At 44.1% G+C, this 61059-nt stretch overlaps 2 protein-coding genes across 2 annotated transcripts; both read left to right on the plus strand.

Moving 5' to 3' along the window:
• Positions 1 to 9533: 9533 nt before the first annotated feature.
• LOC127035577 (keratin, type II cytoskeletal 5-like) lies at positions 9534 to 34020 on the plus strand. The gene is made up of 8 exons (XM_050925597.1): positions 9534 to 10013; positions 11695 to 11909; positions 12879 to 12939; positions 13627 to 13722; positions 14228 to 14392; positions 14476 to 14601; positions 16570 to 16790; positions 33939 to 34020. The coding sequence occupies exons 1-8, from the start codon at positions 9534 to 9536 to the stop codon at positions 34018 to 34020; spliced, it is 1446 nt and encodes a 481-aa protein (XP_050781554.1).
• Positions 34021 to 43155: 9135 nt separating this feature from the next.
• Positions 43156 to 55461, plus strand: LOC127035578 (keratin, type II cytoskeletal cochleal-like). The gene is made up of 10 exons (XM_050925598.1): positions 43156 to 43626; positions 45276 to 45487; positions 46943 to 47003; positions 48187 to 48282; positions 49326 to 49490; positions 50374 to 50499; positions 51278 to 51483; positions 52037 to 52065; positions 52171 to 52349; positions 55363 to 55461. The coding sequence occupies exons 1-10, from the start codon at positions 43156 to 43158 to the stop codon at positions 55459 to 55461; spliced, it is 1644 nt and encodes a 547-aa protein (XP_050781555.1).
• The last annotated feature ends 5598 nt before the right edge of the window (positions 55462 to 61059 follow it).

A 61059-nucleotide genomic window follows, 5' to 3' on the forward strand; every position in this document is an offset into this window, starting at 1 on the left:
TGGCCCAGCAGTAGTCTGGATCTTTGGCGGCATTTCGGCGCCAAAATTCTTTGCAAGTTAGGGAGAAAAACATTTTCAAAACAAAAAACTCCTCTCCACCAATGCACAAAGTTTGTCTGACTTGTTTTTTTAAGTTCTTTTTTGGGGGTGTGTGAGAAAAAGGGGAGTACTCCCCCCCAAAAATACCCAGATCGAAATGGAAAACCAAAATGTTGCTATTTCCAAAACTAAAAACTAAATGTTTCATTTATTTTGAATTGTTGATTCAATAGACATCTCTGAGTCAAGAGAGGAAGAGCAGGCCCCAATTTGATCTTCTCTCATTATTCTGCAGTAGCTAGATGTAGACCATGTGCCTTTGTTTTTCCAAGGAAGAGAAATGTGTGTTTTTCAAGAACCTTCAAGCCCCATATGGCCCAAGGCAAAGCACCTTTGATATGGGCTTTACTTCCAAGCTCACAGTTTGATCAAAGCACTTAGCAACATGTTTCTAGAGAGACAACATATCCTGGAGTATGAAAGAAGGACTCTGGAGAGGAAAGTACTGGCAGCTGAGTGAGACTTTATATTGCATGTAGGAAATTGCTCAGATGGAAGGAAAGCACTGCGAGATCACCCTAGTTGTGAAAATGGACAACCGCCGAGATCTGGACATCAGTGGCATCATCAAGAGTGTTGGATGCTGGTATGAGGAGATTGCTCGAAGTTGCAAAGCAGAAGTCGAGGCTTTGCACCACGCTAGAGTGAGTAATCACACAGCTATTGTGTATGGAGACGTATCTATAATTCTTGTACTCTAATACTTTCACAAAAACAGGAGTACAGAGTACGCTGCCTTTTCTCTGATGTACAGTATAGGGTGAAAACAATTTGGGCTTTATTCTGTCCTCCGTTACACTGGTTCCATGGCAATATAACTCCATCAAAGCCAATGGTGCTACACTAGGTTAAAATAGTGCAATTTGGGAACGGGATTTAGAAGCGTTGGACACTCTCAGCCCCAGTTAAAGTCCATACCAGTTGAGCCTGCTTAAGGACTCAGAAAATCAGACTTGGCTAAGGTATTCAGAAGAGACTAGTGATTTTGGATGTCTCGCACTTTGAGTGCAGAGTTGGAGACAGCTTAGAGGTCCCTGATTTTCAGACAGTTCTGTGCACCCATACTTTGAAAATAAGATCCATTTTAAGCTTCTTATTTTGGGTTTTCCATCGATACTGGTGCCTAGGTGCTCTTGAAAATCCCACTAGGTGCCTATCTACATGTTTAGGCACTTAATTAACTACAAAAAATATGGCCCTTTGAAAATGAGACTTTGGCTCCTAAATCACTTAGGGACTTTTGAATATCCTACTTGATATTAACTTCTAAAGATTGTCTTTTTTTCTTGTTATCAGTTCCAGGAGCTTCAGGAGGCCAAAGGTAAATACTATAATGATCTAAAATGCAACCGGCATGAGATTGCAGAGCTGAGACGATGGCTGATCCAGAAATTGCAGAGTGACTTCGAAAATGTGAAGAAACAGGTACTCGCATCCCCTTAGCCTGGACTGCATTGCTGTGTAGACAAACCCTAAGTGATTTGGGAGGACTTCCTGAATTCTGCATGCCAAAGGTTGCCGATCCTTGCTCTAAACTTTCTTCTGTACCTTCTGTAGAATGCATGAAGAATGAATGTGTTGTCACTGAGTTTGTAGCATTTCATGTGAGCACAAGAATCTCTCATTCCCAGATTACATAACCATGCGTGGGTTGTCTACATAGTGTTCAGATCAATCTGCTCATTAGAGGTAATGAAAGAACAGGCCAAGATTTCGATCTTGTTCAGAGAACATGACATGAGTCAGCTCCTCAGCTCTGGTGCAAATTGGTGTTGCTCTAATGAAGTCAGCTGAGGTACACTGATTCATTCCAGCCAAGGATCTTGCTCATTGTATTTAATGGAAGTTTTAAGACTTACAAAGAGTCTAGTCTCTTTTTAGGTTTGTATGCTACATCCATCAGGATGGTAGCAGAGTGCCTGAGGCCCACTGTTGTATGAGTTAAAAGTTGACTGCAACTAGGGTTATTCTGAAAATAAATTGGAAATACGATTAGTTGTGTCACTTGGAAATCCTGTGCATGATGGGTCAGAATCTCAAGTCAGGTCAAAGGGAGAGCTCCAGGGTGTGGGAGTAATTTTATTGTGTGCTTGAATGGATAAAAACAAATTGGCAGCACCACAGAGAGCTGAAGTGGCTTGAGATTAAGCTGATAAGAACTAATATGAGCAGCAGAGAAATAAATCAAATCGTATAGAACTTAGGAGATGGTTTAAGTAGATGAAGAAAATTTTTCAAGCAAGAAGAAAGTATACTTGACTCAGAAGGAAGATCTCCTTAAAGTATGGAATAGGAAGCAGGTCATTACTGACTCTCTTCTGTACTATATTTACAGTACATAAGAACATATGAACATAATGGCCATACTGGGACAGACCAAAGGTCCACCTAGCCCAGCATCCTGTCTTCCCACAGTGGCCAATGCCAGATGCCCAAGAGGGAATGAACAGAACAGGTAATCATCAAGTGATCCATCCTGTCACCCAGTCCCAGCATCTGGCAAACAGAGGCTAGGGTAGAATCAGTTGTCATCTGTTCTGCTCTTTAGGGGCCTAATTCTTCTACACGTCCTCAGGTTGTATAGCAGCTTACCTCGGTGAGGAGCCCCATTGATCTCAATGAGAAGACTCATGTAGCAAAGTACTACACAATGGCCAATGTTTTAAAAGATGTTTGGGTGACTTTGAGTCGCCTCCATTATGGGGGACCCAACTGCGAACTTTTGAAAATGCCTGACTTTCCGAAAGTGCCAAGAACCTACCCTCTGAAAATCAAGTCCCTTTAAGATATCTCAGGTTGGGTACCCAAAGCTGAGACACCCCAAGTCACGAGCTACTTTTGCATCCCTTGACCAGTGTGAGTAAGAGGAGCAGAATACAGCCCTGAAGTTTGGCAACTGAATAGATTTTATTGCCTTAAACGGTCACAATAGGAAGTGTTTTTCAAGACAGTATTTGAGAAATGCAGGGCTGATTTGAATATCTAATGCACTGCTTCCTAGAAATTCATCTTACACTGAGAGCCTAAACCCTCAGTTACACTAAGAACTGGATAAATTAATGGAGGCTAGGTCGATTAATGGCTATTAGCCAGGATGGGTAAGGACGGGTGTCCCTAGCCTCTGTTTGTCCGAGGGTGGAGATGGATGGCAGGAGAGGGATCCCTGATCATTACCTGTTAGGTTCACTCCCTCTGGGGCACCTGCTATTGACCACTGTCAGGATACTGAACTGGATAGACCTTTGGTCTGACCCAGTGTGGCTGTTCTTATGTTCTTAAGTACTCTTTATATTACTCTGGCCATGCAAATGGGTATAAGCTATATTCACATGCATTTTAAGGCCACTTTACTCTAAGATTGCTTTAACTATTCTGTGTCTATCTAGTCTGCAATCGGACTCAGTCTCACTTAGACATTCCCAAGCTATCTTTGTGCTCGCTAGCTCAGGTACCAATGGCAGGGGGATGTACTGCTACACAACAGTGGAATAGCAGGGAATTGAGGAAGAGTTTGTAGTTTCTTCCATTTCTAGGCTGTGATTCAACAGGACAGTTAAGCGTGTACTTAACTTGAAAGATTCGATTAGTCCCAGTGAAGGTCAATAGCTTAGAATTCAGCCAGAGGTCACACCAATAAATCATCAGGATAACATGAAAAGTAAGTTTAGGTGTCCAGTTATGTCCTGCAATCCCAGCAAAAGGGAGAACGTGGACTTTGCCATTTGAACATACTCTGCACCATAATCTAAAGTTGTAATGTCATTTTGACCTTTTTGGTATGTGATTTCATTTTCCCAACCAGCTTTAATGCCTTCCCAACAGCCACCATTAAACAATGAGGCTCTGAGTCTGAGCTTGTGTACGCCAGCGTCACGGGCGGTGGGTACCATAGGCTGGGGGAGGCTGTGCCTCCTCAAATAGCTAGGTGTGGCTCTGCCCACACTCTGCCCCAAGGCTCCCCCCTTCCAATGTGCGCAGCTCCATTCCCCCTTAGATAAACGAAGAGGGTGGAGAGCTCCCTTTTATGGACAGTGAGACACCCAGTTAGCTATAAAGTCCCTCTTGGTGGCTCTTCTCTGCTTGCTTTACCTGTAAAGCATTAAAAAAGTTCACAGGTAAAGGAAGGGAGTGGGCAACTGACCAAAAAAGGCCAATGGAAAGGCTAGAACTTTTTAAAACGGTGAAGAAAGCTTTCCCTTTGTGTGCTGTTGTTGTTCTCTGGGAAAAAGGGGAATAAGGCAGCAGTTATGCTGTGAGAAGCTGAAGGCCAGATATGAAAATCATCAGATCTTGTCTAGAACTATTTATTTAACAACCCAGATATGTAAGTAGATCAGGAATGTTTAGAAAGACACAATTAGGTTTATTTCTTACTGGCTTGTGGACTCCTCGGTGCTAACCCCAGATGCTTTTGTTGCTTGTAACCTTGAAGCTGAACCCCCCAGAAAACTATTTTGGGTGCTTAATTTTTTGAATTGCTCTTTTAAAAATCTAGCAGTAGTTTGAGATTTCAGATGTATTTTCTTTCTTTTTGTTTTTAATAAAATTTACCTTTTTTAAGAAGAGGACTGGATTTTTGTGTCTTAAGAGGTTTGTGCACATGTTTTTTAATTAGCTGGTGGTAACAACTGATTTCTTTGTTTTTCTTTCTCAGCCCTTCCCGTGTGTGTGTGTGTGTGTGTGTGTGAGAGAGAGATAGAGAGAGAGAGAGAGAAAGGGCTTGATGGCACCCCACAGGAAGTGTGCCTTCCTGGGTTCCCAGGTGTTTTGCATTTAGGTGGTGGCAGCATCTACCCATTCAAGGTCAGAGTGAAGCTGTAACCTTGGGAGTTTAATACAAGCCTGGAGTGCCCAGTATTAATTTTTTAATCCTTGCGGGCCCCCACCTTCTGCACTTGAAGTGCCAGAGTGGGGAATCAGCCTTAACACCCCCTGTGCTGTGTCTCCGGCTCAGGCTGGGGCCACACTGCCCACCCTCCTGGCGCTCCAGAGCTGAGGAAGCTAGTCTGGGGCAAGGGCTGGTGGCTGCGGTGAGCCGGGTCTGGCCTCCAGCAGGGGATGGGTACATGGAAAGGGCAGGCCTTGGGCGAAAGGGCCGGGGCTGGGTGCTAGCCTCCCCCAGCCTGTGGTTCACGCACCACCCTTGACCAGCATGTTTTGATAGTTATGCCACTGATGCCAATGGAGTTGGTGTGTTGTAAAACTTGTATAAACGAGATCAGGAAAACCTGGAGATAGTGATCAGGTGAGCAGTGAACTATAGTGCACAGGTACAGGGACAGACTAAGAATGGATACTGTTCTGGCAGTATTAACCATATTTTAGAACTCAGATAGTCCTAAACTGCAAATAGAGGGGGGTAAACAGTAAATCAGGCTGTGATCTATTCATAGTGAATCAATATTGAGATTACAATTTAGCATTCCTCCTATCACGCTGCAGAAATTAAAGAATGCTCTTTGCCTAGAGAATCAGTTCTATTGGGGCACCCGCATTCTCTCTCTCTCTCTCTTTGCAGATCATGTTTAGAACTATTACTCCAGATTCAGATGGGTGTAACCAAGACCTAGATGTGGTCACTAGTGTTTGTTTTATTCAGGCTTTGATTTATGTGCATTTTTACAGCCATAGGTTATCTCGCTTAATCCAGTATTCGGGAGTCCCATTAAGCCACACATTTATTACCACTGTAGTTCTGGCGAGGGAAGGACGGCCTCTTGAGGAAGATCAAAGTATGTTTCTGCTTTGCTACAGCATCACATTTACACATTAATTACTATGCACAGGTACATTGTGTACACATCAGCTACTTTGCTTGTCTAATTGCAGTGTGTGTGTGCGTGTGTGTGTATGTGTGTGTGTGCGTGCATGCTTTACATTGGGTATCACAAATTTTGTGCTCAGAAGTTGAGATTCAAGCAGTGTGAAAACTAAGAGCGAATGTAGGACTAGAAGACATCGGATCATTGAATCCAGTCCCCAGTTATAAGCTGAGGCAATGAATCCTTTGAGAAATAATGAGCAACGAAGAGCTTTGAGAAGTTCTCTTGTTACTGGACAACTCCCTTCAGAAGACCTATGCATTGTTTAAGACCCACTTAAGCCCACACTGAAGGATTCAGCACCAAAGGAGTGAATATTTTAAGGGATGCTCAATGGTTTCACATTGTCTTTGTGTGTTATGTGGGTGCAAGATCCCCGGCATCTCCTGGAAAATGTCTCCACAAAGGTTTAGCATTCTGAGCAAGCTTGAAACCTGCCTATTTGAAAGACCACCACTCTCCACATGCCATAATGTCACAGCTGGGATCATAGAATCATAGAATATCAGGGTTGGAAGGGACCTCAGGAGGTCATCTAGTCCAACCCCCTGCTCAAAGCAGGACCAATTCCCAACTAAATCATCCCAGCCAGGGCTTTGTCAAGCCTGATCTTAAAAACCTCTAAGGATGGAGATTCCACCACCTCCCTAGGTAACCCATTCCAGTGCTTCATCGCCCTCCTAGTGAAATAGTTTTTCCTAATATCCAGCCTAAACCTCCCCCACTGCAACTTGAGACCATTATTCCTTGTTCTGTCATCTGCCACCACTGAGAACAGTCTAGATCCATCCTCTTTGGAACCCCCTTTCAGGTAGTTGAAAGCAGCTATCAAATCCCCCTCATTCTTCTCTTCTGCAGACTGAACAATCCCAGCTCCCTCAGCTTCTCCTCATAAGTCATGTGCTCCAGCCCCCTAATCATTTTGTTGCCCTCCGCTGGACTCTCTCCAATTTTTCGACATCCCTCTTGTAGTGTGGGGCCCAAAACTGGACACAGTCCTCCAGGATAAGCCGAGTCCCCCTTGAGCTTGTCTCCCTTTGTTATAAAGGGGTGAAAGCAGCTGGAAAGGGGTTCCATGAAACAGCTCTTTTCTTTTGGAATGCCCACTGTGGTCTGAAATAGCTACATTTGTTTGACCTTCTGCCTATGCTTGAAAGCCCATCAGTCCGAGCAGGCACTGAGAGAGGCCCGAGGCAGCGGAGAAAGTGCAGAGGTGGTTTAAGTTGCGTTGATCATTTAGCTGGTGATTAAATGACGTGTCAGAGAGTGAAAGAAATATTACTGTTACATCAACTGCTCCTTGGTTGTATTGCCTACGTTCCCTTGATTCGTCAATGTTTGCATGGGTGTGTTTTGGTGCTGGGCATTTATATCTGACCAAAAATCTTAATAAACAAGCTGTACGGGGACATATTAACACAGTGCCGTCCCTAGACATTTTGGTGCCCTACGCAGCCCCCCCGGGGACTGTGGGAGGCCCCAGGCCTCTGGGCAGGGGGTGGCTGGCCTTAGGCCTCTGTGGGGAGAGGGCTGGGGGGAAAGGGAGAAACCTCCCCCTGGCCCCAGCCCGCTCCGCTCTGCTCCCCTGGCTCCCAGCCTTGGGGGGCGGGGGGAACTGCTCCCCAGCACTTGACAGCAGTGCAGCTGGGAGCCAAGGGAGCGGAGCAGGCTGGGTCCGGGTCACTCCACTTACCATGCAGTGAGTGCAGGCCTGTCCCCTGCAACAGTTCTCAGGGGAATGGGGGCAGGGCTGGGACGGGGCAGAGTGGGGGCAGAGGCCCTGGTGAAGAGCTGGAGAAGGGGCTGGAGCAGTATGCCGCTGCGCAGGGTACCAGGAAATGTGATGCCCTAAATTCCGTGGTGCCCTACGCAGCTGCGTACTTTGCAAATGGGTAAGGACAGCCCTGTATTAACACGAGAGAGGAGTCCGAAGTGCTTGCCGCTTTCTGTCTCTGGATGCGCAGTGATCATAGTGCCACAGGAGAAAGGGACGATTTCTTGTGATAAAGCAGCACAGGTCCTTGCCAAGATAAACTGAGAGAATGATGGCCCAAAGGGAACTTTGCTGTTCACCACTGAGATGACAAGGCGACACAGAGCTTGTTAAAATTGCAAGCCAGATGACGCTTCTTCAAAGACAAGGGAGGCACCTTGTCCACGTCCTGCTCCCAGTCCAGTTTCAGTGACAACACCCGAAAGTCTTCTGCAATGAGTTCCCAAAAACCAAGCAGAAAATGAAATTGTCTCAATTTTCTTCTTGTAGGGTATTGGTGACTTGTTCACCTGTTTAGGTTGTGTGGGCTGTGCAGTCCCAGCCAATCCTTTTCGAAGAATATTTCCTCATTCTTTAACTTCATCACAAGAGCTCAGAGATAGGAACGCTCTCTTCATTAGCTGGATGAGGTGTAGAAATGCAATGAACATCATGGTTTTACTGAGATTCTGCTGTGGTCTATTTTCATTACTTGTACATATTCCCAACCAAACATAAAGAAATTATGATTTTATTTGAGTGGGTATAAAAACTCTTATATAATGGGTGCCAAAGGTGCAGGCATATTAAGTGGACCCAACTGAGGATATGTTGGATAAGCTTAGTAGGTTCTACTGAATTCTATACATTTTTTGGTTCAGTGGCCAAACCAAAAAAATCTATTAAAACATTGTTTAGTTTTGAAACTGTTTGTGTGTGTGTGTGTGTGTGTGTGTGTGTGTGTGTGTGTGTGTGTGTGTGTGTGTGTGTGTGTGTGTGTGTGTGTGTGTGTGTGTGTTCCCCTCTCCCAAAGCAAATAAACAAAAAATTGTTTCAGGTAGAATGAAATATTTTGTTCGAACTGAAGCTAAATTTTGTTTGGTTTTTTGATTCAGTTTCATTACATTGGATGTTTTTTTTACTCTTTACAATGACTTTTAAAACCAAATCTAGCTAATGTTTTGAAATGAAAAATCAAAATGATTTATTTAGAAAATATCAAAATGAATCATTTTGACTTTTTTTCAAATTTGTTCCCCAGGCAAAGCTCTTTGCTGAATTTAATGCGATTTTGCAAATAGCTTTGGTCACCCCGAAAATGCATTTTTCTGGCAAGTTTACGGTTTGACTGAAGAATTTCACCAAACATGAGCCCAACACACTGGTGGGAGGAAAAAAGGACAGCTCTTGAAACTATATCCATAAAATGCAAATCTGCAGAATGTACTGTCACATTATAAAACCCAAGGGACAGAAGAATAAAAACCACAATTGCAAACAAACTATGAAGACTCTCATGAATACATCCGCTAAGCTATAATTAGTATAAATTGAGAATACTTTAAACAAGAATATCTTCTGAGCAAAGCTTGCAAACAAAGCATTTTAAATGCATTATTTCATAAGCGGTTAATGTTTACTATGAAGCATTGCATGTTGCAAAGCATTTACTGCTGCTAGGCAAACCAAACCCTTGAAAACTTGAAATTAATTTTCTGATCCAACCAAGCCCAGCTTCACTATCATATATAAGGGGTAGTGTCAAGGTGTCACATCAGAGGAGTCCCTTCTCCTTCACTTTTTGCTGCTGTCACGCACCGCAGCTCCTGATACTTATTCCTGTATTCAAATACGCCGCCATGAACAGACAGACGTTTTTTGCAAGCTCCACCGTTGGACGAAAGGGCTTCAGTTCAGCTTCTGATGCTTGTGGCCTAAGTGGACACAGAACATGTGTGGCCTCTGTAGGCCCGCCGGTCGAAAGATGTAAAGTTGGTGGCTACAGCAGCAGGAGTGTCTGCCACCCGGGTGGAAGCACAAGAATTGCCGATGCTGGATGCCACGGAGGTTATGGCTATGGTGGCACAGCTTGGGGCAGTGTAGGTTATGGCAGCTCTGGAGGTTTTAGCGGCAGGGTAGGTCTTTGCGGACCCAGAGGCTATGGAACTTTTGGAGGTTATGCCGATTGCAGGAGCGATGGTATCCGAGGGGTCAGCGTCGATGAGTCCCTCCTGAAGCCGCTCTGCGTGGGAGTTGACCCACAAGAACATGAGGCACGAGAACACGAGAGGGAGCAGATGAAGACCCTGAACAACCAATTTGCCTGTTTCATTGACAAGGTGAGAGCGTCGATGTTTTCTATATTTCTTTAAATAAAACAAAGAGAATGGCCCATGGTGCAGATTTCTAATCCGGATCTGCTTCCAGATAAAAATTTCCCCATGTTCAGACTGTGACCTTTGGAATAAGAGCATCAGATTGTCCTTGGATTGGCACCCAGTCAAATTCCTACTGAAATCAGTGGAAAGACACCCAAATTCACTTAACTGGAGTTGGATCATGCCCCGAGACAGAGCTGCTGCGGTACTTTAGTCTTTGGAAAGTCTCTGTCACTTGAAGGCTTTAAATCAAGGGCAGATGACTTTCTAAAGGATCTACTTTGTCTCAACCAGAAGTTATGAAAGGGGGTTCCGAAGAGGATGGAGCTGGGCTGTTCTCAGTGGCAGCAGATGACAGAACAAGAAGCAATGGTCTCAAGTTGCAATGGAGGAGGTCTGGGTTGGATATTAGGAAACACTATTTCACTAGGAGGCTGGTGAAGCACTGGAATGGGTTACCTAGGGAGATGGTGGAATCTCCATCTTTAAAGGTTTTTAAGGCCCAGCTTGACAAAGCCCTGGCTGGGATGAGTTAGTTGTTATTGGTCCTGCTTTGAGAAGGGGATTGGACTAGATGACCTCCTGAGGTCTCTTCCAACCTTAATATTCTATGATGCAGGAACTGTTGGGTAAAATTCTATGGCCTGTGTTATGTCAGGTCAGACTAGATGACTAAAGTGGTTCCTCTTGCCTTAACATCTACGAAGCTATTAAATAAACAATATGAAAAACCAAACGTGCCTGGATGATGGTTGTCTGCAGTTGCCCTTCACGTCCGTTGTTTCCACATTCTCCAATGAGGTCTGCGTTAAAGTTCTACGGCCATTGAGAATGTTTTGTACTAAGTGAAACAGAAACAATGGCACTATTGTGTTCATCTAAGGATGGGAAACATAGCGGATTTTTTTTTCGAGTCATTATTTAATTCATTGAAAGGAATGCAACATCTGGCCTTGATTCCATTCACAAGAATTACTGTAGTGAAGTCAATGGAATGGTATGGTTATGAAAAGACCCTCACCCTCCTTGATTTGAAATTTGCTGGGCAATACCTGGGCAATCACCACTCAACGACACCAGACGAGTTTGTGATCCTCTTACATTCAGCATTACTCTCCTTCGAAGTACCTGGACGAGGAGACACAGATAGAGCTTTAGACTTAAATTTATTTTCTTGTCCTTTTGATGTTTATATTTGACACACAACGTTATATTAATATCATTCCTGGGCATTGATTTAGTTGGTGCTGGTCCTGCTTTGAGCAGGGGATTGGACTAGATGATCTCCTGAGGTCTCTTCCAACCCTAATATTCTATGAATCCATGATTTCAATACCATGGGGATACATGTAATAAGAAGGTGAATAGGATACAGTACTTGTTAGCTTAAAATGTATTCAACTTTGATATAAATTTATGATTACTCAGAGGAGTGGGGAGTTACTATTAAGTATCATTTCCCAAAGATGTGCTTCCTTTGCTCCTCTAGTTGCCAAATACTCTGTTCCTGCCTCTGGATTACCAATAACAGTTCCTGAATCAAAAAGGACAGTTTAACTTAGGGTCCTGATTTCTTTCTTTCTTTCAGTTCTTTGGTGGTAGCTTTCGGAGATTTAAAAAATTGCTGAATTTTGGTTTACAGGTTCGACACCTGGAGCAGCAGAACAAGGTGCTGGAGACCAAATGGAACCTCTTGCAGCAGTGTGTTCCTCCAGCCCCACAGAAAAATCTCGAGCAATGCTATGAGAATTATATTTGCAGCCTGAGGAAGCAGCTTGAGGGCTTGTTAAGTGACAAGGAACAACTGACCTGTGAAGAGTCTGTGTCAAGGAAGCTTGTGGATGAATTCAAATGCAAGTAAGAGATTATCCATCATTTGCTTTCTTCTCACTTTGCTCTATTTTGTGCTATCTCCTTTAGCTGCTGTGGGATGTGAAAAAAATTGTGGCCTGATTCAGCACTGAATTATTCCAGTCTTTAGCTGGAATAACTATTGTAGTAGGAAGAGAGCCTGAGACATAAGCCCTTGTATTAGAGGCCTGGTATGAGGCCTGAGGCCTGAACTAAAGTAGTGGTCAAAACTTTGCCAATATGAAGCAAAGTCAGGTTGTGAGCAAGAGGCAGGCCATCCTCACAGAATTTGGCAAGCACAGGGCTGATATTGCAAAAACACATACTCCAAAAGGGTGGTACCAGAACACCTCAATACTAGCACATTTCCCAGAGATAACAAGACCACACTGACCCATCTTGAACATAAGGTCAGGATAACAGCATAATTAATAAAAATGTTTTAATCAAACCAACATGTACAAGGCACTGAGTGGCACCCAAATACGTCAACGGGTGGCACTCTGATTTGTAATTTGTTTGTATTTGTGTATAAAAAGGTATCTCAAAGGGAGTGTCTTTGGCAAGCCTATGGAGCGGTGGAAAGTTCCACCAGTGACTGAGCTGCGTCCATTGTTACAAGCCTACATGTCTTAGTACCTTCGCAGAGTCTACCAGGTGCCATTACTGTACTTTGTTGAAAATAAACCTGGCCAGGCACCTTTGCTGCTAAACCACGTCCTGTGGTCTTATTGAGCAGTTCAATCGAAGCCTGCTGTATGTGCTATCTGGCCAGAGCCAGTGCAGCATGCAGAGAGAACACATGCATGCCGCCAAATACCCAACAACAACGATATCAATTGAAATGGCATTTGCAATTAGTGAAACAGACCCAATGTTGATTTCAAGCTGAAAGAGAAAAATGTTTCCCATGTGTGTTATGGCAGTTGGCAAAACAAGCACTGACCCACCGCTGTCTCTTCTCTTTTCCCACAGATACGAAGAGGAAATCAGCAGGCGCACAGCGGCAGAGACCGAGTTTGTGGTGCTCAAGAAGGTGAGAAATTCAGGTGGCTAAAAGAGGAAGTGTGGATCTGTAAATATAGCTATAACCATTTTGCATGGATGCCGCAGCAGTAGGAAGTGGTTAGAAGATACCTGATGATGGTAGCATGAGGAAAAGGCACATCTTTACACACATACTGGAGAGTGTGGAAAAAGGATATAGATGGGAATGGGAGAGGAAGCTGAACGGCATTAAAGCTAGCATCGTTGTAAATCACAAACAAAGATAACACACTTAAGTTACTGTTCATGTCATTTGTAAGTGGGGCCTGGTGGACAGATCAAAAATGGTTGTAGCTGGACAGCAATGGAATAGTAAAGGCCTACTAATGACTGATATTTTAATCATCAAAAGAGGAGCATCTTGATTTTTCTTCCTTGCTAGATCCATTCTAGGTTGATCTCAGAAAACGAGACAAAAACACTGAATATTTAGAGTTCATATTTAAACTTTAATTAGTCAATACTGGGTTTTCCACCAAGTCCGAACGAAGAGGACTTTTCCTCCCCATTGACTTTAAGGTGGGTTGATTTTCCTCTGGAAGGCCCAGGAGCCCCTTGAGGAAGCCTGGCAAATCGAGACATTCTGTTCCATTAGCCTGATGGAAACAGACAACAGGCTTTGCCTCTGATACTGTTTCTCCAGTGTTTTGGAATACCTGTGGCCTTTTTTCCTCAGGAGGCGGACTCTACCTTGCTGCATAAGGAAGAGCTAGAGGTGAACACGACCTTGTCGAAGCAGAAGCTGGAATTTCTGAGATGTGTTTTTGATGAGGTAAGGATTCTTCTCATGCCTCCTGCCATGGAAATTCAGTACCATGTTTCTCCTTGAAATCACCATCATGTTGCATAGGGTCCAGATTACTAGAGGCAGCGAGGACTCCATAGCTAGAAACTCCACCTGGATGATTGCCTCTAGGCAACATTTACTAATCCACCCCTAAACGTGGAATTATGAAGCCTATATAACATTACGCCATAATGTATGAATCTTCACCTTGGATCTATCTGGTGACAATGCCTGGGAACAATGAGACCTGTCTTTTCCTCCCCAAATCCAGCAGAAATTGGACACGTCCTATCTACCTGGTTGGCCTGCCCCTACTCCTAAGAGAAAAGACTTCTGTACTTCTCATAGGCAAAGCCCTTTACATTGGTCTTTAGTTGCAGGATCGGAACTAGCCCAGTGAAGAGAGACTCTTTGTCTTTGAGTGAACATCTTGGAAGTATGGATAAGGGAGGGAGCTTTAAATGATACCTAAGATTTTATGCAATTGCAGGAGAGAGCTCAGATGGATGGCCGGTTCTGCGACACCGCAGTTGTTGTGAAAATGGACAACAGCAGAGAGCTGGACACGGACTGCATAATCAAGAACGTTGAAGGCTGGTATAAAGAGATTGCTCAGAGAAGCAAAGAAGAAGTTGATGTTTTGTACCAAACCAGGGTGAGTCACAAATGAGACAGATACGATACAGGGTATTGTATGAAGCAAGTTCAATTAACAATCAATTTGTTTCTGAATACCAGTTCGAGGAGCTTCAGGACAAAAGGGGCAGATTCTGTGAGGATCTAGAGAGAAACAAGCATGAGATTGCAGAGCTAACCCGTCTGATCCAGAAGCTGCAGTGTGAGACTGACCATGTAAAGAAACAGGTAGGAATGATTTAGATGTTTTGATTTTCCGATGAATGTGCCAGATTTGGTGTATTAGTATGGATGATATATTGGAATACAGTATGGCTGGGAATTATGCTCTGGTTCTGAATGATACCGTTGTGTCTGTGGCATGAACCGAGACTGATTTGAGATGGTTGCTAGGTTGGAATGAATGAGGCCAAGTGTTTAAAAAAAACCAACACTACAATTTGAAGTATTATAGAAGATAGGATTGCCAGCCCTCCAGAATTGTACTGGAGAATCCAGGAATGAAAGATTAATCTTTAATTAAAGACGATGCCATGTGATGAAACCTAGGAATATGTCCAATCAAAATTGGCAACCTTAATAGAAGATGGCTACCACAACTCTGCAAACAGGGTCCACACTGAAGCATCCATCCCTTAAGATGTAATTTCACTTCTTCAGCTTATTGAGTAGACTTTCTGTCTAGCCAAATTCAAGGATTTTGAGAATCGTCATCACCTCTCGCTTGTCAAGGAAAGTAGTGGTGACAGGAAAAGGGAAATTACATGGAATAAAAGGGGAAGTGATTTGCGGCTTTACTTTCAATCACATTCAGGCCTCTTTCACCACTCTGCCAGTGGACCTATAGTGGGTATAAATTGCGTTTACTTTGTTTTGATGGCTCCTTTACACTGCCAGAGCTGGGGCCTGAGTGTAAGTGAGAATCAGGTTCTCTCCCTTCTTATTCAACCAGGTTAATTCTTCTCACCACCCTTGCAAAATTTAGGAGGATAACTCTAAGGGTGAGCATTAGTGAGAGCAGTAGTAGTATCACAAGCAAGCCTTTTCTTTCTCATGTCCGGTCTCTTCAAAGATGGCGTTTTCTCCCTTGTCTTTGGTTTTACATTTCAGTTCCATCCTCTGCCACAATTTAGCACCTGCTAGCTGCAGTGAGAAGAACTGCAAGGCAGGCCCTGTTGTTCTCTTGAAAAAATAAAGATGTTCAGCCAATCAGAGCCCAGCAGGCTCAGATAAAAGTTGCTTCAGGGACTGAGCAGGTCAGTTCCAGGCTGGGACCAGATGAGTGAAGAAAGGGGCTGCTCCCTGGCCAAGGGAACTAGGCAATTAGTCAGAGGTTATCTCTGGCTGAACTTATGTAGTTGGGATTGCAGAGGGAGAAGAACCTGAGAGCATTGGCACTGAGCTAGGGCTAGAGATAAAAGTACTGGTAGAAAGAGGCGCAGTGAAAGTGAAGGACTGCGGTAAGCAGTACATGGCTGCTGTGTATAAAGTCCCTGGGTAGGACCGCAGAGTAGTGGGCAGGCCCAGGTTCCCCTACTGGCCACAGATAAAGTGGTATCAACTCCACAAAGGAGACAGGACTGAGTTGGGAGCTCAAACAAAGGGCTGTATTTAAAGGGGCCCAGAGCCAGGACTGAAGGCCCTACTAAGGACAAATAAATCATGTAATACCCACCCCGGAACGGGGTCATTTGGACTTGGTGACTTGGCCAGAGGGCCAAGCTGCTGAAGTCCCACCAAGGTTGGCTGGTAGCCTGAAGGGGACACCAGGAGTGAGAAAAGGTCTGTGGTACCACACTCAGCCACTAAAAGGCACTCAAGAGGTGAGTGCCCCCATTACAGAGACCTATGGGAATACCATAGAATAGTGGATACACCACCAAACCCAGCACCTACCCTTTGATAGTGGCCAATACTTCACGCCTTTGAGGGAGATGCCAAAATTGTGCCATACTACTAAGCAACGTCATCTGTCCTGTAACAGGTAGACCTTATTATGGAGACTTGGAGTACCTTGAAAGAAAACCATGAAATGAGGTATTCAGCTTCCAAGATGTTAGGCTTTCCTCAGCCATGTATCCATTCTTCTGAATTTGGAACTGAAACTTGGGAAGCGAATCCAGAGGCTGATGACTCGGAACTCTGATAGAGAAACAGCAACACAACAGTAATGTCTTCCGTTTTCTCCCTTGGCAGATTGCCTGTCTGCAAACAGCCATTTGTGATGCTGAGCAGCGCGGTGATTGTGCTCTTAAAGATGCTCGAGGTAAACACATGGAACTGCAGAACGCTCTCCAGAAGGCCAAGGATGAGCTGGCATGCATGCTGCGTGATTACCAGGCGCTCCTGAATGTCAAGCTGGCCCTGGATATCGAGATCACTACATACAAGAAACTGCTGGAAGGAGAAGAAAGCAGGTGGGTGCAAAATACCATAAAGCTCGACAATGGAACGATCTCTAAGTGACTTTCCAATGGTGAAGATGAGGATTACCTAGGAAATCCAAACAGCTACCAGGGCTCCATTGCACAAGTATTTACGAGAGAGCCTCTGCCATGAACATGACGCAATGCAGGGGATGAGAGAGACACATAGGGATGGAGTGGGTTGGTTGGTAGGCCGAAGTGACAATAAAATGAACATTAAGTTCCTAGAAGCAGAGCTAATTGAGGGGATGAAGTACTCATCTTCCTTTTCTTTCCCCAACAGGATATGTTTGGGGACCCCTGTGAGTGTATGTAAGTAAGCCGAGGATTTACAATTGGGATATTCCAAGGTTGGGGTGTTTTTTTCTGTGAGAGTGCAAGTTTTCTGCTCACCTTACTGCACCTGTGTTTTTCTTGCAGCTGTGGTCACCAACGCCTCTAACATAGCTGGAGACAGTGGTACCGCTGTTGGAGTTGGAAGCGGATGTGGTTACGGCTCTTTAAGTAGAGGCTACAGCTCTGGGCATGGAAGATGTGGCTCCTTAGGTGGGGATTTCAGCTCCAAAAGTTTAGGAGTCTGCCCCAGAAGTGTAGTCAGTGTTGCAGGTAGCCAAAACATGCCTACAGGTGCAGACTGCTGTCCACCTGGAGGGTTCAGCTCTGGAAGTGGCAGTTGCATATCCAGAGGTGTGGTAAGCTCTGTGTGTAGCCACCACCTCCCAGGAGGTGTCCAATGGTGTCCACCTGGAGGAGTCATCTCCAGAGATGGAGGTTACAGTTCTAAAGTCGTAACCGGCTCTGGCGTCCCAGGACAAGTCTCTGGAGGTGTAGCCTGCTGCCCAGATGGAGGAGGGTATATCACCAGTAGTGGATATCCTGGAAATGGAGTTTGCACTGTTGAAACCGGAGGGTTTATCATTCAATATTTAGGTAGCTCTCCAGCTGGAGGACCCAGCACTGGAGTTGTACATAACTCTGGAGCTGGGCCATGCCACACTGGAGTTCCGGGAAGTTGTGAAATGGTGAGAGAAACCGGCGTAGCTCCGTAGGGTGATGTAACTCTGGATTTGTAGGCAGCACAGCCAGGAATACCACAATGCAAAGCTTAAGCACAAAGTCACCCTTTCCAAAATGATATGAAATGAATTCTCAGCCAGCGGCCAGCAACACAAATTGCAAAATCCCTGACCGACTATAAGCATTCATTAGGATAAGAGAGATGTGTCAGGGAGGTTCTATTTTCAGTTGTCTCCTCATTCTGAATGTCCATTCCTTAGAAGCCTTGCTAACAGGTGTTCACAGCAGTATTACTTCCTTAAGCTCATAGTGTCTTTGTATTTCAGTGAGTTGCTGCCTTTAGGCATTTTCTATGCTGCAAAATCGCCCTCCTATGGGCCAATCAATTGCATTGCCCTCTCGCCGGGTTTTCTGGCAACTGGCAGCTTTATGAATCAAGCAATTTGTACATGGAAACATATTCTTCCTACAGCACCTTCCAAAGTGATTCAGAAAGGAGAACAGTGATTTGACGTTCCCAGATGGTACTGAGAAGAGAATTTTCCTCTCTCTGTGAAATGAGGAACTTAGATTCTAGAGCTGTTAATGATGTGTTTTCCAAAAAGGAAATGTCAAATTTTAATCAAAGAAATCTCAATGTCGAAAGCACATTTTTGTTTGCAGTTAAACAAGGGGTGTTTAATTTAGTTTGCTTGCCGCTAAATACGTGTCATGCTTATTTGATTGTGCACTGAAGTGTGCTTTTCCTGGGCTTGATTTTCAAAAGCCTTCTGGACTAGAACGGGGTTGAATAATTGATTTTCCAGTGTGGTGGCTGAAATGAATAATCAGAAAAAAATTGTTTCATTTTGAACTGAGACTCAATTTGCTGTTTTGTTTTTTTCTCACCAAAATGAAAACTTGAAAGCATTTCATTCAGGTCGAAACTAAATGTTTTGAACGTCAAATCAAAATGATGTTTTCTAGACAAAACGTTGAATTGAACTGACATTTTCTAAACAGAATGTGGAACTGAAAAGACACTTTCCAATCGGTTAGTTTTGATTTTTTCACTCTTTTGGAAATTTTAACTTGAAGTTGTTGTTTTTTTCAGCTGAGACTATTTGCCAAATTCAACCTAAATTCATGTATAGCTTTCATGTCCTAAAAAAATGCATTTTTCTTCCAATTTTCTCTTCAACCATTTTTCTCCCCCAAGGTCTATTCAGCACCTCCAAATGAAGTAGCTGGGAGCTCTTAGTACATAGTATCTCTAAGTACAATGCCTGGTTGTATTTGTATAAAGCTGTAGTGGTACTACCTTAGCCTTTGCTGATTGTCGAAAGTTCTCCATTTCCCACTGTGCCTTCAATAAACTACACCGACAATCCATGTTTTGTCACTTAGTTTTTAATCAGCAACATTTCATGAAATTACAAGGTAGACCAGTAATATCTCATTCCCATATTGTATATCAATGAATGCGCATTTAATGTGGGAGATCTTCTCAGCAGAATTCATAATGAAGGAACAGGCTGAGGTTTCAATCTGCTTTAGATAACCTGCTGTGTGAAGGAAGTCTTAAACTCAAACAGAATCTAAGCTATTCTACTGTATTTAGATTTTTATATTGCTCCCACCTCCAAGGTATCGCAGTGCCTGAGACACACTTTACCAAGTTAAATACTTATTGCTAATAGAGTTTGTGTGACAATAAATCAGCATATGCTTATTTCGGCTATATCACCATGATTTCGGAATATCTAGTGAATGGCATTTCAGAATTTCAACCCAGGTCAAAGGGAGAAATCCACAGATTAGGAGAAAATTAATTGCATGTCTCAATGGGTTAAAAACAACCTCAAAACAAAAACCACCCCCCAAAACCCAGCAAATTGCAAATTAAACCACAAAGACATGATGTGACTTCAGATTTGGTCTATCAAGAACTCAGTGATTAAGGGTAAAAAGACAGAAATGGAAGGAAAAGGAAGAAAGGAAATTTGGAAGGGCACAATATGAAGCAGATTTACCACCCTCTGAAATTCATTTGGCATATGGTTTGAATCTTAAATATGGATGAGGTTTGATTTTGCTCCTATGAATTTTCTGGAAAGGTTCCACAGTAAGAGCGTGTTCAAGGAAAGCACATGAAAAATGAAGTTCTGATCCAAGAATGGACTCTCAGTACCTCCTGGTCATTCATATTGTATAAACAGTCCATATCCGAGAACACATGAATACAGTAATAACACTTCATGAGCGTGCGCAACACTGGTTAACAAAGAGATCACTTCCAGAAGAATGGAATGTTGATATTGACCTTAATGGACTCTCTTCTCTTTAATTTAAACCCACTTAAAAGTCGAATCACTTTTGGAAACCCCCATCCATGCACCATCCAAAGGCTATGTATTAAAAAGCACATAGTTACTTGGTACACCTGTACCAAAGAACTTGAAGAAAAGCAAATTGTCAACGTTGTCATTGTCTTGGCCAAATGGGCTGAAGCTCCCTATGAATTCATGCTGTTGTTTACCAGATTATAACTGTAGATAGTATAAACCAAAACTTGGTTTAAAAGGGAATAAAGTTGGGAAAGTGTGAGGAAACACCCTCCGCCCCACCCATGGGATGGTATGACATGACATGTCAGGATTGCCTATGGCAGCAGGTGCTTAGACTTGATGGCCTGGAAGGTTTCTTCCAGTCCTATATTCATATGTCCCCAACTCAAATCATAAAAAGCTAGGAGATAAATTATAGGACCCCATACATCAGGACTCCTACTATATGTTGCCCATACCATGACAAGATTCTGTATCATCCCGAAGAACTTCCTTCTGCCTCCAACAGATGAGGATGTAAAACCTTAGGCCTGGTCTACATTGTGGAGTTAGGTCCACATAAGGCACCTTATGTCGACCTAACTCTGTAAGTGTCTACACTACAATGTTACTCCCGCCAATGTAAGTCACTCACTAGACTGATTTAACTCCACCTCTATGAGAGGTGTGACGTCGTGACATCAACAGAGTGTCAGGGTAGACACTGCATTGCATACAGCAGAATATTCTGGCTGTTAGACTTTGGCAGCTGACAGCTGGAGCCTGGATGCCCAGGGCTGACAGCCGGAGTCAGGCGGTGGGGCTCCAGGTAACACTTGGCAAGGCTCTGGCTGTCAGCCACACACAGCGGTGCCTGTGCTGACAGTTAAATTGGTGCAGGTGCACCTGGTGTGGATGCACGCTGCTGACAGGAGCTAGTGTAGACATGCAAAACGGATTTAATTACTGCGGTGGCTGTACGTCGATGTAACTTTAGTTGCTTGTGTAGGCTTGCCCTGAATTGCAGCCTCGATGTTAGCATCTATTCAGGGTTGCACCAGTTAAGTGTGCGCTGTGGTACATGTTTAATACTATCAAACTCTAATACAGTGCTTTTTTTTTACTAGTGGAGCTCAAAGCACACCCTGATCTTTAATAAATACATATAGAGAGATATGCCTATCTCATAGAACTGGAAGAGACCCTGAAAGATCATCAAATCCAGCCCCCTGCCTTCACTAGTAGGACCAAGTACTGATTTTGCCCCAGATCCCTGGGTGGCCTCCTCAAGAACTAAACTCACAACCCTGGGTTTAGCAGGCCAATGCTTAAGCCACTGAGCTATCGCTTACAACCCTCATGTAGTAGATGAGTGCTATTATCTCCATTGTATAGATGGGGAAACTGAGGCACAAAGCTCATGCAGGAAGTCAGTGGCAGAGTAGGAGTTTGAGCATTGATCTCTGAAGTCCTATGCTACTTCCCTAACCACAGAGCTATCCTTTACACAGGAAATAATCCTTGCCTTAAGTGAATAAATGAATCTGACCTAAATACAAAGTCACTAATGTATATACTTAAATATATGTTGAGTGGTTAGAATGCACTTGAGCAGTCAGGAGACCCAGGATAAATTCCCTACTCTTCCACTGACTTCTTGTGTAATCTTGGGCAACTCAGTTAAGCACCGAAATAAATCCCCCCTTTAGTGTCTCTGTCCCTCGACTCCCCATCTGTAAAAAGGGAACAACGGCACTTCCCTATCTCACAGATGTTTTGTGAGCATAAACACATCAAAGATTGAGGTGCTGAGATACTATAGTAGTCAGGGCCATGTAAGTATCTTAGATACAGAGATAAATTAGCCCATATTAGTCTCCAAAGGCAACTGAAATGCGGTTTGCTATTGCCACGCATCCCTCTGGGCCAGTCATGACACTGTAAGTGTGCAGGGCCTCAGTTTTCCCCCTCGTTAGTCTGTCCCACCTCCCAGACATGGAAGGACAGACACCATATCTCAAGTCCTGCTGGATGCTTTCCCTCAGGCAGCCACTGTATTGCCCAATGGCAAAACAAAGCAACCTTGAATAGGCCTTTACCACCTCGAAGTTCTCCTTTCACTCAGGGCTTGTGCTATAGTTGATCTGCTAGGACCCGCTTTGTGTCTTCTTCCTTTGTGTCTGGGGGCAGTTAGCCACTGGCTTGCCATTCAGTAGTTGACTAAAGCACTGCCTCTATATATTAAATTGTTCTGATTCGGATGCTGCATCCCATATTCTTCATAAACATATTGTCATGATATGACATAACTAAGATATGTTTTATGCAAGATGGATCATGTGCGGTATCATTGGAAAGGTTACGTAATGATCCATTTGTATGCATATTTCATTTCTGTATCTGAATTTAGGAATGTGGACTATGTAACAATTACAGCTGTGTGCATACTTGAATAATGCCCACCAGACAGTATGCAATCAGCCTGGATGGCCCATTAAGCAAGACAATGGATCTTTGAAGATGCTGATCTCCCATCTTCCTGGAGTTTCTTCCAGTGGATGTTACAAATAAGCCTTGTCTCATGGTTTGTTTTAACACCGCAAAGTCATGTGGTGATGTCACCCGGTATGAAATACCACCTTGGACACTGCTGGCACTTTTCCACTGAAGAAGGGTGGGGAATCAAACAGGGAAACAAAAGATTTCCACCATATGTAAATTCTATTTAAAGCTGGAGAGTGAGTTAATCCAGGTCACTGGTTCTTCACTGAATTCCCACCCAGGATGACGGCTGTAAACACCTAAGACTGATCTGGAGAGAAAGGACTGGGACCCAGGCTGAGACAGGGGTCAAGCCTGTCAAGAGAAGCACCTGAACTCTAAGCTGCAGAAACTTTGCAACCTGCCTAAAACAACATTTAGCGTGAGAAATTACTATTTGTAATCAGTGTCTTCAGTGAACTAAGCGTAGGTTGGGTGTTTGTTTACTTTGCTCAGTAATCTGCTTTGTTCTGTCTGCTATCCCTTATAATCACTTAAAATTCATCCTTTGTAATTAATAAACTCAAGTAGTTTCTAAAACCCAGTTTGTGCAATTCATTACTCGGGGGGGAAAGAACGGTGCATATCTTCCTCCACATTGAGGGAGGAGGTGATTTTCATGAGCTTACACTATGTAGATCTCTATACAGTGCAAGACAATATAATTTTGGGGTTACACTCCAGAGGGTGTGTGTATGGGAGTGCTGGGAAATCCCCTAGCTGAGTCCTCCCACAGAGAGCTGATCCCAGACTCTGTATGATTCTACAGCTGGGTGTGTCCCTATCTGTGTGTGTGTGGGAAGAGGGCTTGAGAACCCTGTCATGGCAGCACTGAGTGAGGGGAACCCAGTCTGGTAGGACAGGCAGGCTCAGTGGCACCCCAGCACATCCGGTGGCACCCCAAAAGGGGGGTCCAACCTGTCACACTGATGTCTTAATTGTCCTCATCTTGTTGGTGTTTGTTTTGCTTCCTGACAACAGTCTAGTAAAGACATACAGTGATAAGCCTCTTACAAACGATATGGGAAGATGAAAAATACCAGATGAGAGGGAAAATGGTCATATAGTGAAGCTAACAAAGAAAGGAGACCTCAGTCAAGGCAAAAACTGAAGGGGTATTCAACTGCTGTCGAACTCAAGGAAAGTTCTTACATTATCCTAGGTAGAATAAAGAATGGTCATGGATCAGACAGCAGAAATCATACAAGGATCTAATAATAACCTTACATATCATCACAGATCTATCTATTGAATGGCAGTCACTGCTGTACATGAATTTCATAGATTTCCAAAAAGCCATTGACACAGTGGATAGAGGCTATACCACCATGGAATCCCACAGAAATATGCGAACATCATTCAGTGCTCCTATGAAAATATGACCTGCCACGTAATATGTAACAGCAAACTGACTAACCCATTCAAGATTACTATAAGCATCAGACAAGGATGTTTTATGTCATCCATGATCTTTCTACTGGTAGTGGATTGGGCAAAGAAAAAGACCACAGACCAGACAAGGGGTATACAATGAGCTCTCACACAGAAGTTAGAGGACCTTAGCTTTTCAGATGACACCAACCTGCTGTCCCAGGCCCACAGAGACATGCGAGTCAAAACAAATGAGCTCCAGACCTATGTTGAAAATCAACACGGAGAAAACTAAAACCATGAAAATTCACACACATGAAAAAACACCAATAACACTTTCTGGAACTGATATAGAAGAGGTCCGACATTTCACATACCTCGGCGGCATCGTAAGCAAAACACGTGGAACAGATGAAGACATTAAAGCCAGAATAGCAAAGCCAGACAGGCCTTTATAACCCTAAAGCTGGTCTGGAGAAATAGGAACCTTGACCTGCTCTCCATACTAAACTTTGAATATTTAACACCTTTGTAAAGTCTTTCTAACTTCATGGTGCTGAAACTTGGAGTTTAATCAAGTCCTATTTAAACTCCAGCTAAGTCTTAAACAGCGGCCTCGGGCAAATCCTCAACATCAAATAGCCGGAAAAAAATCACAACTGAAGAGGACAAAATGAAACGGATAGGACAGGAAATTACTAAATGAAACTGGAGATGGCTAGGACACACATGGGAGGAAAGACCGGAGCAACACAACAAAACAGGCATTAGAATAGAATCACCAGGGCAAGAGGCAACAAAGTAGATCAAGGACGACAGGGAAATGAACCTCAGAAGCAGAACTCGGAGCCTTCAAAATGCCTCGGAAAGAAGCTAGGACTGCAGCCAGAGACTGTCAGAGATGGAAGGCCCTATGTTTTTTGTATGGAATAAAGAAGTTGCTTGTCTTACTCCATCCCTCAGGTTCTTCTCCCAGCTCCCAATTAAATCAAGTCGCTTCCTTTCATGTTTCATCTGCAGACCCAGGGGCTCCTGGAGAAGCTCAAAGTCTTCCTGCAGTCTCCTCCCTCAGCCCATCATGAGCTCCTGCTTGAGTCCCTCTGGCGTGGACAACCTCCTCCTACTCCCAGAGAGGCCCTGAAGAGGCCTCCTCTTTCCCTGCAGTTTCCTCTTTCCTTTTTGTAATGTTCGGTGCCGCTCATCAGGAAGCAGCTATTTTGTCACAGAGGAGCTGGGCCCATTTCTCTTAAAGGGTCAGTCACCCTGTGACACACATCCCAGCTTCTGGGAAAGTTTTGTGAGGTTCCTTCTTCATCCATCACCAGGGGTTCTGTAAGAAGTCTGTGCTGATGCCACAGCAGCGGCCAGCAGGTTGCTGATGGGAGTGTCAGACCCAGCCCTACTCTTGAAGAATGGAAGTCAGGGAAGGATAACGGTAAAGGAAAAACAGTTGATAATGGGAGCATCTAGGAATTTTGAAATCGTGTGGTCAAAATTGTGGACAGCGTAGCATGTTTCATATTACCATAGAATAGGTCATTTGAAATGCATGGCGGAAATTATGTAGCTAGGTTAATTCACTTATGTACACGAGTTATACCAATCTGTGTCACTAACTTAGGAAACGGACCTATGAAACTAATTACATTTACATTCACATAAATTGGGCATGTACATTATAACCCCGTTCTCCCTATACACACACATAGTCTCATGTTCTAATTCAAATAATGTGCAGCCCAAGAATTATTCTCCAAAGAAATTTCAGAATGTCATTATTGGTTTCTGGGCAGTTTGTTCAGAAGGCCAGCACTAAGAATATACGCCACATAAATCCCACTGAAGCCTTTTTTTTATAACTTAAACTAACATCAAAGCAGATCCCCAGTAGAGCTTTAAGCAGATCTCAAGGGTTGAGTCAGATGATTTCCACGGACAGTTCAAGCCATGAAGTATGGAGTGTTGCTGTAGCTGTATCAGTCCCAGTACATTAGAGAGACAAGACGGGTGAGGTAATATCTTTAATTGGACCAACTTCTGGCCTTGTCTTTATCACCAAAAGAAATTGGTTCAATAAAAAGCAATGAAGTCACCTAACTTGTCTTCCCAAGTCAAGAAGCTGAAATTCCAGAAATTTCTTGGACAGCTGACAGCATGTAGAATTGTAAATATTCCTACATATTAACATGATTGCAACCAGAAGCCGAAACTCAGGATTGGCACATTCCAGTTTGGATAGGAGTTAGGAGTATCATGAAGTGAAGAAGGCATTATTACGTAAGCCAGGTGTTTTCAACATTTTTTTCATTTGCGGAATCCTAAAAAAATTTCAGATGGAGGTGCTGACCCTTCCAGAAATTGTAGATAGAGTCTGTGGACCCCAGGTTGAAAGTCACTGCTCTATGGTAATTGCAAACCTTTTGTGGACCCCTTAGACAAAGTCTGCAGACCCATAGGGGCCCACAGACCACAGGTTGAAAACCACTGACATAAGGCAATGAAGCAGAGATGCCTGCCAAATTAAAATGGGATAATGGTATCCTAAACTGTCCTCCTCTTAGGGCTTCTGTACGTGGTATGGTAATGTTCACTAAAGGGGTGCGAATTCTAAAGCACACTGCGCTTGGCGCACTAACTGGCCTATGTAGACCCTAGTGGCTGACAATAAAAGTTCCCTCTTACAACACTAAGTTAATATTGTGCACTAGAGAACTTTTAGTGCATGCCAGCAGGGTGTACACTGGCCAGTTAGTGTGCAACACATTGGTGCGCTTTAGAATTCACACCCCTTTAGTGTGCACCGCGGTGCCATGTAGACGAGCCCTTATATGATGGGATGAAACATTGTTTGTTATGGGAAAAAGACAGAAGATGCTTCTGTTTCAAAACAAGGGTGGGACCATTTTTAACTACTGGCCTCAATCTGGTTTCAAAGTCAACACCCAAAGGAATTTGGCAATGATTACAGCAAACCAAGCAAAAAAAAAACTATTATTACTGATGAGTGAATTAGCTCTTAAAGATGTGATAACAAATGCAAAGAAACTTTATGAAGTGTATTTCAAACCATTAATTAACCTTGTATCAGAAGATCTAAGACATAGGAAAACATCTCATTAGCTGAATGGAACACACACATTACAACGGGATGAGACAGAAGCCAGGTTTTTTTTCTTTTTTTTTTTTTTGGGCCAGTAAAAATTTTTGAGATGTCAAAACCACTTCCTGGCCCCAATGCAGATGAAAAGTCAAAATCTCAAAAAAGGTTGAGAACTGACAATCCTAAAAATAAATGTATTGGTTGAGGTCAGTCAAATCCAGTTTGTTTTGATCATTTCAAAAGGCCTTGTTTTGATCTCAACCATTTTTAATGTATTAATTCATTTTTTTACTTATAATTCGCTTTGAAATGAAAAGTTGTTTAAACTGGAAAAACCAGAATGTAGCAATAAAACGTTTAATTTAGTCACTTTTTTCAGAAAAGGTGCTAGGATAATACAATAAATAATAATAAAGTACCATGCATATGCCACACACCTAGAGCCTAAGTCTAAGCCAAAATCCACTCATGTCAATGAGCAGAATCTATTGACTTCAGTGGGCATTGGATTCAGCTCCTATTGAGTCAGTTGCAAGGGCTAATTTTTGTTGGGGCTTCATACCCCATCTATCCATGGGCTCAGATATGCACAGTTTGGTACCATCAAACCCACACTCAAACTCCATCTGCTTTGCTAAGCAGCCTGGAGGATTATTCAGAATTAGTGTGTGATGTACACTGTGCTGTATGTGAGATGTGAAGGTATGGGGAGCTCATGTCATGGGATGGACGAATCGCCTCCAATGATTGCCCTGCTTGCTTCTGGAATGGGCATTTTCCTTTATCATATTGTCCAGTCTTCTGTGCAAAGTGCCAGAAATGAGGCCAGTATATTAGTATCACAAAGAAGGGCCATTTCTCAAACTACATGTTTAAAATGTAATTCTTCAGAATACAACTCTTACTGCTCTTGCAGTATACAACTGAAGAGATGGTAAAAAAACATAGTACTCCATTCATGAACACACTCTGGGATAAATATTTTAAACTATAATCAACTAGCAGAATACATTAAAAGCAAAGTATCTTCTTGCAAACTCAGCATTTTTTATTTCCTTATTATTTCTGAAATGTATAATATTTACAATTGTGTTTTTCGTGTTGAAAGGCATTAATTTGCTAACAGGCAAACCCAGCACTTGAAAAATCTGAATTATTTCTCTGATCCAATCAAGCCCAACTTCTCAAGCACATATTAGGGTTTGATTCAAGGTGCTACATCAAGGGGGTACTTTCTCAAACTACTCTTTTCCTATTTTGAATAAGCCACAATGACCGGAGATACATCCATTAAAATCTATCACTGGATGAAGAGTCTTCACTTCTGATTCTGCTATTTATGGTCTAGGAAGATGTAGAACCTATGCAGCTCTGAACATCACTCTTTAGGGAGACAAGGTGGACCCGGTGGCTATGGCAGAAGAAGTCTCTATAATACAGGTGGAACGGGGAGAATTTCCTATGATTAGGGCATCTGGAGGCTTTAGTGTTGGACATTATGGGCACTGTGGCTATGGTAATTCACCACAAACTATGGCGGTTCGTGGCAGGGCTTGTCTTTCTGGCTTTAGAAGACATGGTACTTTTGATGGTCTTGGTAACCTTGGGGATTACAGAATGTTTCAAGCTTATGACAAATTTGGAGCTCTTAGTATATCATAAGGTTCCTCTTGGAAGCATTACTGATTGCAGAAGTAATGATATCTGACGGGTGAGACTAAGGAGAGCCTCTTGCATCCCATCTGTGTGTGGGAGCTGACCAGAGGACCATTAAGTACTAGCAGAGGAGCGAGAACAAATGAAGAACCTCAGCAACCAGTTTGCCCAAGGTGAGAGCAAAACTTTATCTATATTCTATATGGCCTGTGCTAGATATGGATCCAGGTCTGAATTTCCCCAAGTTCATGTGTGGTTCGATCCATGGTTTCAGATCCATGCTCTTTCTAATGAAAAGTGAGCAAAATTGAGATCCTGTTTTGTGACAAAGCATCAGCTGGCAATTAATATGTTTTCCAACCCTTCTTTGAGATAGACCTCAAGCACCCAACAGACCTCCGAGAAATCAATGGAAAGGCTCCCATTAATTTCAGTGGAGCTGGAGAACACCCATAGACCGTGCCACTGCAGAACTTAACCCAGGGTTGGCAACCTTTCAGAAGTGGTGTGCTGAGTCTTCATTTATTCACTCTGATTTAAGGTTTCTTGCACCAGTAATACATTTTAATGTTTTTAGAAGGTCTCTTTCTAGAAGTCTATAATATATAACTAAATTACTGTTGTATGTAAAGTAAATTAGGTTTTTAAAATGTTTAAGAAGCTTCATTTAAAATTAAATTAAAATGCAGAGCCCCCTGGACTGGTGGCCAGGCCCCGGGCCGTGTGAGTGCCACTGAAAATCAGCTCGAGTGCCGCCTTTGGCACGCAGGCCATAGGTTGCCTACCCCTGACTTAACACTTTGGAAATAAATAACAATAGTGCGTATGGGTTGCACTCCCTTGCAGTCATCCTTAAAACATCTTTAAAACACCAAGGACTGCATTGCAAATTTACTAGTATTGTGAATGCTGCTGGTTAAAATTTTTCCAGTAGAAGTTTTCTGTTGGAAGATGCTGATTTGACACAATGAAATGTTTCATGGGACTGTAGCTATTTAATTGAAAATTTCAGCAGGAAATTAGCAAAATGTTTCATTTTGATAGTCAAATCAAATGGGTTTGTCCTTATTGTTTTCACTATCATATCCTATATAATGCAATCTATGAAATTGAAACGACATGTTTCTTTTGATAGGGGTAAAACATTTCCATAAGGTCTAAATGAAATATTTCGTTCATGAAAAATTCCGAGATTTTGAATTTTTGTCTCAAATTGGGATGAAATCACGTTTTGAAATCTTGGAATTTCCTCTGGGATGGAAATATGTTTTTTGAAAAGCTATAATTGAGAATATTTATTTTAACTGAACGGAAAACAATTGCAATGTATTGTTTGTCTAAAAGGGGTGTGACAGACCCAGGCCAGTGGGGTACAGGAGTCTGGTAGAGGGCAAATATACTGGTCACTGGATGAGTAGTTTTCTGTTCCCTGAGTGACCAGAGCAGGGCCTGCACTAGAGTAATCAGGAACCTGCTAGAACCAATTAAGGCAGCCAGGCTGATTAGAACACCTGCAGCCAATCAAGGCAGGCTAATCAGGGCACCTGGGTTTAAAAAGGAGCTTACTCTGGTCAGGCGAGGGGGAACCAGAGGAGAGGAAGTACATGTGAGGAGCTGGGAGCAAGAGGCACAAGGAGCTAAGAGTGAGAGGCTGTGCTGCTGGAGGACTGAGGAGTACAAGTGTAATCAGACACCAGGAGGAAGGTCCTGTGGTGAGGATAAAGAAGGTATTTGGAGGAGGCCATGGGGAAGTAGCCCAGGGAGTTGTAGCTGTCATGCAGCTGTTACAAGAGGCACTATGGACAGCTGCAATCCACAGGGCCCTGGGCTGGAACCTGGAGTAGAGGGCGGGCCCGGGTTCCCCCAAAACCTCCCAACTCCTGGTCGGACACAGGAGGAGTTGATCCAGACTGTGGGGAAGATCACTGAGGTGAGCAAATCTGCCAATAAGCCCAGGACCCACCAAGGTAGAGGAGGAACTTTGTCACAGGGGTTAAAATAATTGTAGAAGCACAATTATGTTTTCTTAAAGAAATACAAAACCTGGCCCTGATTCTTCTTTCCAGTATAAACGAAGGTCCTGAGTCTCATTTACATTAAGGCCCCTTTGTACTGCTCTTTACACCAATTTTAATGTCAGGAATCGGTCCGGTCATAGTATAAGAACCTGACCGGCACTGTTTTGTGGTTTAACAAAGTATAGTTAACTTTGTTACATGTTTATCGTTATGTTGGGGGTAGTGTAACTATCAGCATGTCATTTCCATTGTTTGGCTTCCTTTGTATTTCAGACTGACAAGCTATTTATTTGAGAGGAGCAAGGTTTGTGAGGAATATCTTTTATTGGCCCAGCTTCCCTTAGTGAAAGAGAGCGAGACGCTTTTTCAAGCTCCACAGAGCTCTTCTTCGGGTCTGGGAAAGGTAATCAGAGTGTCCATCAGATATAAGGTGGAACAGATTGTTACGCATCAGGAATTAAACACATGTTGCAAGACACCATTCAGAATGAAGTGAGCAGTTAGCACCTCTGCAGTCATGGGACAAAGGAGAGTTAGTGGGTTATAGATTGTTGCAGTGAGATGTAAGGGCAAGGTCTCTATTGAGTCCGTGTCTAGCAGCGTTATGAATTTAAGTGCTCAGGCTCCTCTTTTGAAGTTGTTGCCTATGACCACAGAAGAGTTAACTGCCCACTTGGTTTTGAATGATTTCTTGCAACATACGTTCACTTCTTACGCTTAACAGTGTGTTCCACCTTGTATTTAGCAGTAACACTCTGAGTACCTTTCTCAGACCCGAAGAAGAGCTCTCTGGAGCTAGAAACCTTGTCTCTTTCATAGGTACTGACTCTGTGCTCTGCACCCACCGGCAGCTCCCTGCCTTGCCCCCCTACCCCAGCTCACCTCCGCCTCCTCCCTTGAGCGTGCCGCCGTGTCCTGCTTCTCCCCATCCCTCCCAGCGCTTGTGCCACAAAACAGCTGTTTTGCACAGCAAGCCTGGGTGGGGTGGAGGAAGGGGAATGAGGCATACTTGGGGGAGGAGGCAGGGCCAGGGAGGGGTCCAATGGGGCAGGGGGGGTGGAGTTAGGGTGGAGACTTTGGGGCAGGGGTGGGTCGGGGCAGGGGTGGGGCCAGGGGCGCAAGCACCCACTGGCACAGAGAAAAGTTGGTGCCAGTGGTCTCTTTCACCAGCTAGTTGGTCCAATAAACAATATTACCTCATCTACCTTATCCCTCTCAGATCCTGGGACCAAAATGGCTACAATCACCTTGCAAACAAGTTATCTATTTGTCCTCTGGAATAACAAGTATCCACCCCTCACCCAATTCCTGAATTAAAGAGGTCAGCTTAGCTGTCTTTTTGTTTTGTTGTTTTCAGTTCTTTCATGGATACACCACTTTATTATTTATTAATATTATTATCGTAATACCTAGAAATCCCCAAGAAATAAAAACAACCCCACTGTGCTCGGTGCTGTACAGGGGAATAAAAAGAAGTCAGTAATTCCCCCAAAGACCGTATCATCCAAGGGGTAGATTTTTAGAGGTATTTAGGCAGATCTTCAAAACCACCAGAGCCTTTCAATTGGAGTTAGGTACATGATTACCCTTAAAAATCCGCTCCAGGTGTCAGACAGGAGGCTGAGGCATGACAAGAACTGGTTTTAGCAGAAAAACACCAGCCCCAGCTCCCTTCTGCTTAACCAATGCCAGCCAATAGCTGTTTGTAGGCATGAAGGCAAAGTCAGGTTTTCAAGACCAATTTAAAGGAGGACCGGGGGTCAGCTTTACAATTTGGGCAGGGAGCTTTTGCCCACGCATAGGAGAGTAGCATGGGAAAAAGGGTTGAGGTGCTCAAGAAAGGTACAGGACAGGTAGGTGATGAAGTCTGCCATTATAATTACTCCTGGATTTCGGTGTACACGTCCGACTGCTGGAGCTGTAGAAAAAGTTGCTGATGACCAAGTGGAACATCTTGCACGAGCACGTTAGTCTGGAAAAATCTCGAGCCGTGCTGTGAGAATTACCTCTGCAGGCTGAGGAAGCCGTTTGACCATTTGTTTAAGCAACAGAGAACGACTGGTAAGTAAAAGAGCATGCCACAAAGAAGCTTGCAGTGGAAGTAAGAGATTATCCATCAGTTATTTTCTTCTCTGTCTGCCTGTGGCTACAGTCCTTCCTCTTTTATCCACATTTCTTGTGTCCAAGGAATTCCACAGCCATTGCTGAGCTGTCTCTGGCTGGCACTGTTAATATGATTGACCTGCAGTATAGCACTAATTATACTGACCTTTCAATTAAGCAGCTTCATTTTTGCTCAGTTGGTCATAGTCACTAGCAGCTCAATTCTTCGGTCTTATTTGAAAACTCCCTGTGTTTGTTACCCCTGGAGCACATTAGCACACCCCTAATTCTTTGTGTGCTCTATGCATTGATCTCAGGCTTCTTTTGCAGGTTGGAATTACATGAGAGGTTATGTGAGCTAAGCCACTTCTTCCACTCTCCTTGTTGGTTTAGCAGCATCAGCCTTCTTTTCTCTTCACTCAAGCTTGGAGCCAGATGTGTCTCTCCATCAACTTCAATTCTCCTGCAAAATTCCTAACGATGTTATCAACCCTCTGTCCACATGGGCCACTTTTCCTAAGTGGATTTGCTAGTCTCTAAGGTGCCACAAGTAGTCCTCGTTCTTTTTCCTCAAATAAAATATGGCAAAATGTAATATTAAAGATCTCTGGATTGATTCTTTACTGCAGGAGTTCTCAAACTGGGCGTCGGAATCCCTCAGGGGGTCATGGGGTTATTAGACGGGGAATGATCGCAAGCTGTCAGCTTCCACCCCAAATCCTGCTTTGCCTCCAGCATTTATAATGATGTTAAATATATAAAAAAGTGTTTTTAATTCATAAAGGGGGGGTCACACTCAGAGGCTTACTGTGTGAATAGGGTCCCCAGTACAGAAGTTTGAGAACAACTGATTTACTGCATTTCTACCATTTGGTGCCATTTTAACTTCAGTGGAATCGCACCAATGGGGAAATGGAGTAGAGGAATCAAGCCTGAATTGCAGGTTGGAAGGGAAATGTATTGTCCATCTTTCCCGCAGTGGTTGTTGAGTCTGACAAGATTACTCATCTCTTCTCTTTCCCACCAGAGACAAGGAGGAACTCAACAGGCCCGTGGCTACAGAGAATGAGTTTGTGGTGCTGGAGAAGGTGACACATTCAGGTGGCTAAAGATATGAATTTGTAAATAAATACATTTAATGTGGGCATTCCAGGAGCAGTAGGTTTCAGGAGAGATTTGAGTGAGAAGAGGATGATGGCTTGGTGAACAGGACTAGATTGGGCTAAGACTCAGCCACTAAGTATCTAAGTCACTAAGTACCTAAGACAGACCCTAGCTCCCTTTAATGTGATTTTTTTTTAGCACTGGTAATAGATGGCTAGATAGATCGTACCTGTTGGGGTACCATTAACACCTACTAAATATCAAGGCCCTAAAACACAAGCACCTCCCAATTGTAACAGGGGTGGGATAGCTCAGTGGTTTGAGCATTGGCCTGTGTGACAAAGTGGAGCTGTTCTTAATGTTTCCTCTGAATACTATGTGGCTGCCTCAGTTTCCCCTATGCATTTCTTAAGTCTCTAGGTGGTGGGATAAAGGCCGGTATGCATAAATCATCGACACTCTGTCTCCTGGCAACAAATGGCCGGGGCCCTTCCCCCCTGCAAGGAGATAGCTAAAGGTGAACAAAGAGATCAGGTGACGTCCTGGCCCAGGAAAGAGACAAAGGCCAGAAAGGAGGGGTTGGAGGGGGTTTCAGTTTGAGGCTGGCTGGGGATGGGAAGTGCGTGCAGACGAGGTTGTCTGGCTCGCTGGGCCCCAGAATGGACCCAGCTGAGGGGTCCTGTTCTCTGTACCTACAAGCTCTGTTTCTGACTGTGTTTCTGTCATCTAATAAACTTCTGTTTTACTGGCTGGCTGAGAGTCACATCTGACTGCGAAGTGGTGGTGCAGGACCCTCTGGCTTTCCTAGGACCCCGCTGGGGCGCATTCTCTGTGTGAAGCATACGGAGGGGCAGAGGATGCTGAATGCTTCAAGGTCAGACCTAGGAAGGTGAAGCCATGGGAGCTTCTTGCCCTGAAGACAGTCTGCTCCCCAAAGGATGGCCTGGCTTTGTAGGGAGCAGTTCCAGAGCATTGCCCGGGGACTCCGTGACAGCCTGCTAAACCCAGGGTTGTGAGCTCAATCCTTGAGGGGGCCATTTAGGGAACTGGGGTAAAAATCTGTCTGGGGATTGGTCCTGCTTTGAGCAGGAGGTTGGACTAGATGACCTCCTGAGGTCCCTTCCAACCCTAATATTCTATGATTGCTAACGAAGTATCCACACATAAGGCTTTGGACTTCTGAGTCCCCTGAAAAACCCATGTTTGCAGAAGATAAAGAAATGTTGGTATTAAAAGAGTTCTAGAATGTTCTCCAACTGTTCTCCCAAATAGACTAAGAGGTACGGTTGGATAACATACATATGCTGACTTATAAAATTGAAATATACAGACGATGAATTGCTAAATAGTCTGTTTAAGAGCTTTGTTAGTTATACTTTAGTCATGTATAATTACTAATAGTGTATGAGTGTTAATAAGGCTAAGGCCTTGATGGCCTGCTTGTGGTTTTGCCAGTTCTTCTCTCATGTAGATTTGCTTCAAAAGATGTTATTGCTGACAGGACAGAGGTAACATCTTGTGCTGGAAGTTTGGAGATAAAAAAATACACAAGCCTTTAAAGACAAGAAGCCCTTTCGACTGGGAAAACCCAGGGGCAGGATGACCTGAAACAGACTGACACAGAAATTGTCTGAACAGCAGAAATTGTGCACATCAACACTTCTGCATGCATATTGCATAAGAAATGAGCCCAACGTGCCTAACGGAGCTGATCAGAGAGAGGCTAAGAAATATGTAATGAGGAACTACATAAGAAGACCCTGGTGGACAAGGCCCAGATTGGAGAAACACCATACCAGAAAGTGAAGGCATAGACTGAAGGACCAAACCCAGGGACCAGAGGAGGTAGTGAGCATCCTGGAGCTCTGGTATGAGGTAACTTGGGCCCTGTACCTATTCTGTTATTGTCTGGCATAAATATGCATTCAGCTACTATAAGGGACAATAATTCTGTCTGAAATTGTATAAATAAAGGCAAAACCTGATTAAAACTAAAATTAGGCAGGCTTGTGACCAAGTTTCCCACCTCACGTTCTCAGCACACCTCTTCCTCCCCATTAGCTTTGGAGCTGTTTGATTTCATTCTGGAAGAAACTGCAACCTCTCCAGGATGCTTCTTAATTGGAGATATCATGTTTCAAAAGTCTGGTTCAAACGACTGCTAGTTTTGCCGCAGCTTCCATTTTTTCCCGTGTTTGAATGGGAATCATTTTAGAACAGTGGTTTTCAACCTCTGGTCCATGGACCTTGGTCCGCAGATTAAGTCTAAGATTTCCAAAGGGCTCCATAGTTCCATTCAAATATTTGTAGGGGTCCCTGAATTAAAAAAAAGGTTGAAAATCACTGGTTTAGAATACCCATGACCTCTTTTCATGCACATGTATTACCACACTAGAGCTGGAAGTGAAGATGGATTTGTTGAGACAGGATCTGGAATTGCTGAGATGTGTGTTTGAAAAGGTAAGGACTCCTCCCATTCTATCCAGATGCAAATTCAGCATCTGCTTTTCCTGAAATCGCCTTCATTTTGGGAACAATCCAGATTGCATTTGACAGAATGGATTTCATAGCTGGAATTTCTATTTTTATTAATCCACTAGTACATATGGAACTGTCAATCCCACATGAAGTTATACTGGAAATCTTCAACATTGAGCAGGAATCCACATGGTGACAAACCAACAGCGGTGGGAATAGTAGGTCCCATCCACAGGGCATGGGCCACTTTTCAGGGTGCGTGGACCCTACATCTGGATTAAAGGGGAGAGGACTCTATATTTCTCACAGGCAAAGCAATAAAATTAGCAATGTGTTTTCCCAGGAATATGAATGAGGAGATCTGGAGAAGGAGCTCTAACACTATCACTTGATTGAAACTTTATGCCAGTGTTTCTCAAACAGGGGTCGCCGCTTCTGTAGGGAAAGCCCCTCTCAGGCTGGGCCGATGTGTTTACCTGCCCCGTCAGCAGGTCTGGCCAATTGTGGCTCCCACTTGCTGCAGATCACTGCTCTGGGCCAATGGGAGCTGCTGGAAACGGTGTAGGCCGAGGGACTTTCTGGCTGCCGCTTCCAGCAGCTCTCATTGGCCTGGAGCAGTAATCCGCAGCCAGTGGGAGTCACGATCGGCCAGACCTGTGGATGGGACAGGTAAACACACCAGCCCGGCCCAACAGGGGCTTTCACTACAGAAGCAGCAACCCCTGTTTGAGAAACGCTGCTTTATGCAACTTCAATTTTATATTTCTGCGTATAGTGATAAACTGTGCAATGCACCTGGCAAATCGTGTGAAATCTGCAAGCAATCTCCTTAACCACTAGTTGACTTATAATATACACTTGGAGTACCTAGTAGAAAAACAACTGCACTTCAGGGACATTATGCCCCAACTCTGTCTCAATCCTCCTCAATCTGGAATTGAAACGGTAACATTCCCCTTGTCACTGACAGGTTGCCTGTTTGCAAACAGCCATTTGTGATGCTGAGCAGAATGGAGATTGTGCCCTTAAAGATGCCTGAGATAAATATGTTAGATTGCAAAACACCCTACAGAAGTCCAAGGATGGGCTGGCATGCATGCTACGGGATTGCCACGAGCTGCTGAATGTCAGGTTGGTCCTGGATATAGAGATTGTTACATACAAGACATGGCGGGAAGGAGAAGAAAAGAGGCAGGTGCATCATACCTGTAGGTACTGTGTATAGTACTCAACATTTCAATGATCCCACTTTGTATTCAATGAGAATTCAATTATTTAATCATCAGCAGATATAGAACAAGTAATATTGCCATATTCCAATACAGGACGTTGTATTGCTCCAAGATTATGTATGCTTGGATTTTCAAAGGCACCTAAGGGATTTTCATGCTCAACTCCCACTGAATTTCAAATGGAAGTTGGGTGCCTAATTCACTTAGACACCTTTGAAAGTCCCAGCTGTAGAATATGTCTCGTAGTTAGATGAATTTCTAAAGAAGTTAGGTCTTATCTAATGCAGATCCTTAGTAACATAGTTGGTTTATGGGATAATTTGTTTCTTTGTTTCCCCCCAACAGGATATGTTCAATGCCTCATGGTCACTGAGTAAATACTAAATGAAGCAGACAGTGGATGTAGGCCCTGACCTGACCAAATGAGCCAAAAGACCTTTCAAATTCCTGTGCACAAAAAGCACGCTGACAAAGAGAACTGAAGAATGAGTTATTTAACCCGGGACCATTTCAGAAAAAATTCAGGATAAGAGGGGCAAAGTGGTGTCAGCATATAGAACATTCTATGCCATTACGTTATAATCTGAAGTGGAAGATGCAATGAAGCTTATAGACCTTTGTAAAGTAAGAGGGGAGGACTGCCCCCCCCATGTCCCATAGCAAGTGATGCCCCTGCTCACTAATATGAACTGAATTGACCTTGGGCAAAATATAAAGGTAAATGAGGACTAAAGATGGATGCTTCTCTGTAGTGCTTTTGAGAAAATGACACCGTATTGTTGACTATCTGGAGATTATGAAGTATCCCAATTCTAAATAGACTTTGTCTTGTATCAAAGAGATTGGCACCTCCATAGAGAGTTGGGTGAATAACTCATCTGGCAGTTTGGTGGCAGCTCTGAAGAAATGAAAAAATGATATGTTCCGTTTGAAATGAATCTGAAATTTTTGGTGAATTGAGAAGCTCTGTTTCAGAGTGAGGACTTGGACCTGGGTTTCTCACATGCCACTAAAGGGTATTAACTAGGGGGGTAAGGGTAACAAGGAAGGGGGCAGGGTAGTAGAAGCTGCAACACCACCACCGTCTCCTCCTCCCTCTCTGTTTTAGACTAGATGAAACTATTCGTGTCAAATTTCTGAATAGTTTCAGGTCAAGCAAAACTGCATTTTTCATTGAATAACCTATTTGTCTAGGGGAGGGATAACTCAGTGGTTTGAGCATTGGCCTGCTAAATCTAGAGTTGTGAGTTCAATCCTTGAGGGGGCCACTTAGAGATCTGGGGCAAAATCAGTACTTGGTCCTGCTAGTGAAGGCAGGGGGCTGCACTCAATGGCCTTTCAAGGTCCCTTTGAGTTCTAGGAGATAGGTATATTTCCAATTATTATTATAAGATTTGTTGTCGGCTCTTCCTGCATCTACCATAGTCAGTGTGTCCTGAAAAGACCTAAGAGTCATATAGGGGATAGCTTTAATTCTATGTAAATTCTTATGCATTGTTCCAGTAGTGCATTAGTCAACATGACTAACATCTGTCACACGTAGTTCGTTCTCTCTCTGCTTCTCTCCTCACCGGGGGATAATTGCAAGGTTTTGTTTTCAGAGGGGTTTGTTTGATAGAACTCTGTAATGAGAAGATTGACAAGCTGACAGGGCTGTGACAGGGAGATGAGATGGATTTGAGGCAGAGATGCTTAGTGCAAAGCAATCTTTGAAGCCTGTCATCAAAGCAGGTGTGGGGAGAACCAATGGTTGGATTTCACAGAGGCTTTGTGAGACAACTTAATGGAAACTTTCTGTTCCCTTTCCAAAGGAACCACTGAATCTGCCAAGTCTCAAAGCAGGGAGTGTCGCACCAGAATTGTTACCTAGCAATAATGTTAATCAAGAAATGGCTGGGTATCCCTGATGTAATATTTTGGGGGAGACGGTCACAACTGAAAAGGATCTTAATATCTGGATTCAATATTTGAAGCTAAATGACCATAGGAACACTCCAGTGTCTCAGGCCTTGTCTAAACTACCACTTACTTTGGTATAACCTATATCACTCAGGGGTGTGAATAATCCACTCCCCTGAGAGATGTAAATTACACCGACTTAAGTGCCTGTGTGGACATGGCCTGAAATACTCATGGAGGTTTAGTTATAGTGCTGACGGGAGAGTGCTCCCTTGTCAGCATGGAGCATTTTCACCAGACATGCTACAGTCGATGTAGAGCTTATAGTGTAAACTAGCCCTCAGTGGGAATAGTGTTTAGGCTCCAATTCAGCAGAGCACTTAAAACATTTTCCTAACTTTAAGCAAGGTCTAGAGTCCATCCCTATATAGCAGCTCATGCTTAACTCCTATGGAACTCAAGCACATGCTTTCAGTTTAGCATGTACTCACGTTTTGCTGAATAAGGATGGAGTTAAGGAAATATTTAAAAGCTCTGCTGAATCAAGACCAGTCTTACAGCCTGGGATTCACATCTCACCAATGAAGAGGAAAAAAATCATACATGTACTGTGGTTCTTCAGAGATGCTAGTCAGCAAGGATACAGAAGGCAAAATCAGAAAGGACATTAAAGAAAAGGGTGGCTTCAGAATTTTACCAGTTCTGAGCATATGAGGATAAATAAATAGACATAAAACACTATTAAAATGCGTCCTTCAAAAAAATGACCTTGCAAAAACTTCAAAGGAGTAAAAATTTCGCACAGTGCTCAGGGCTTTGATCACATGACTTCAAGCCGACTTTTATGAGAAAGCAGTTAAAAACCTGAAGCGCTGCCTTCAGACAGCTCCTCTAATGTACCAGCAGAGCAGTGGAAAATCAGAGTCACTTGTGAGCAAATGAGGAAGGAATCAAGTGTTGAACCATACACTGGGAACTTGCAGCTCAGAGTGGAAAATGCTGCAAGTGTTACACATGGAGAAAGATATAAGTAGGCTTGGAATGATTCAATTTTTATTGGTAAATGTAAATAAACATCGATTTCCCTGCGCGCGCACACAGACTGACAAAAATATTTCCATCAATGATAATGAAAATATAGAGATAGGTGAAGTAAGGAAAATGCTATTTGAGAGCGTATTGGAGTTTGATATAAGGATGTTTACTTGGTATAGTTTGACGTATGATGTGGACAGTTTGCGTTAATGGTTATAAAGCTTTAACATTTTGAATCTCAGTGAATAGGGTCATTAAATAATTGTCTGACCGTCATCTTCATGTCCCACAACTCTGAACATGTACATTGATAAAACTAGAAAAAATGCTTAAAATACATAAAATGACATGCATCCGCCGAAGTGGGTATTTACCCGCGAAAGCTCATGCTCCAATACGTTTGTTAGTCTATAAAGTGCCACAGAACTCTTTGCCGCTAAAATACATAAGTTTATGCAACTGTGAAAATTTAAATGGATAAACATCTAAGAAAGCTTAGAAATAAACATCAATATTATCTGTTGAAATTATTAAAAACAATGGATGCTGCCAAGCCTAGGTATGAGTTATGGGAGAAGAGACCTCAGCTCACTGAAGGTAGGGAATTGGGAACCTTTTTATCACTTTAGGTCTGGTTTGATGGCATGATACAGAGCTTGTTAGAGCTAAAGGCCAGATGATGTTTCGATTCGAAGCCCGGGTGGTAATATTTCTACCGATTGCACTCAATCTGTTTTCAAAGTCAACACCCAAAAGTCCTGTGCAACAATTGTGCCAAAACTCTAGTCAAAAAAACAAAGGTGTTTGTTTGTGAATTTTTCCCTTTCAAGTTACTGACATGAGCTTCGGCTCCTTAGGAATTCCCTTGATTATAATTACATTCAATACTTTTGAAGTTAATTTCATCCAGCTGATTAAATTTGTTTAACAAGATCTACAGGACTGGAAAAATAATCACATTACCTAGATAGGATGTACAAACCTACTGAGCAGGGTTTTTCCTTAATAACACGTCTTCGTTGCCTATACACACGCCCATTGAAATGTTCAGAAAATTCAAAGTCCCTTTAAGGATTTTAATTGAATGACACAAACCCTCTCATTAAAGAAATTACAATAATTTAATGTCAAAGGGGTGTGGCACACAAAGCAAGGAAAAAAATTAGTTTCAGATGCAATTTTTCAACAGATTTAAAACTTTTCATTCCCTTTTGTTTATCAAGCATCTCCAGAAATCTCTTGCTTGAATTCTAGGATGGTGTCAGCCAAATTACATACAGATATTGGGACTGAAAAGGCACAATTTCTCCCTGACAACTGCCACCCAGACATGTAGTTTGACTATACATGCTTTGCTGGGTATGCCCAAAATGTTTTCATGTGTCCTGTGTTGCATCCATAGAGGTGTAAGAGCATGTGTGCTTATAACAGTCAATTCAATACCCAATACTACTCTTCTCCCATGAGTTGATCATTGTACTTTTTGCCAGAAGCTGGGAATGGGCAATGGGGGATGGATCACTTAATGATTCCCTGTTCTATTCATTCCTTCTGGGGCACCTGGCATCGGCCACTGTCGGAAGACAGGATACTGGGCTAGATGGACCTTTGGGCTGACCCAATCTGGCTGTACTTGTATTTTAATATACTGTGCCTACTGGCAGGATCCAGCTGTTTGAGAGATCCTGAAAAATGGACCAGTAATGTAGACCAGAACCCTGTCATGGTATCAAGTATCGGGGTGGGGGGGTAGCCGTGTTAGTCTGTATCCACAAAAACAACAAGGAGTCTGGTGGCACCTTAAAGACTAACGAATTTATTTGGGCATAAGCTTTTATGAGTAGAAAACCTCACTTCTTCAGGAGCATCTGTCATGGTAGGCACTGCATTTGTCGAGCACCTCGCACAATGGGATCTTGGTCCATGAATGGGACTCCTAGCAACTATAAGAATAAATAATAACAAGAACAACATTCTGCAGCCTGTTCTCTTATAGCATTAAGAGTGGTGAAACTCAGCTGTAAATAAGGAGTCCCTTGACTTGTTTGGCTAAACTATAATTAGACTTTAAGGAAGCAGAGTAATTAATTAAAATATAAGTCCTGCAAGTGAAGCTTGCAAGCAAAGCATATATTTTAATTTCACATTTATTTCATGTGTAATAGAATGTTTGTTCTGTTTAGCTTCTTTGTAAGACATTTCTTGCTGCCAGGCAAATCAAACCCACAATCTATGAATTAATTTTATGCATCCCATGCAGCTCCTGAAACATATATAAGGTGAAGTCCCTTAACTCTATTCAAAGGAAAGCTCTTTCCTTCACTCTCTGCTCTTCTCTTCCACTTGACTGCTTTGCTGATACTGCTCCATTCTCACTCCAAGAAAGCCACCATGAATCGAATGTGTTTCTCATCTGGTTCCCTTGGTGGAAGAAGGTGCTTCTCTTCGGCTTCTGCCGTTTGTGGCCTCAATGGAGGTAGAACCAGCTCAGGCTCCATGTCCTGGCCTGCCGGAAGAAGTGAAAGCAGTGGCTTTGGCAGCACAAGTCTCTTTGAGCTGGGTAGAAGTCACAGAATTTCCTATGGTGGAGGTTATGGTCTTGGACACTGTGGTGCATATGGTGGCGGGGGGTACGGTTACGGCGCAGGCTGTGGTAGTGGTGCGGGCTTTGGCAGCCATTTCGGTGTTGGCAGTGGTGCAGGTTATGGTAGCTGTGTAGGCTACGGCAGTGGAGGCTATAGAGGTTCCTCTGGCTTCGGAGGTTACTCCCCCTACCATTTCGGAAGCGGTGTACGTTACGGCGTCGGACATGCAGGTAGAAGTGACAGTATCCAAGGGGTGTGCATCCATCCGGAACTGCTGAAGCCTCTTTCTGTGGGGGTTGACCCAGAAGAACATAAAATACGAGCACATGAGAAGGAGCAGATAAAATGTCTCAATGACCAGTTCGCCTGCTTCATTGACAAGGTGAGAGTATAAAGTGCCTTTCTTTTTCTTGATACTAAAAAACAGAGATAAGACAGAGCTTTATCTTGGAGATCCAAGCTTCCCCAGAGGTCAGAGGTGTTCATCTTTGAAACATTTAGCTTGGCATCTGATAACCTATGAGGTATACGAAAAATTGATATTAGTATGATAGGTTAATTTAGTTGATATTCCTTTCCTTCCTAGACAGAGGAGTATCCAGGAAGCCACAACATCTCTCAATGGTTCTCTGCTGGGAAAGAATCAATAGTAAAAAATTGATATATCGAATGCCACTCAGACATGCTGGTTATGGGTAGCAGTATAAAATCCTAAGATAGAATAGGACCAGCGACAATTTCTATCAAAGCACAGTGTTTTAATGGTTTGTAACTAGGTATGTACCAATAGCCCTCACGGACACAGAAGGAATTTTATACTCTTAAATAGTATTTGTGCTATAATATGTGGAAATACACAGGGCTTTAACTAAAACAAAGTAGGTCTCTTTCAACTTCCATGAATCTCACCCCTGTAAAGTTGATTTAATGTAGTTATTTTGAAGTGGGATGCATAGCAAATTTCATATTCATTATTATTGTTAAGAATAAAATGAGCTGCATTAAAGTAACCTGAAAAGGAACAATAGCAACAACAAAAAAAAAGGATTTCTGCCTTTTTGCTTCTTTGTGACATATAGTGAAGAGGACCTAGGTTGTTGTGTTTTTCAGCTTCTTTTCTTTTCCATGATAAACATCAGCAATGTCAAATCTTCTCTCCCCTGGGGTGTTTTTGGGAACACTTTTTGAATGACTCAGTAAAGTGTAAGAGGAGCTTCTTTATTCCTATCATTGAAAATCAAGAGATGACTGAACCATGGTTTATAAGAATCTTCACAGCGAGAAAATAATCTAGCAGAGAAAGGCAGAACTAGAACCGATGGCCGGAAGCCGCCACCAGACAAACTCACATTAGAAATCAGGCACCAATTTTTAACAGTGAGGGTGATTGGCCATTGGAGCAAACTATCACAAGAAGTGGTGGATTCTCCAACTCTTGATATCTTTAAATCAAGACTGGATGCCTTTTTGGAAGATACACCGTAATCAGACACAAGGATTGAGCTCAATATAGGGATAAGTGGGTGAAATGCCATGGCCTGTGTTTTACAGGAGGTCAGATTGGATGTTCTAATGATACACTTTGACTTTCAAATCCATGAATCTATGAAAAAGGCTGAGTTGTTGCTTGCTTTACCAGGACCACTTTTCTCTGCAGGGCTTTATTTAAAGAGGCATTACTCATAATCTTCTAAGCAGCGTGAATAAACATCACTCCTTCTCTCAGGCCAGGTCTATACTACACGCCTATACTGGTATAGGTATGTTGCTCAGGGGTGTGAAAAAAACCCTTTTTATGTTGGTGAAAGAGCTTCTCCTGTTGACACAGCTACTGCCTCTTGTGGAGGTGGATTATCTACACCAAGAGGAGACGGTCTTCTGTCAGCGTGACAGTGTCTTCACTTAAGCGCTATAGTGGCGCAGCTGTGCCAATGCAGTGTTTTAAGTGCAGCTCTGCCCTCAGTTTACAGGATTAAATGTCTTTCGGAGGCTTTAGAAGAGTTAAAACAATATTGCATATTTGGCTTTCAGGTCCGCTGCCTTGAGCAGCAGAACAAGGTGCTGGCAACCAAATGGGAACTCTTGCAGCAGCACACTGTACCAGCAAGGAGAGACATTGTACCTATTTTCGAGAATTACATCTGCCAACTGAAGAAACAGCTGGAATGTTTGTTACATGACAGAGCGAGACTGGACGATGAAGAAAAGGCTGTCCAGGACTTGGTCCATGAGTACAAAAGCAAGTAAGTGAGACGGTGATGTGCATAAAAGCTGTATACTAGGGCTAAAGAACCATAGCGCGTGCTGGAAAGGAACAGAGAAAGCTACTCGCCCATGTTTCGATCAAGAAAATCTAAATCCCAAGCCCTCCTTTCCTGTCATGTTTCTGCATCCATGAACTATTCTCCTATATCAGAGCTACGGACTCATCTATGTCCACCTCATCTTCAGATTCTTAAAGCCATTCTTGACTTGAACTTTCACGGGTGCTGTCAACCCCACAAAAACTACAGCCTGTGTCATTTCCTTCCTATGCCTTCCTCCTTATTGTCACCTCATTCATCCTACCTCCCAGCAGGTATCTGGGTTGCAGGTATTGTTATTATTATGCTGGAGCTGCCTAGAAGCCCCAGTCACAGACCGATACCCTATTCTGTTCAAACACAGAAGCTGAGAAAGGGCGACAGGGGAGGGATCACGTGATGATTACCCGTTCTGTTCATTCCCACTGAAGCACCTGGCATTGGCCACTGTCAGAAGACAGGATACTGGGCTAGATGGACCTTTGATCTGACCCAGTATGGCCATTCTTATGTTTTTATGTTCTTAAAAAGATGATTATTGCCCCAAGATCTTACCATCTAGGTGTCTTGGCTCTAGCTGCTCATTGTTCCACCAGTAAGGAACACCAGGCTCTTTAACTGGTTTTGTGATGGTTCTTTTAGTCTTTGCTTCTTGGTTGCTATGGGTGCAAATCAAACCTGTGCAGAGGGCCTGCCTGTGATTAAGGGGTTGAGGCCTTGGGAAATCCAGCATAAGCACTCAAACTAAAGTTTAAATGAGCGTCCCTGTGTAAACTTACAAGGAAGTAAAAAGACACAGAGATGTTCAAACCCACAACAATGTGGGAGGCCACCTCACAGATTTATACAGCTTTCCATTTGTAAATGCTGAGCCTGATTCACCTTTGTGTTACTCTGGTTTGACATCAGTGTAACTCCACCGAAATTAGTGAAGTAAGAGTATGTATACACTACTTGTCGAATTGGCGGGCAGCGATCGATCCAGCTGGGATGGATTTATCATGTCTAGTCTAAATGCGATAAATCGATCCCCAAGCACTCTCCCTTCGACTCCTGTGCTCCAGCGCCACGAGAAGCGCAGGCAGAATCAATGGGAGAGTGGCAGGAGTGGACTTGCTGCGGTGAAGACACCACAATAAGTCAATCTAAGTACATCGACTTCAACGTAGCTGAAGTGGCGTAACTTAGATTGATCCCCTCCTCCTCCAGTGTAGACTGTTGGGAAACTGTAGGAATACGTTGAGGCAGGATCACTATTTTTGTCAGAAACAATAATATAAAAAAATGAGCAGGGTACAAAATTAATAGGGAACAGCTTTGTTCGTATCACTCTTCCTGTCTTTGCTAATGGCTTAGACGACAGAGTCAAACATTGGCTCTCCTTTCTTCTCATAGATATGAAGGGGAAATCAACAAACGCACGCATGCAGAGAATGAGTTTGTGGTGCTCAAGAAGGTAAGTCAGGCTACAAAAGCATGAAACAAGACAAAATTAGCTGTTTTGGGCATTTTACTTTAAACTCGGTCCTAGACCAAATCCTCAACCAGTGGAAGTGGTTGTATTTCAATGGAATTATGCCAGTTTAAATCAGCCGAGTCACTGCTCTGCAACGAGGTTTAATAACATACTGAATTGAAAGGTTTTTGAAATCACTATACTTGAGGAAATAAATGGGCAAACTTTGCCCTGATGTTCTCCTCACAGCTCCGCTTGATGGAGGACAATTGGCGCTGGGGTAGAAAAGGAAGCATATTTTAAGCATCAAGGGAAAACTATCCGTTTTTCTTGCTTGCTTCCACTTTGGAATCAGCAGATGAAAAATCATATTTTCAGCGTTCATTTTGGACAATCGCTAATTGGCATTGGGTTTTAATAAATCACGTGTAGGCATACTTTAGTGTGGAGGGATGAACTATTAGATAACCTTTTGGGGACCTTTCCAGCCCTACATTTCTATGAGCCATGTGACAGAGCTGGACTCTGGCCTTAAAGGGCCAATAGAGATTTCCCTTGAGGAGGGAAGTTCTTTGCTGCCATAAATTCAGAGCTGGCAGCTGTGTCAGCTTGTCCCTCCCCACATTCTGGCACGACAGGGGAAAGAAGAATGGGGGTGGTAGAGTAGAACTCAACAAGGAAGATTCTCTGACAGTGGTAGATGCCTGAGCAGTCAATGGGCTGCCCTAAATGATGCAGGGGCTTGGGTATCACCTAATCAGCTGCCATAACAACTCCCTGGTGGGAAGAACACAGGGAAGAAAAGAGCCTGTAGGGCCTGGTTCTTATCTACACCAAAGACCCTTGCATCACTCTGACAGTGTAAAAGGACCATAATGTGGCAATGAATTATATTCACACTCGATATAAGGCCCGTTTATATGGCCACATTGGTATAAAATGATCTTTGTGCGACCAGGACAATATTGTTTGTGACAAAAGAAATACCATCATCTTTCCATGGATTTGGAAGGTATTTAGTTTTTCCCCTATAAGACGTCAGAGGGTCCTGAGGAAGCCTCACGTCTGAGACGTCCTGCTCCAAAAGCCTGACCAGAAGACGACTACGGGAGTTTGCTATTGTTGTTATGTTTCTCAGTGTTTGGATCAATACCATTTCTGATTGCCTGGGGCTGCTTTTCAGGATGTGGACTGTGTCTTCATGACCAAAGAGGAGCTGGAGGCCAAGCTGTTGCAGCTGAGACAGCACTTTGATTTCCTGAAATGCGTCTTTATTGAGGTAGATATTCTGCCCATTCTAGCCACTTGGAGATTGGTCCCAATGCAATATTAATCGATGACTTTTCTGAAACCGCAGTAAGGGTTGTTACGATGAAGCCTAATGCAGGCAAAATAATTTTCTTTATAAAATTTCTAGCCCTGTGGCCCCTTCTAGAAAAGATTATCAATCACTCTATATAGAAGATATTTCTTTATAAATAAGAATTATTATATTAAAAAAGCCACGTGCTTTCAGACATGCATGGAGACAAAGGAACAGACATCTTGCCTACACCTGGTTGGGAAATCGGGTTTATTTTTTCGTGAAAAATTTGGACTTTTCATTGAAACAGTGAGAACCAGACAACTTTCAGCCAAAACCAGTCAAACTGAAAAATTTTTGGAGAAAAATCTTCTGAAAACATTCAGATTTTCAGTGTTCCAATTGATATATATATATGGGAAACAGCTACTTTCTGCTAAAAAAAAAGTTTGTTTAGCCAGAAACCCAATTTTCCATCAGAAAAAGTTTTGTCTGAAAATATTCAACCAGCCCCAGCATTGGATGTTGTGTCTTTGTTTACCCTTATGCATAGTGAGTTTGAATCATAAGGGTACAATTTAAACCCAGTTTCTATTGACTTAAACTAAATGATGATACAAGGTGAGCAGTAGTAGCATTTCAGGCCCAGTGCCTCTGCCTTACAAAGCTCACAGTGTAAAGAATGGCAAAATAAATGGTACTTTATAGTAGCGATATTGTTTTGTAAATCTCTACATTGGGATTTCTCCATCCTTCATCAGAAAGTCACAATGTGGCAAATAGGTTCCATCCACCAGTCCTCACACCCTGCAGTAGCTGGAAACAGAACAGCTACAGGGTAACTAAAGCCTTATGTCTGGGTTAAGGGAAAACTCTATTCTTTGCGGCTTTATTCAGAGTTTGGCCAAATAAATTAGGGGTATGCTTCTTGACAGAACACATGGGAGTGTGGATGAGGGGATCTGTATGTGAAGGGGCTGTAATGTTAAGACCTGACTAAGACTTTATACAACTTTCAGGAGCGAGCTCAGCTAGATGGCCAACTCTGCGATACCGCCATTGTTTTGGAAATGGACAACAGCCGAGACCTGGACCTCAGTGGCATTATCCAGAGTGTTAAATGCTGTTATGAGGAAATCGCTCAAAAGAGCAAAGGAGAAGCTGAGACTTTCTACCAAACTAGAGTGAGTAATCACAAAGCTATAGTGTATGGAGATAAAGCCGTCATTTTGTCACTCTACCACTTCCACAAAATCATGAGCATGGGACAATTTCTTTCTTCTCAACATATGATACATGCTGAAAAAACATCTTCGCTCTGCTCAGTTGCAGTGACACGTCTTGTGAAGACGTGATTCTCATTGACCATCCACCTCTACAATCTGCTTAATAGCTAGAAGTGGGATATTTATGAAAAATAATCATAGAATCATAGAATATCAGGGTTGGAAGGGACCTCAGGAGGTCATCTAGTCCAACCCCCTGCTCAAAGCAGGACCAATCCCCAACTAAATCATCCCAGCCAGGGCTTTTTCAAGCCTGACCTTAAAAATCTCTAAAGAAGGAGATTCCACCACCTCCCTAGGTAACCCATTCCAGTGTTTCACCACCCTCCTACTGAAATAGTGTTTCCTAATATCCAACCTAAACTTCCCCCAGTGCAACTTGAGACCATTACTCCTTGTTCTGTCAGCGGGTACCACTAAGTACTGCATCTATCATTTTAGTACAAAGCAGTGATCGATAACTGGGATGCTCTTTCCCAACCTTGATATATCATTAAATATTATTTTTATTATTTATTATTTATTAAGTCCCAGTTATGGATCAAGACTCCACTATAGGAACACATAACAAAAAGACAGTCCTGGTCTCAAACAGTGTACAAAGTTACTTACGTTTGGGCCCATCTATGAATTCCAGATGATGCCTTCCCTTGTTTACACTCATATCACAGCTGTGTATTTTCCCATGAGTAGAGGTTTCTATGAGACTCAAAACAACTGCCGCCTTTCTTGGAATGGATGATGATTAATTTATAGCAATTACCTTGTTTCCGAATACTAGCTTGAGGAGCTGAGCACCAACAGAGGCAGATTCTGCGATGACCTGAAGAATATCCAGGGTGAAATAGCGGAGCTGAAACGGCTGATCCACAAACTGCAGGGCGAGACTGATAAAGTGAAGAAAGAGGTAGGATACATTTGTTTGCTTTCTCCTGGACTGATTGCTCTTGCCTCGGTATATAATTCACAGCTGTTCAGAGGAACAGCACAAGATCTACAGGCCAGTTAAGTGCCAATTCAGACTAATCCCTGATGGTTGACCCTCTGCACAGGAGTGAATTTCCGTGCTGGCAAGTCTATATGGGGCCAGGAATCAGCTGGCAGAGTTCAGCATAACTCCATTGACTTGAATGGAATTAAACCTGTTGACACAAGCAGAGGATCTAACCAATGGACTGTGTTCTAAAATCCAATAGCAATATGACTGGTATATACTCACCTGCTCTGTCAGCTATTTCAAACCTGAGCGTTACTTCCTTCCTTCCTTACCATTTACTTGTGATAGGTCATATAAGATGCTTGATGTTGTTTATTACTGGTATCTCAGAGGTGACCAGAGGGGCCTAACTGGGAATCGGAACACCATTGTTTCAGGCAGCGTGCTTAGCATCTTCAGGTTTCTGGTGCTGATGCTCACAGAATGTGACCTGAAAGCCGGCGTTGCATGAATGCTCAAGTTTGCAAGCTTAACATTGATGTTCATTGCTAGTAAAGCTTGATCTCACAAGAGTAGGCTGCAGACAAAAAAAGACAGGTGGTGGAAGCACATCTGAAATGGATCTATTTTGATATTCAAATGGGCATTTAGAAAAGAGGTTTGCAGTATGGTCTTAACTCTGGTGAAGAGCGGCACAATGACCCTTTGGTTTCCCCCCCTCACCCCTTCACAGATTGCCTGTCTGCAGACGGCCATTGCTGACGCTGAGCATCGAGGCGACTGCGCCCTCAAAGACGCCAGAGAGAAGCATATTGATTTGCAGAACGCCTTGCAGAAGGCCAAGGACAAACTGGCCTGCATGCTGCGGGACTACCACGAGCTACTCAACGTCAAGCTGGCCTTGGATATTGAGATAGCTACATACAGAACACTGCTGGAAGGAGAAGAAACCAGGTAAGTACATCATATGTTTTGTAGCACGATAACATTTCAAGTAGCCCCAGTAGCGTTTGATGGGAAGAAATTTAATATAATCAGTAAGAAAGAAAATGAATAATATTGCAACATCCGGATTCAGGCCACTATCTGATTTATGGAGGAAGAGTGTGTCTAAGAGAAGGAGATGAGTTCTTTAAAGATAGTCGGGGTAAAATTTTCAACAGCATCTAAGTGATTAAGGAGCTTAAGACCTGTTTTCAAAAGTGAGGTAGGCACTTAAGAGTCTAAGTCCTGTTGACTTTCAATGACCCGTAGGCTCCTAAGGCTGGAATTTTCAAAGGAGCTTTAAAGACTTGAGGCACCCAATTCCCACTGAATTTCAATGGGATTTTTGTGCCTAAATACCTGGAAGTCCTTGGAAAATCCCAATCTAGGTCACTTTTGAAAATAGGATTTAAGATCCCTAATTATCCAGGCATGTTTGAAAATTTACCTGAAGTCTCATTGGCTACAGGTTTCTAAATGCATATGAGGTCATTTACCTGTATTGTTTTTCTTTCCTTAACAGGATATGCACAGGGAACCCCACGAATGTCGGTAAGTAAACTGAGGATTCACCTTGTTTTTGTAGAAGTCATGTCAGATTTCTTTAAGAGCTTCAAAGCTGCTGTTTAAGTGACTGAACATCTCTTTTTCTCCCAGCTGTGGTCAGCGGTGGCCATACCATCGGGGATTGCAGAGCCGGCTTTGGAAGTGTTTGTGGACCTCTAAAGGGAGGATTCAGCCACGGAATTGGAATGTTTGCCTCCAGTGATGGATTCAGCTCCAGAAGTGCAGAAGGCATCTCCAGGATGGGAGGTGGCTATGGCACAAGGAGTGCCGTCAGCTCTTCAGGAAGGGGATTTAGTTCTGGAGGACTAGGTAGTGGAGGAATTGGGTATGGCTTGGGAGGATTCAGCTCTGGAAGTGGGGGATACAGCTACAGACGTGTGCTCAGCTCTGGATTTTCAAGTTCAGGGGGTGCTGGCGCTCACATGGGTGGAGTGAGCAGCTCTGGGAGTGCAGGAGGCGGAGGTGATGTGGGATACCATTCCTCGGGCGGAGTCAGTTCTGCGGGTGGAGTTTGCAGCTCTGGAGATGTAGCCTCCTCTGGAGATGCAGTAGGGAGCTCTGGCAGTGCAAGTGGGGTTCATTCTTCAGTGGAACATTATAGCTCTGGAGGGGTAGGAAGCTCTGGGGGTGGAGTTTATAGCAGTGGAGGGGTAGGAAGCTCTGGAGGTGGAGTTTATAGCAGCGGAGGTGTAGGCAGCAGTGGAAGTGGAGGAGCATACAGCTCGGGTACGCGCATGGTATCAGTCAGCTCTTCAAGCAGAAGGATCATCCGATAGAAGTTCAAACGCAAAAGTCTCCTTCACTGGAATGAAAAATATTTCCTGCCTTCTGACAGCCACATGAATCACAAAATCTGTCAATGACAATAACCACATGTTAAAGAAAAACCTGTGTCCAATGCAATTCGTATGTTTAGAAACCACATTCTTCTAAATGCCCCTTTTCGAGAAGCTTTACGCGGTGCTAGTCCTAGAGGATTATACTATCTTTTTCGTTCAGTGAGTCTGTGGCTGTCTATAGGCATTATCTTGGCTATTAAATCAGGCTCCTTTGCCTGATAATTTTGCCCTTCTCCCTCTGGGTTTTCTTGCATTAGCTACACTGGGGATCACAAAGCATTAGGACCCAGAATTTTCCTCATCCTATGGTGAAGCATTTCAGACGGGGAAGCATTAACCATTCGAGATCAGACTGCAGATATCACTTAGCTTCTCTTAGGACATCAGGAAGCAGTTTCGTGTTGCTTTTTTTTTGGTGAGGGTTAGCTGGTTTTGATCAGTTTGCATAATCACTGCCATTCCATTTGCTGCATCCACTCAGTGACCTTTGCTAAAACTCAATGTAATTACACCAGAGATAAGCATCTGTTTGATTCATCTGCAGTTAAACGTCTGCGTTGTTATTCCTGTGTGTATATTGGCTGGAAAGGTCTTGTGCTTTTTCTGTATATACAATTGGAACACCGCTGACTGTCCTCGGCTTATAATTGAGCACTCTAAACGCTCTACTGTATCTCCAATAAACTGAACGCATAATTCAAGCTTTGTTTCTGAAGGGTTGTTTTTTCTCTCCCTCTGAGGTTTCAAAGAGGCCCTGGAGGTTTTTCGCCTTCCTCTGCAGCACGGGGCACTTGCTGGAGGATTCTCTGCACCTTGAGGTCTTTAAACCACGATTTGAGGACTTCAATAACTCAGACCTAGGTTAGGGGTTTGTTACAGGAGCGAGTGGGTGAAATTCTGTGGCCTGCGTTGTGCAGGAGGTCAGACTAGATGATCATAATGGTCCCTTCTGACCTTAAAGTCTAAAGTCTGTGAGCTAATAGATGCTCAGGGCCAAACAGAAAATCCCAAATGGGACTGGGCAAGGCTGGAGTAAAACTCCTTTGAAAGCTCTGCTAAAATGCTGGCTAAGCCCTGCTTTCTGGTAGAGAGGCCAGGTGCGGGGACCCAGGCAATTAGCAGCGAGCCCAGCTGCAGGTCCTAACGAGGACTGGCTCACTGCATTAACAGCTGGGCTGAGGACAGGCGTGGCTATAAAAGCTGTGGGGAAAGCTCAGTCAGGAGGTTAGCCTGGGAGGGGATAGGAAGGTTGCATCTCTGTCTCCTTGCTGAAGGAAAGGAGTCTCATGGGCCAGGAGGCCTTGGGAAGGGTCTGACTGGGGATAGCTTTTGGGGGAAGACAAGGGACTACACTGGTGCCCTGTAAATAAAGACACATGGATGAAGCACCGAAGAAGGCGTGAGGGTTCTTTTTTTAACCAGCCGGCACAGGCACGAGAGGGTGGAAACCTGAGCAGACCCTGTGATGTGGTCATTTTGTAACTAGGGGATAAAATTTTCAAGAGCACTTGTATGGTAAGGAGTCTGACTTTCAGTGAGACTTTGGAGAAGATTTTCAGAGGCACCCATTAAAAGCTAATGGGAGTTAGAAGTCTCTTAGAAAATCTCCCTTGAGATCCTACGGCCCAGATCCACAAGGGAACTTATATGTTGCAACGCCTAACTTTTCAGTGCCTAGTAAATCACTGGAACCACATGATCCACAAAGCTTGAGAGAGGTGCCCAGCTCCCTATGCAATAAATGAGCTAGGCACCTAGGAACGGGAGCCACAAAAGACAGCATACTAGGTTGGGAGTTGCCTAGGCTAACCAACAAGTGATGCCGACCAGAGGGGTATGTCCTAAGCCCTGCCCCTCTGTCAGAGATAGGTGCTTATGTCCAGGCTGCAGGGAGCCTGGAATCAGGCATCTAAGCCATTTTTTGCAAGATAGTTAGGCACCTGCTCAATTCCACACAAAACGGAGGGGGAGTTTGGGTGGGGGGGGGACTTCCCATTAGCCCAGTGGTTAGGATACTCAGCTGGGATGTGGGAGAGCCTGATTCAAGTCTGCCTTCTGCCTGATGAGGAGAAAGGATTTGTGGAGGGATCTAGAGCCTGTCAGAGAGGTTAGGCTTTGGGATATTCTGAACTGGGTGCTTCTCAATCTCACCTGTTGAAGCTGTTCTGCTTTAATTTAATCATTAACGAGGCCAGAAAATGAGTGAGAACAACTCCATATAGCCTGGGGAAGAGCCCTGTTCCAATGCCTTCTCTTCAACAAGCAGAGATGACCCACGCCTGCCGATATTGTGGGGGCAGAAGTGAAGAGAACCAGCTTCAGCAGTGTTACTGAGCGTGCTCAGTACAAGCCAAGAAGCAAATCTAGCAGGAGGGGGACACATGTCTCCTATGCAACACCTCTGAGAGGGGGGACCTTGAACCACAGTTCTCCCACCTCCTAGGTGGGTACTCTGGCCACTGGACTGAAGGAGACCTCATCCACCATCATCCCTTTAGTGTGGACCTCTGAGCATGCCTACCAGATCAAGCCGAACATATGAGGTAGGCGTTCCTCCACTTATCTTCCCCTGGTTTGTGAATCGCTGGGGAAAGCAGGGCGAGGGACCCAGACCCCAAGCTCCAGCCTACGCCTGGATGTCTGCACTACACTTTTACAGCCTTGCAGACTGCACCCTGCAAGGCTGACATGGGCCAGCCATGGGTGTTTTATTACAGTGTAGACATACCCACTGTGTCTACACTGCTGGGTGCACTCACATCCTGGCTCACAGGCTTGAGAACAGAAGCCAAGCAAGCCCACCCCAGCAGTCCACCCTGCAGGGTCCTACATGCACCAAATGCCGCTCCCCCGAATCCACACTGGCACATCTGGTGCTCAGGGGTGGTGCTGTGATTGCCTTGGGAGGGGGTATCCCAGGATTCTTTGCACCGCAGCACAACTGGAGCTGCTCTAGGAACCGTAGTGGGGACAACTTCTCAGTCCTTTCCGATCAGAACCTGTTAATCAGGTTAGCCCATCAGTCATCCATGCCCAGCGCATCAGCAGACAACAGGGTTCCTTTCCACCCATCTTCGAGGCAATGGATATTCCCTTACAGCAATCTTCTTGCTTCTGGATTTTAGAGGCAGGAGTTGCAGAACAAGAGGGGTCAGCCGTGCAATGACCCGAGAACCAACCCACAGGAGATTGCAGAGCTGAGCCCGGCCGATCCAGAGGCTGCCGTGCGAGAATGGGACACGCAAAGAAACAGGTAGGGCAGATCTTTCATCCCTTGGCTTGAATGGGATTGATTTGGTGTGTATAGTCCTGCCAGGGAGCCAGTGGCCGCAGGGTCAGTCTTCTAGCAACAAACTGGACACAGCCAATGTTGGCAGGGGCTTCGTGAGTGATTGCATTTCCTGACTGGTGGAAGGGTGGAGCTAGTTTACTACTTGACCCAACCACTGCCATAGCTGGCCAGCAGCTCAACCTGTTTCATGTCCACAGCTGTTCCCTGTGCCTGCTGTTGTCCCCTTTACAAGCCTTGCCTTCCTACATCCTTGATGGCCTTGGCCTTGGCTTTGGCCTGACCACATCTCCAACTCACCCCTTGGCTCTGACATTGATCCCTGGCCCGTACACCTTGACTCTGCTCCCCTGGGTGTCTCATCACCTTGATTCTGGACTCCAGCTCAGCTCCTCTCTAACCTCCAGGCCTGACCATCCCCAGGGCTCCGACCATTAGGCATGACAGCCCATGTTGTAGTCGTATCCCTGACGAGTACAGATCTTGAGGTCCAGCCGAGGTCCTTTGGCTTGGTGAGTGGAGGAACTATGTGATTGGGATGTCTTATTCTAGTCTGAATGTTGCCACAGTGCTATTGTTCAGGTTGACCTGAGCTGGTTTCCAATTAAAAGAACTTAGATTCACAGTAACCCTGAGGTGCTCCAAACAACAGCAGGGCCCCTGTTATGCTAGGCACAGAGATGGTCCCTGCCTAGAGAAGCTTCCGACCTAAACAGACAAGGCAGGAAAAAAATAACAGTGAGGAAAAAATGCCACAGCGACTTGCTCAAGGTCATGCGGTAGGTCAGTGTTAGAACAAAGGTCTCTGAATCCTGTTCAGGAGGCCACTTGGCCTTTGTATGCTTGCTACTTGTGCTCCTGTGATTCACACCAACAGCTGAAGACTATCTGCAAGGAGAATAGGCAGTTCAGACATTTGAATGGGGTTTTGTTTCTACAGTTAATTGTGAAGCTGTCGCGGAGTGTGGGGGAGTCAGGGCCCTGTACCCCACACTTTCTGCGATTCACCGTGACTCTCAGCCAGCCAGTAAAACAGAAGGTTTTTTAGACGACAGGAACACAGTCCCAAGCAGGGCTTGTAGGTACAACCAGGACTCCTCAGCCAGGGGGCAAGGATCTTAGACCCCAGACTTGGGGTTCCCTGTCTCTTCCCAGCCAGTCTAAAACTGAAACCAAAACCCCCTCCAGCCGGCTCTCTCCCCCTCCTTCTCTCCTCCTCTCCCTTTGTCCAGTTTCCGGGGCAAAGGTGTCGACTCTCCCCACCCCCCTTCCTGGCTCAGGTTACAGGCTCAGGTACCGTCCCTCACCTAAAGTCATCTCCTGCTCTCCCATTCCCCATGCAGACAGTCCCAGTAAAACTAAACGACATTCCTGGGGCAATCCACCCAACTCCCTACTGTGTCACAGAAGCCTTTCCAGTGTGAGGGAAAATATGGTAGGATTACAACTTTTAGGCCTAAACTTTGGATAAGCTTGTTTCTAGGCTGTGTTGAACTTTGGTTCAGCTTGTCTCTGTGTATAAGGGGCAGAGAGAAGGGGGACAGAGTGATGAAAGAGTGATGGAAAGTTGCTTCTGTGTGTCAAGGGGTAAAAGGAGTCACAGTGGAAAGTTTCCAAAATGGAACAATGGCTTTGTGTATATAAAGGGCACCAGAGGGCAGAGTGATAAAGACCCCAAGTAGCATAATTTTCAATGGCCAGGCTTATGTGTTAGAAAGGTCACTGACCACAAAAGAACAGACAGTGAGTAACGGGGGGGGGGGGCCCTAGTGGGCGAGACACTTGTTTTTGCTTTTATCCTATGTTAATTTTGCAATGTATTCCAAATAAGGTAATTAATATAGACGTATGTGTAATTTGTCTGTGGTTTTAATCTTTATAAGCTAGCTAAAATTTAAGGAGGGCACAGCAGCTTTCCACCTTGCATGGGGCCATACTGACTCCCTTGCTCGTATAAAATAAAGGAGCCTCAGGCTGTCTGATCCAAAATCAATGGTGTGGTTAATTTTCCACAACACCAGGATCTTGCCTGGATAGTCATGGTGGATTAGATGAAGGGGTCCAGGGGCATCATATCCTTTAGAAAGGATAGCAGTGTGCCCTGTGGGTGAGAAGCAGGCAAGGAATAAGAGCTTTCAGAGTTGAAACAAGCTGATGAGATTCTCAAAGATGAATGTTCCTTTGGTGACTTCAGTGTTGTTCCCTGGCACATTAGGTAGAGTGCAACGCATTAGAGTGCTCTATATATCTCACCCCTTTGGTCTGCTTTGCCATGCCGTGCAGACAAACCCTATTTCTCCAACTGTGGACTCAAGCTCAGAGTACAACCCATTCCAAAAAAAGCAAATATGTGCTTGCATAATAATTATTCTTGCAACACCGATGAACAAAATGATAAGGGAACCTGGAGATGCCAAGTCTAACCAAGAATGAATGATGAATCAGATGCAAATGGATGAGTTTGGGCTCAGAAATCTTTGGGAATGTCCTGAAGCAAATTAGAGAGCAGAAAAATCCATGTGATTGCCACATTATCATTGTGAGGGGGAAAAGATACATTAATATACCTGGTATTCTGTTATTCTTGGAAAGCACCCAGGCATTACAACAATCAGGGTCTCTCTCCCCCATGAAATTTGTCTGGAGTGCACAGTGCTAAAGCACCCTTAGTTCACCCAGCTCTTGACTTCAGACCTTATGGCTCCTACACACAGTGCTAAAGCTACAGGGCCAGATTCAGCAGGGCAGAAAGAAGCTCCACTTGTATCAAAGCAAATGAAGTCAGGTCCCACTTCCCATGTGCTGGAGATGATATTCACAGAGTTAGACTATTCATGAAGTAATGATGTACCCACAGCTATAACAGCCTTTACCGTGCGCATCGCAGTGTGTTAGCTGAGCTCATTTCTGTGTGTACATGACTCATCCAGCTGGAGAAAGACTAAAAAACTCTGAAACTAGAGAGCAGCCTGCAAAATATCCCTTGGGGAAAGAGAAGGAGTGAAAAAAGGTCAATGGTACAGCACGTGGGGACAAAGGTTGTATGGGACTCCGAGAGGGAACAGGGACGTGGGATGGGGAGGGGAGGCTGAGAGGATAGTGTGCCGAGGTGGATGGCAATGAGATAGGGAATGCAGGAGAAGGCCAATATGAGGAGACTGAGGCACTGTGAGGAGAGAGGTGGTTGTAACAGGGGCTAGAGGAGGACGGGGACAGGATGGGAGGATCAGAACGAAAGGTGGGAAAGAGTCTCCAAAGGCAACTCCTTCCCCCGCAGCCAGTTTCTCCTTGGGGCGCCTATTCCCACCAATCTACCTCTTCCCCTGCTTGGCAGCCAGGCCTTTGAGTGGTTGGCTGCTGCCCCTTCCCCCTCCTACTCGCTTTCCACTGGCAGCTCCAGGCTGGTTGGGCACCAGCAGAGGGAGCATTGAGAGCGGAGGAGAAGATGTTACAGCTAGTCCTGCTCTAAAGGGAAGACCTACAGCTGCCCCTAGTGGCCAGGAAAGTCACTGCAGCAGAATTCCTGCTGGATGTGTGAGGGAGGCAGTAGTTGTTTAGCTGGAACAAACTGACTGGGGGAACCTAACAGAGAATAAAGAGTAAAATTCAGGCCTGGCTCAGAGACCAAGCAGCCCCCACCAGTGAGGCCTGGACCCACAGTTTGAAAAAGCCAGGTATAAAGTGCATGTCCAGGTGTAAAGTGAATGCAAATTAGAAATAATACAACTTGCACAAATTTGGCAGTCAGCAAGTATGCAATATAAGTGTAGCATACACCAGTACCTTCCCCAACCTTTTGAAAGCTGAGTCTCACCCTTAGGGAAATGAAAGAGACGAGCTGCTCCAAAGTTTGCTGTCAAACTATTTTCAGCATTGCCAACTCTTGTGGTTCGAACTCAAGTCTCACGATATTTGGTATGTTTCTTAGAGCCCCACTTCCTGGAGTCATATGATTGTGAATCCCAGCTTTTATTTTTTTTTAAAACCACTACATTTCTAGCCCTTTTGGTTGCAGAGAATAGCCTGGTAATGTGAAATGGGTGCACCTTAAAGGTTTAGAAACTAGCAGAGAAGCCTAAATTTATTATTTTTAAAAAACTATGGTTTTTAGGGCCTGACCAGGGCCAGTGCAACCCATTAGGCGACCTAAGCGGTCGCCTAGCGCACTAGCATTGAGGGGGTGGCATTTTGGACCCTTCGGTGGCGACTGCAGCAGCCGGATCTTCGGCAGCCCCGGTCATCGTCATTATTTAGGCGGAGGGAGCTGGGGCAAGGGGGTGCAGGGAGGGCCGCCTGCACCAAGTAAGGGGGAGGGGCAGCATGCAGGGGAACTCCTAGCCCCAGCTCACCTCTGCTCCGCCTCCTTCCCTGAGCACACTGCCCTGCTCTGATTCTCTCCCTCCCAGGCTTGCAGCACCAAACAGCTGATTGGCACCGCAAGCCTGGGAGGTGGGAGAAGTGGACCGGCGATGGCGTGGTCGTGGAGGCGGCAGAGCAGAGGTGAGCTGGGGCGGGGAGCTGCTGCACGGCTCCCCAGGCCAGGGGGAGCTGCTGTGGCGGGGGGGGGGGCTGCTGCGGGGTGGGGGTGGAGAGCTGCCACAGGGCTCGGGGGGCATGCAAAGTGGAAATTTCACCTAGGGCGCAAAACATCCTTGCACTCGCTCTGGGCCTGACTCATTATTTTTGAAAATTTGACTTTGGGAATATTGTCTTCCTCAGCCCGCTGCCACTTTTTGATGAACCAGAAGTTGTTCATGAAAAAGTTTGTTTTCATCACAAGTGTTTAGTTTTGAGGTTTTCAATGAGAATCCAGCCAAAAAAGCCTGTTCTTCAAAATATTCTTAGGGGAAG

The sequence above is a fragment of the Gopherus flavomarginatus genome, chromosome 16, assembly GCF_025201925.1.
Source record: "Gopherus flavomarginatus isolate rGopFla2 chromosome 16, rGopFla2.mat.asm, whole genome shotgun sequence".
NCBI classification, from domain to species: domain Eukaryota; kingdom Metazoa; phylum Chordata; order Testudines; family Testudinidae; genus Gopherus; species Gopherus flavomarginatus.

What these genes read in the sequence shown, in the direction of transcription:
- LOC127035577 (XM_050925597.1), top strand. Translation starts at nt 9,534, where the DNA reads ATGAACAGACAGACGTTTTTTGCAAGCTCCACCGTTGGACGAAAGGGC. An exon ending in TGAGATGTGTTTTTGATGAG is followed by an intron (nt 13,723 to 14,227) that starts GTAAGGATTCTT and finishes ATGCAATTGCAG; the next exon opens with GAGAGAGCTCAGATGGATGG. An exon ending in ATGTTTTGTACCAAACCAGG is followed by an intron (nt 14,393 to 14,475) that starts GTGAGTCACAAA and finishes TCTGAATACCAG; the next exon opens with TTCGAGGAGCTTCAGGACAA.
- LOC127035578 (XM_050925598.1), top strand. Translation starts at nt 43,156, where the DNA reads ATGTCCTGGCCTGCCGGAAGAAGTGAAAGCAGTGGCTTTGGCAGCACA. An exon ending in CTGGAAGGAGAAGAAACCAG is followed by an intron (nt 51,484 to 52,036) that starts GTAAGTACATCA and finishes TTTCCTTAACAG; the next exon opens with GATATGCACAGGGAACCCCA. An exon ending in AGGGAACCCCACGAATGTCG is followed by an intron (nt 52,066 to 52,170) that starts GTAAGTAAACTG and finishes TTTTTCTCCCAG; the next exon opens with CTGTGGTCAGCGGTGGCCAT.